The sequence below is a fragment of the Humulus lupulus genome, chromosome 3 (assembly GCF_963169125.1).
Source record: "Humulus lupulus chromosome 3, drHumLupu1.1, whole genome shotgun sequence".
Lineage (NCBI taxonomy): Eukaryota > Viridiplantae > Streptophyta > Magnoliopsida > Rosales > Cannabaceae > Humulus > Humulus lupulus.
The window spans coordinates 237,608,052-237,680,140 of NC_084795.1; the positions used below are offsets into that span (position 1 = coordinate 237,608,052).

General features: G+C 39.8%; 1 protein-coding gene and 1 non-coding gene across 2 annotated transcripts; one reads left to right on the top strand and one right to left on the bottom strand.

The window, feature by feature from the left end:
• Positions 1-21,307: 21,307 nt before the first annotated feature.
• LOC133828000 (small nucleolar RNA R71) lies at positions 21,308-21,414 on the top strand. Its single transcript, XR_009890645.1, has one exon. It is a non-coding gene; the product is annotated as a small nucleolar RNA R71 (small nucleolar RNA).
• A 6,554-nt stretch (positions 21,415-27,968) lies between these two features.
• LOC133823497 (uncharacterized) lies at positions 27,969-41,257 on the bottom strand. Its single transcript, XM_062256302.1, has 15 exons — positions 40,945-41,257; positions 40,475-40,609; positions 40,260-40,339; positions 40,074-40,157; positions 39,622-39,709; positions 39,276-39,436; positions 37,131-39,159; positions 36,141-36,451; positions 35,589-35,904; positions 35,273-35,425; positions 34,927-35,068; positions 34,109-34,185; positions 33,781-33,911; positions 33,466-33,574; positions 27,969-28,684 (listed from the first exon to the last, which is right to left on the bottom strand). Exons 1-15 carry the CDS (start codon positions 41,116-41,118, stop codon positions 28,487-28,489), a joined length of 4,188 nt encoding a protein of 1,395 aa, XP_062112286.1. The 5' UTR covers positions 41,119-41,257; the 3' UTR covers positions 27,969-28,486.
• Between the last annotated feature and the right edge of the window lie 30,832 nt (positions 41,258-72,089).

Genomic DNA, 72,089 nt, shown 5'->3' on the forward strand with positions numbered 1-72,089 from the left:
GAAGGCTTAAAGCTAGTGGTTCTCTGTAATTGGCAAACTAATATTATGGGAGTTTTTTGTTATAATTTATGGCTTGTAATATCGGCTTGCTTTCTATATTTTTACCTCTCATCTCATTCATGTATATCTTTACTAAATACACGTTTATTTAGTTTTATTTATAGAATTTATTAATTATTTTTATTAAATTTTTATTATTGTTATATAAATTTTAAATAAATAAACAAATCTATATCTCTAATATAAAACGTGCGCAAATAACAAAAATTCATGGTTTTAACAATTTTTTTTGTTAACTTTAGCAGAATATTCTAAATATTTAACGAAATATACTTTTAAAATAAATATTTATTATATAAATTCAAATATTATAAAATATCATCATTATAACTAGATATTTATTAATTATATTAATATAAATTTAAATGTTATAAAATATTATTATTATAATAATATATAATACAATACTAGATATTTAATATATAATCGTGAATTTTATAAAATTTTACTATAATAAATATTTAGTCATTGTATTAATATAAATTCAAAAATTATAAAATATTATTATTATAATATTTAAATATTTAGTAATTGTATAAATATAAAAATTAAAATATTATTATAATACAAAACTAGATATATAATAATTATATTAATATAAATACATATGTTATCAAATATATAAATATATTATATATAAGTATCATATGTGTACAAATAATATGACTATGTTACTAAATAAGAAATTTGAATAATATTTATCTTCCATCAAGAATAAACAAGTTTCTTCTCCAATCATTGAGGTGTGATTTGAATAATATCATAAATGTTTTGTACCTTAAATATGGTAGTTTGTGATCTAAAATGTTATAGTATTATTTTTTTTTAAAAAAACATAAACAATGTTTTGGTTTAATTTTTCTAGTAATATGTTTATGTCATTATTTTATATATAATATTATTTATTTATTTAAAATTTATATGACAATCATGAAAACTTAATAAAAATAATTAGTAAATTTTCTAAATAAAACTAAGCAAACGTGTCTTGCACCTTGCTTGCACCTAATATTTATATAAATGAGAGCATCAAAACGATAATGTGACACTCTAAAATTGCTTCAAAACATTCTTTCTATTTTCTCATTTTTTTATTCTTTCTCCAAATTGATATTCCAAGGAATACTTATTTGATTAAAAAAAAAATAATGTTTGAATATTATCTAACTAACATCAACAGAGATCATATCGATCAAATTCTAATTCAAATAATACTTATTTGATTATTATTTTTATTAAATAATGTTTTCATATATTAATCGATTTTATTTGAAAAAATTATGATTAAAAAAATAAAAATATCCATCTAATCTATATTTATATCTTTATATATTATAAAAGTGAATTTAACATAAATTGTTGTTCTCTGTTAAATTTATCATTTTTTTAATGTTTACTAACACCATTAGTATTAAAGTCATCTAAATAAAGTAAATAATTTTTTTTTAAAATAAAAAAGTAATAAAGTTATCTAATTAATGTGAAAAATTAAAAAAAAACAAATGTATTAAATTAGCCATAATAATTTCTTATTACATATTTTAAATTTTCATATTAAAATATATTTAAATTACTCTGTCAATTATATTTTCAAAACAATAATAGAAAAATATTTATGTGCTTAAATTTATTCTTTTTTTTCTTTTATTAATTATTTATTTTGTCATTTAACATATTTTGTTTATCCAAACAAATACGTAATATTGAAATAAGACATAAATATATACTATAATTATATTTTCAAAACTATATCAGGAAAATATTTATGTGCTTAAATTTATTATTTTCTTTCTTTTATTAATTATTTATTTTGTCATTTAACGTATTTTGTTCATCCAAAGGAATATGTAATAGTGAAATAAGACATAAATATGCATATTTTCTTATTTTGGCGTTTAGTTTTTTTAATGAGAAATTCCTTATTTTAATTGCTCTATCCATTAATTAAATAATATATATTTATATATAACTTTTTGTTTGCTTTAAAAAAAATTTAATCAAATAGTTAAAATTTAATCAAATAAACTTTTTAAATTCATAGTTTTTATTTAGAATTTTTTTAATATTTTATTATATTGGAATTCATACATATTTTTTCTAAAAGAAAATTAGAAAAAAAATTAATTTTACAACTAGAATGCATCCTATCTTTATATACAAAAAGTGTGTGTCTACTGGATTCTTGGTTTAATGGTATTTTTTTTTAATTACTAAAATGTTTTAGTTTAATTTTTTTTTAAATATGTTTATGTTATTCTTTTATAATATATGACATTGTATTTAAAATCTATATGACAATTAAAAAACATAATAAAAATAAATCAATACATTTTCAAAATAAAATTATGTAAACGTGATATGCGCGTTGCTTTTACCTAGTATTTATATAAAAAAAAAAGCCCAAAGGAGATGATGTGACACTCCAAAGTTACTTCAAAGAACTTTTTTAATTTACGCATTTTTTTCATATTTTTTTAATTCTTATTCAAATTTATGATTATTAATTAATAATCAAAGGAAAAAAACTAAAATATCTAAAAAAAATCTAATTATTTTTTTAAAAAATTATCTATATATATAGAACAATTCTTCTATATGGACTTCACTTTAAGCCCTACTGGTGGGGCTCTCAGTGTTCTCGACCCGTGAACAATTTTTGACGTGATTTTTTTTATGACAGTGTATATTATAGCTGTTTAGAACATCCTGCAAATTTTTAGAAAATTTTGAATAGTTTATAGTACTGAAAACTAGGTTCAAACATGTTGTTTTCCACGAGCATAAAAAAAATTAGTCACGTGTGCAACAACATGTTTGAACTTAGTTTTCGGTACTGTAAACTATTCGAAATTTCTTGAAAATTTGCAGGATGCACTAAATTGCTACAATATACACGGTCATAAAAAAAATTGCGCCGAAAACTGTTCACGGGTCGAGAACACTTTAAGCCCCACTAGTAAGGCTTAAAGTGAAGCCCCTATAGGAGAATTCTCCTATATATATTGTGTTTGGTAAAATTACTTTTTTTTAATTTTTTAAACACAAAAATGGAAATATTATTTTTACTTTTGTTTCTTTATTTTTAAAAAATAAAAATATGTTTGTTTTTAAAAACAAAAAATAACAAATGTGTTTGATAACTTTATTTTTTTATTTTTTATAACAATATAAAATGAGGTGTTGATTTGAAGAAGAGTTTAAACAAAAAGTCGAAAACGGTTTAAAAAAAATTTGAAAGTGAAAAAATTCTATTTTTAAAATTTAATTAATTTTAATTAAATTTTTTAAAAATAATAAATAAAAATAGAGTTACCAAACGCTGTTTTATGTTTAATTGTTAAATTTTTAATGAATTAAATAAAAAAATTATTTTTTAAGTGTTACCAAACAACTCCATAATGAGCCAGCTAAAGTCGATGATCCTTAAGCAACAAAGCTAGATGTTGGGATGACAAAGAGGATGTTGAATGGGAGGCCAAGAGATCGATAACCCTGCTTATGAAGGAAAGTGGCATACTCATCTATGACTGATAACCCAAATTACAAGGGCATTTGGAAGCGTCAAGAGTCAAGGTATTCCAAATCTTGATTATTTTGAGATTGAGAAATTAACTTGATGATTCTTAATGTTTGTTTTTTTATTTCTCATGATTTTGTGGAGCATCATTCATTGTTTAGTGCTTTCTCAAGAATTTGGTCTTAAGAGATTGCCATGATAACTAATACAACTAAAATTGAGTTGCATTCGGGAGACGTAATCTGTAGATCATGGTGAGTATACGAGGCTCGCTCTCTTTTGCCTATCAGCTACTTAGAGTGCACAGAAATTTCACTAATTGTTGTTGAAGCTCTATTTTGATAATCTTGATGGTAAAATTTTGGAAATCATCAACTCATATAGTTTTGATGTACTGATTATAAATTATAATAATTTTAAAACAAACCATTAATTTTTTTTTATCAGGAATAATTTTATTATTATTCAGAATGAGAAGATAAAATGTACAAACTGGAGAAGGAAAAACCTCTAACCAACATAAACTCTTCGTCTAGCCAAAGAGCATACAAGAATGCTCTCAAAAATTTAGACAAAGAAATTCACATATAGTAATCAAGCATAACTGATTTAGAGAACTACTAGAATAGAAATAAACTAAAGACAATAGAAAAAATAATCTCAAACAATTGCCCCTGATAATACCAATGCTTCAATTTGGAAGGTCATTAAGATACTGCATCATAAAAACAAACCAAAAATAAGAAACTATTAATGAAAATAAGATTGCGAATTCTTTAGGGGGATTATTTATCTTACCAAAGGGCCAACCCTAGTAATAGACCTGAAAAAAAAAATTCTCTAAAATTGAATTGTAAATTGTTTAGAGAAAATTAGAACACAGCACAAACAGGGGGAGGAATTTCCTCCAACAAACAAAATTTGTCATCTAGCACAAGAGCATGCTTAGCCAAAATATGAGTCACAATATTAAACTAACGGCTAATATGAGAAAGACTATCCCTCGGAAAGTTTGCCAATAAGGCTCTAATATCAGCAAAAGTAAAACCTAGTTCATTATTATACTCTGTGTTATTGTTTAAGGTCATAACAAGCGAAAGAGAGTCAGAAGAAACTGTAACAAGTGAAAGGCCAAGCCTTTGAGTCCAGTCCAATCCTACTAGTTGTGCTAGTGCTTTGGATTGAAATGCTGATAAGGCCCCTGCAAATGAGCCAACCAATATTAAAATAGATGGTACAGAAAGAATAAAATTAAAGTAATATTTATATAAAAGTGGTTAGAAAATAAACCCAACCAAAGGGGAGTCCCTTTGGTTAGGTTCCTATTAATAGTAGCTCTCAATTGCATTGTTACTTTCTATTAATTTCAAGAAACTAACTATCTTTAGGACTTTGTCTAAATCAATTGGAAAATTTTTAAAGAACACCAATATACCTTTCAAAGTTTTTGATAGAGCTGCCAAAACTTTTTTATCCGAGGAAAAAATAATTGCTCCAAAGCCAATCATGTTGTTGTGGTTTGAGATTGTAGCATCAACAAACAAAGTAAGAGGATGGTATCTCTGATCTGCTCCTCTTTGATTTGGAGTTCTTTGGTGTAAAGCAATTTGTTTAGTCTGATTTTGTGCATTTCTTATTGTCTCATAATATTGTATTGCCCATTCAATCATCTGGCATGGCTGTCTTACTGGTTGACCATGTATTTTTTTATTCCTTTCAAACCATATTATCCATGCTACAATCAACACTTTCTGTAAAGATTCTTTTTCTAGAATTTCTGAAGCATAAAGTAAGATTTCCTTGAAATAAATTTCTTCTTTACTTTGTGAGAGGAAAGGATAGTCCTCATAATCCCAAACTATTTTGGCAAATGGGCACCAGAAAATGGCATGTGCATTAGAGTCAATCTCAAAACCACAAATTGGACAAACACTATGAGTTGTAATATTTCAACTATGTAGGCTTCTTAAGGTCAGTAAAATTTTGTGGAAACCTCTCCATGCAAAGTGTAAAAATTTTTGTGGAATTTTTAAACCCCAAAAATATTTCCACCATATGGATAACACATCACTTGATGACGAAGGTAAGGATGTATCATTTGATTTAGCTAGATTGAAGCCACTTTTTACAGCGTAATTCCCATTCTTTGTATAGTGCCATAACCACGAATCTGAATGTTCAAAAGGTATTAAAGGTATGGGTAAAATATGTTGAACATCAGGGGTAATGAAAAGTTGTTGAACTAGTGTGATGTTCCACTTCCCTTATGTTTCCAAAAGGTCAGAAACTCTTAAAGGGTCTGATATGTTAGTTAAGCTAGGGAGGAAAGGCAGAGATCTTGGTAACCAATGATCATTAAAAGCTGAGGTATCTCTGCCATTACCTAATCGCCGTCTCAAAACCTTCTGTAGCAAATCTCTTCCCCATAAGATACTTTGCCATGTCAATGAAGGGTAGTGGCCGACTCTAACCTCCAAAATACTTGTATGTTGATAGTATCATACTTTAAGTACTTGAGCCATTAGAGATGAGCCAGGCATCAATAGAAGCCAGGCATGTTTTTGCCAGTAATGCCTGATTGTATTGAATGAAACCTCTAAAGCCTATACCACCTTCTGTTTTTGGTCTACACATCTTATGTCAGACCCGCCAATGGATTTTCTTTTTCCTATTTGTGGAACCCCACCAATATCTAGCTTGCAAACCTTTAATTTCTTGACACAACCCATCTGGAATTCGAAAGCATGACATATAGTATGTTGGCATAGCTTGGATTACCGCTTTTAGAAGGATTTCCTTTCCTGCATGGAGAATGTACTTAATTTAACATATCCAAAAAAAAATGTTGATTAATACAAGTAAATCATTAGCTAATCTTTAAACTATCTTTTACCTGCTTGAGAAAAAAGCTTAAATTTCCAAGCATGTAAACGCATTCATATTTTATCTTTTATTGGGTTGAACAAAGCTCTCTTGTTTCTACCTCCCATCATAGGTAGACCCAAATAAGTCTCTATGGATTTTTTCCTTTGCATGTTTAGATAGGACATGTAGAGATTTCTAATCTCTAATGAGGTATTTGGGAAGGAATATACTAAGGACTTGTTATAATTGATCATCTGTAAAAATTAAAAGCCTTTTATGTAGACTCATTGTGATCTTTAAAATTTTGATATTATATAATAATTAAAATTAGATATCATTAGAAGTTAACCTTATGAAAGAAGATAGAATATACCTGTTGTTGTGAAAATAATATTTTATTTAAATACACAAGTGTACGCAACCACACAAGTAATAGAGTGATAAGTAGATTGTAACGACCCGGATTTTCAAGACTTGATAATGCGGAAATATAAATGTTTTCATTTATCAAAATGTCTCAAAAATCCATAGAAAAAAAAAACTTTTAAAAAAGTCGTATGGCCATACTTAACATTTAGTTACAAACATGCTTTATAAAGATTAGAGTGAGCCTAGTTTAGGAAAATTACACAACATTTCCAAAAATAAAAAGACTTCCCAAAAGGTCGGTCCACATGTACATTTGCAAGGAAGACTCCAGCGCTCGCTGCTCTGCCTTGCCCTTGCACTTACCTACAACATGAAACAACTAGGTAAGCGAAAACGCTTAGTAAGATCAACTTTCAAACAAAGCATATAGAGAAATAGGGATCCGGACCCATCCGAACCCTACACAATCAATTTCAAGAACGCTAAAGCGTCCTGGCAAACTTATGGTCATGTCTGATAACCAAGGATAAATTAATTCATATCTAGATAAAAATCCTGCACTCAGAAAATCCCAGAACAAGCAGATATATTATATCGCAACTAATTCTTATCAATAATTATATCCCTGCACTCAGAAAATCTCAGAGCAAGCAGATATATTATATCACAACTATATATTATCAACAATTATATCCCTACACTCAGAAAATCCCAGAGCAAGTAGATATATTATATCACAACATAATTCGAGACCAACACTCGACAATTTCCAACAATTCATGCGTAACACGCCCTCCAACATAATTGCTAATCTGTAAAAGAGAACCGAGTCCCCACACTAAGATCTAGCCAATAAATACTCTCATCAATGGTAACTATCGTGTTAACTAGGGCATCGCTACTTATACAAGTGTGTAATCCAATTTACACGGTTTTATGGAGACTTCTATGTTAATCAGTGGTGCTGGTGATCAGTTGCCCCTAGGGTGTTCAGCCTCACTCAATCTTGGCAACCCCTAGTATCTCTAGGCACTCTCACTGAATGGCCAATATTCACGGCTGCTATCCGGGAATAACTTATCAGAGCACTTGCTCGGATTCTAACCGTCCAATGATTAAGTAAGCATGAGGGCCCCTAGGTCCCATTTATCTTGGCGCCCCTAGGTTTAACCAGCTTATCCTCATCTCATGGCCACTCGTCGCGGTAATAAACCGGACATAAATAAAATCAAGCAGTGTGACGAGGATCAACCGTCTAGGATATGACGGACTTCTACCGTTCATATTTTCTAAATCAGCACTCACTAGACTAACGTCTCTAAGCAACTTTCTATGACAGCCTATATATGTGCATGTATCCCTATACTAACATACAAGACAATAATCATTTCATGTTGCAGCCATACAATATAAGTTGACTTACTTGGAGTCCTTAGCGCTCAGCAGGTTTTCACCCTCCAACGTTCAGTCCAGTTACGCTTAGCCAATACTGTAGTTATCCATACAGTATACTCGGATTAATTATGGCACTCATAATTCATTATTATTATTTTGGGCAGTTTGGTCATTTTAATAAAAGTCATTTGTAAGGATTTATAATCCTTACTTGGTTTTAAACCTATTAAGGAAAGTCATACAAAAATATTCGAGACTAAACCCTAAGTCTCGGGGAGACCTATCCTAAGGTCTCGATACCTAGGCTCGGGTATCACAATGGTATTTCCCCACAACCCGCTAAAAATCTTATTCTTTCAAGGTATCGCTATTAACCCGCACTTTCGACTAGTCGGTTAAAATATGTAAGATTTTAGCCGGTATTATATCCAGAAAATACAAATAAATTTCTTAATTATTTTTAAAGAAAATAAACTCTTTAAATTTTCCTTTTAGTTTTCTTAAGGTTTTAATATCTAAAAACCGATTTAAGAAAATTGCCTAATTTGTCTTAATTAGGAAAACCGTTATAAATTTCTCATCTTGACTAATTAATTTTCCAAAAGCAATTAATCAATTTTTACTTACTAGAAAAATAATTCATTTAATTATTTTCTCAAAATATAGGGTTTTAAACCCTCTTTTAATTTATTAACTATTAATAAATTAAATCTCATATTTTTAGAAAGAATAAAAACTCTTTAATAAAAATAATTCATTTAAACTCAAAGGGGTAATTTTAATGAAAATATGATTTCAAGACTTACCAATTTATATCTTGAAATAAGCAAAATTTTACTTTTTACCTTATGTTCCAAAAATCTCATTTTTACACTAAGTGTGAAAAGCCTATTTTTCACATTTTTAACTACCTACTTCGTTAGTTCATAACTTGAAATTTACTTACCCAATTGTTACCAAAATTTCCTAATTCCATTTTTGTTATGCCATTTAGGTCTTTGTAAAATCTTAGGTCAAAATGAGCATTTTTTATTGGTGAAATCATTTTCCAACAATGATGTAAAAATGACCTTATTTTCAAGTCCTTATTTTTTCCAAACTTTGACAGTTAATAACTTTCAAACCGTTCAATATTTTCTTACCAAATTTTACAGTGGAATAATAGGTTATGCCAGAAATATGTCCACAAAATTTTAGAAAAAACTGGGTTCATTTGCCCTATACAGTGGCTGTCCAAACTTGGTTCCGAAAATAAGAATACGAAAAAAACTGTTTTTTACCTAAACTTTGAAATAGCATAACTTACTCATTTCTAAACATTTTTTTGTGTTTCAAAAGCTCAATTTTATGTACTCAATCTCAACAACATCACAGTACAATTTAATTTTACAAAACCAATATACAGTGGTTGCTTGACCCCTTGGAAGTCACAGCTTAAAACATGTTTTGTTTTAGGGTATCCTACAAAACCCTTGGGGGTTTTGGTTCCCATTTTCAAAAATCAATACGCATGCATCATAAAAATTATTAAACAACTACCATAACCTTATTACATCACCAACAAGAAACTTTAAGCATTAAATATACAAAATAATGCTTAAAACTAAAAACCCTACAACAAAATCATCAAAAGTAAACTTTTTACCTCTTTGGTGTTCTTGCTTAAGGTTTGGACCTTCCTATTAGCTTTGGCTCCTCCAAAACCTTTCAAAAACCCTAACCAACTTCCCCCAACAACATAGTTAATTAGCTATTTGAAACTCTATGCTTAAAACTTTACAAAAGCCTAGATTAGTGAAGCTTTACCTTAGGGAAAATACTTCCTAGACCAAGACTTAGCCTCCAAGTTTTCATTGGTGTTCTTGAGGTTGAATATTGAGGGACAACTTGAGAGAGTAAAAAAAAAAGATGATAGTGAGAGAGTGAAGTCAGTGGTCGGTTTCTTTGGGGGTTTAGAAGACTTTATGGTATCTAATTTATCTCAAAAACACTCAAGTGTTTTACTCCCACTTGCCCACTTGACTTGACTTACTTAAAATGAGATTTTATCTTTATTAAGTTGGGTTCACACCACTCCAAAATAGCACATGGCCGGCCATCCTTTGCCATATATGTGATCATTAATTTTTTTTTTTTTTTTATAAAGGTTAATAAAGGCTTCATAAGAAGAAAAGTCCAAATTGGCTTTTGACACATTTTTTCACTCTTATTAAGTTTTAATCACCAAACTTAACCTTAATTAATTAAATTTAATGTCTCTCACATTTAATTTAATTAATCCCATGATAAAATTTAACCTAAGGTCCATTCATGGAATAAAATTCCCCATTTCGGCAAAATTAGGCATTTACCACAAAATGCCTTAAAATTTCCATTTTCTTTTAGGTTTATTGTTTTTGACCAAACTTTAACTTTTATGAAAGTATTTTATGCCCAAAATATAATTGCCATGATTTTTCGTTTTATTTTCTGAGATTTTTACCCGATCAGGGTTTTTGTGTCGGTCCAGGACCGAAAGTCTTATCTTGACTTTTAAAATCACAAAATTCATATTTTGGCTAGAAATAACTCATGGAATACTTACAAACAAAATATAATATTATTTAAAATAATATTCTTAACCCGGGGGAAAAATCCCGACCCGAGTCGTTTAAAGGTACCCAAAAACGTAGGACGTTACATAGATCGTCCCCACAAGGATTGCAAAATAGAAAAATAGGCAAAACATATACTAAACAACTTAAAGATATTGACAACTAATGGGTTGTCTATGAGCTAAACAAAATATTACAAAGATAAAAATACTGAAAATAAAACTGAACTAAACAAAGTAATTTGAAAGAAACACGTGGATTGTAAAATGGACTTAAATTATTAATTCCCCCTATGTCAATTATACTGAACAGATTGCGCAAGCAATATTTTAGCAAAACTCCTAGGTTAACAAGAATCCAATAAAAACTCATAAAACTTTCCCAAATTTTATAACATTAATTCTTTTACCTAATTAAACATACTCCTATGTCAAATTAGATTTAAGAATACAAATTCAAAGTTCAATTCTCAAAAGTTGAACAATGCAAATAACACATCCCTATGTTACTTACTAACATAACCTAATATAGATTATGACTTGTGTCATCCAAGTTCTTTCCATTATATTTAATCCTTCCAGAATCAAACATAATTAAACAATCTTGCCATTTCTGGCCAACAACAACAAGAAATTAACAATAAGCACACTTGAATGAACAAGAGAGATTTCACTAAAATAAGATGCGAGAATTTACTACACTATAACATAGGGTTCATCAACAATTCAAGCCACACAAAAATTAGTTCATGGTTGATTTAAAGGGCATTAATCCAAATTCAATACAGCCCATAAGTATTCAGAGTAGAAATCAAACTAGAAAATATAAAATGAAGTATAGAAACAAGAGAAAGAACAAATCAAATCGATGATTGAGCTTCTTTATGCGTTCTCCTCCTCTTCTTCCTTGATTTCTGGTTTTTCTTCCTCTCTCTCTATTGCTCTTCTTTCCCAAAAAATGGCATACCTCCTCAATATGCGGCTGACCCCTTCTCTTTGTACCTCTAGGTTTCCCAGTTTGGCCATCCAAGTACAAAATTGCCCCTCCTTTTGGTATATACATGGGTCTTCTTTTTCTTTCCTTTGACATTTGCTTCTAAAATTGACTCATGCTTTCTGTACTTGCCACCTCAGCCACTATTCCAGCTCACCCTTTAAATTTCCAAGCACGTTTAGATTTTCAAAAGCAGCCTAATCAAAATGCTTCAGCAAAATCTACTTTGCTACCGCAAACCTGCTATTTCAGCAATCAAAATTTAAGTTAGATAGTTTCACAACTTTAGTTTCATTCTTTGTACAAATATCTATCCATGAAACTATTGTTTTCAACCCATTAGCTATTAAAAAAATATAAAAACAACTAAACTTAACTAAGATCATAAAAACACAAAAGTTAGTTACAAAAGCTAAGTATAAACTAACATCACTATCGATTGTTTCACATATATAAGTTCAAAAACGCATGAAATAACTCTTTATCAAAGAGTTATCACACCCCTAAACTTACGTCATTACTCGTCCTCGAGTGATGAATCTAAAAAGATAACAAAATAAAAAACAAAAGACACAAACTAAAGAACAAAAGGAAAAGGAAAATAACAAGGACAAGGACAAGACACAACAAAAGAGGATAAATGTTTTCTTTTCTAATGTTAAAAAGGGGAAGGCTCTCGGGAATTTTATTTCGAATTATAGAAGCTAAATTTCAATCTTACACAAGCTTTAAACCAAATTCTTCAAGCATTAATTTTGCTGCCAAAATATGAGTCAAGTGTTTCACCCTTTAGTGCATGTATAGCTTTTCCTAAACATTTTCAATCACCCAAAATCAAACTAGGCCTTGGTCCTAAAGATTAAATAATGTCTCCATAAGTTGCTTAGTGATTCCTTCTCCACTAATGTAGACAAACACCACACCAAAGATCAATAGGACTTTATCAAGCTTGTAATGATAGGCTAGGTTGAAGGTAGGATAAGAGAGATTAATTCTGGCTCAAATCACCCTAAGCACCTCAATCTTTCTAGGACCTAAATAAATGCACTAATTTCCCCATTGAACACCCCACAACAAAATATAAAATCTTGCCACTAGCCTTTATTACTACATATAAAGACAAAAACTAAAACAAACCTTTCGTTTATTTGAAGAGTTACACCCCCAAACTTATTTACACACATAATTACTTTTTTCTTTCTTTTTCTTTTATGATTTTTTTTTTAACTTTGCTTTAATGCAATGGAGTGCACTCTTTAATCCTATTTTTGAATTTTGTTTTTGTTTTTTTCTTTTTGAATTTTCTATTTTTTTTTTTAGAATGAAAATAAACAACTAGATGGCAAGAGAACAAAAAAATGAGAATACACTCTCCCCCCAAACTTAAAATTCATCATTTTCCCCAATGGTGAAAATAAGAAAATGAAAACTCTCACCCAATTTCCTCTCTCACACTCAACTCCTCTCAACCCCCCCCCCCCCCCCCCCCTCTCCAAATGCAACAACAAATCAATCCTATCAAGATCAGGGTGCTAAAGGGGTCTAGTTAAAGGAACTTATTATATCTAGCTAGGCTAATGAGTGGCTAAGAAAGAAAAGTGACACTTAAGCTCAACGGGGTCAAAATGCATAAAAGGTAGCCTTCAAAGGCTCAAACGATCCAAGGATGGCCTAAATCATGTCATCGGTATGGTGTTGTCTAGGATTTCACCTCAAGGAAAATCACTAAGTAATTCTAGAAACTTAAGCTCTCACAAGAAACTAGCTAGGATGTCAAAAATGTTTAATCAAGCTATGCACACACTAAAAAGAAAAACACTCTCAGCAATCAATTGCTAGCAACATTCATGTCCAAAGAATTTAGTTTAAAACTTAATTAAGAAAAATATTCAACTTCAGCTTAGATTTATTATATTTTTGAAGTTTTGTCAAGATCGTCATCGAGCCCCCTAGTTAAACACAAACAAAAACAAAGATTATCCTCAAAAGAGCAACCAAACAATAGGACAAGGACACTATACACAGCAAGACAAAACAGAATACAAACTAAACAGTAGAATACTAAAAGAAAACAACATGACAAACCAAAACAGAAAATAAGTAAAGAACAAAAGCTAGGTTAAAGATACTCCCCGCGCCTATTCCTCGGAATTGGCATCCGAAGGAATAGAGCCGTCTTGAACAACTAGAGCTACCGCTTCTCCAAAATGGAGCTGGGGAATGCAGGAAAGGCACCAGTAGGCCTGGTGAAGTTCCACTGAAGGGACTTGATTAACACCGCATCCCATTGTTTGGCATATGTCCAGTATGTTTGCTGCTGAGTTTCAAGAGACACCATCCGCCCAAGAATTTCCCGTTGCTGAGCAAGGATGTCTGCGAGTGGGGGAGCAAGTGGGGGTGTGGGCGGAGGCGCGGTGGATGGGCCACCTTCAGATACAGGCGCTCGGCTCTGAACAGGAGTGAGGAAATCAATGTCACGGTGCTCAAAGAGTACATCTTCACTGGAATCATAAGGAACCCCAGCTCTAAGGCACAACTGAGTGATGAGCGATGGAAAGAATAACTTGCCCTTCTTCTTTTTGGCATAACTAAAAATCTGCCTTATGATCAACTTGCCCGCATCGATACTAAGCCCGGCGAAAATACAATACAGCAGAAGCACCCGCTCGTTGGAAACTGTAGTGTCATGTGTGGTAGGCAACAAATGACATTTGAGGAAATGCAACCACACTCCAGCTTCTTGTAGCACAGAAGTGTGCAATGATGTACACACACCGTTGTAAGAAACACACCATTGAGCGTCTGGAGATGCGACAAGCTGCAATGCCTTGTCAAAAAATTTTGGTGTAGGGGCCACTACCATATCATTATAAATAGCACACTCCAAGCTATCCAACCCAAACACAGAGTTAATAGCATCACCAGAAAATGAAACAGCCTTGCCTCTAACGAACACTTCAGAATTCTCATAGGACACCATGTTGGCGTAAAACTCACGCACTAATGGAATGATAGCAGGCTCTGGTTTTTGACAGAAGGTTTCCCAATTGTGCTTCTCAACGACATCACTGATGAAGGATGGCACCTCAACAATAGTAGGCAAAAATCCTTTTTCAGGTAGCAATTTCTTTTTCTTAATGGCTTCATATTTCTCCTTGGCTTGAGCAGAAGCAAATTTCTAAGAGGGTATTGAAGGGACTGGATTTTTCTTGGTCTTTGGGGTCGGTACAGCAATAGGTTTCGGCTTGGGCACATCTTTTGTGATAGTGGTGGTATTTTGTGTCTTGGGTGGTGGTGCGGCTGATGTGGGTTTGGTTGGCTTTTTGGATTTAGGGATGGTTGTTGTTTTGGTTGATGGTTTGGTAGTGCTGGTGGTAGGGTCAATGACAGTGGCTGGTGAAGTCATTGGTGGTGGGGTAGTGGTAATCTATTTGGTTGGTGGTGGGGTAGAGTGTGGGATAGTGGCACTCTTTTTGGTTGGTGGTGGGGTAGAGGGTGGTTTGGATTTCCTTTTCTGAGCTCTTGTTTTAGTGGCCATATTTATCAAAAAGGAACTAGATAGATCACAAATTAGTAGCACAACAACCGAACCAGGCACCCACACACCAAATATAATTGCCTAGCAAAGAACAACACTAGAGAAACAAAGCACTACAACAGCAACGAGAATTACACTATAAACAAGTTGAAAATTGTCCAACAGCTGCCCCCAAAATCAACATTTCACTAGCAACGAACCAAACACCCAACAATATTCACAATACTAGAACAGGGCAAGGAAATTAGTACCCAAATCGGAATGGATAGACTGAGAGAGATGGTGGTGGTTGACACTTGGAGCTAGTGGAGGCGCTCTTGGGCTCGGTCTAAGATGGCAATAGGCACAAGCACGGGCTAAATCGCCCCTTCTGAGTGACACGCACATGGAGTCTCGCCTGGGGTGACGAGGTGATTGGGTGTGTGCGGCCAAGATTGGCGCCTGGGCTCTTGGAACACATGGGTTGATGGGCTGGACGGTGCATGCTGAATCGCACCTTGGAGTGGCCCGCGAATGTCAAGCGCACCTGGGTCCGAGGCTTGCGGTCGCATCTGTTCAAGTCTGGCACCTGGGTCCGAGGCTTGGGGTCGCTCAGCTGTGTTTCTCACAGCTGGGGTCTGGGTAGAGTCAGGGCTCGATGATGAGAGGCTCTCTCTTGGGTGGTTGTGGGCAGAAAGGAACAGAGAGTATGGTGGTGATGGGAGGTAATGGGGAATACGGTTAGGGAAGAAGGGCATTCGGGGTTGTGGGGTTCCTTAAATTTAGGGGTTATTTTATATATATATATATACATATGTATTTATTTATTTTTTCTTTCTTTTTCTTCTCTGAACGAGACCATGCCCCAAACTTGCATGCTCCAAAATTGCCAAAAAATTTTACGAAACCCCTTTTTTTCGGAAATTTTTGCTCCCTGCTTGCTGAAGCAAAAAGTTCGCAAAACCATCAGACCCAAAACTTACTTCCAAAATACCAATTTTTCACCGTTTAACCCCTGAAACACAAGAACAAACGTAACATCACTTCCAAAAATAACACAATCACGTGAAATTAAACTAACAAAACTAAAGAACTTAGAAAAACAACAACTACACACACACACACACACATATATATATATTTCTTATAAATACATAGTATTTTACATTTCTGTCTTTGGGTTGTCTTAAAGATAGTGCCTGAATCACTTGACAACCCAAAACAACAACTACTTTAAGGATCCTCCAAAGTGATAAAGGTATTCTCACAGTCGATGTCACCTCCCCAATAATGTTTCAAGCGCTGCCCATTCACTTTAAACTCCCTTCCGGATTGGTCTTCTTGAACATCAACTGCTCCAAAGGAACAAACTTTCACCACGGTGAATGGACCTAACCAACGGGACTTCAATTTGCCAGGAAACAATTTCAAGCGTGAGTTAAAGAGTAACACTTTCTACCCCTTCTCAAGACTCGAGCTTGAATTTTCTGGTCATGCCACCTCTTAGTTTTCTCCTTATACAGCTTAGCATTTTCATAGGATAAAAACCTCATCTCTTCCAGCTCATTTAATTGTAATTTACGAGCTTCTCCAGCAGCTTGGAGATCCATATTCAACTTCTTAGTGGCCCCATATGCCTTATGCTCCAACTCAATGAGAAAATGGCAAACTTTCCACAAGACCAAACGATACGGTGACATTCCCAAAGGGGTTTTGAAAGTCGTTCTATAGGCCCAAAGAGCATCATCCAATCTCTAATACCAATCTTTTCTACTAGGATTCACCACTTTCTCTAGGATTCCTTTGATCTCTCTATTGGATATTTCCGCTTAACCATTTGTTTGAGGGTGGTAGGTTGTAGCAATCTTGTGTTTCACATTATATTTGGCTAATAAAGCTGCCAAAATCTTGTTCACAAAGTGGGTGCCTTCATCACTTATAAGCGCCCTTGGAGTGCCAAAGCGAGTGAATACATGCTTATGTAAGAACTTCATGACCATCTTAGAATCATTGGTAGGACTTGCCACTACTTCAACCCACTTAGAGACATAGTCAACCGCCACCAAGATATACAAATTTCTGAATGACGGTGGAAATAGCCCCATGAAGTCGATTCCCCAAACATCGAATAATTCCACTTCAAGGATGCAATTCAAAGGCATTTCATTCCTTGCTGAAATATTTCCAACACGTTGGCATCGAAAGTAAATTCATGAGCATCCTTGAAAATAGAAGGCCAATAGTACCCCGATTGAAAAATCTTAGCTGATGTCCTTTGCCCACCATAAGAAGCTGAATGAAAATGCTCTAGTATACTCGAAACTTCATCCTCAGGCACACAACGCCTCATGATTCGATCTGGACATTGCTTGTACAAATAGGGCTCATCCCAATAATAAAATCTCACATCATGAAAGAATTTCTTGAGCTGCTGCCCATTTAAATCAGGTGGTTGTAAACCACTCACCAAATAGTTGACAAAATCAGCTTACCATGGTGTAGTGACTTGGTTCACAACCAACAATTGCTCATCGGGGAATGTCTCTTTAATAAGCCCTTCACCTTGCTTTTCATTACCAGCCTCAAGTCTAGATAAATGGTCAGCCACTTGGTTTTCCATTCCTTTTCTATCTCGAATTTCCAAGTCAAATTCTTGAAGAAGAAGAAGCACCCATCGAGTAAGTCTTCGCTTAGCATCCTTCTTGGTTATTAGATACTTGATTGTCGAATGATCTGTGTAAACCACCACTTTATTCCCCACAAGATAAGCTCTAAACTTATCAAAAGCAAACACCACCGCCATAGGTTCTTTATCGGTAGTGGTATAGTTTAATTGAGCATCGGCTAATGTCTTGCTTGCATAATAAATGGAATGAAACACCTTCTCTTTCACTGCCCAAGCATGGCACCAACAACAAAGTCACTAGCATCGCTCATCAATTCAAAAGGAAGAGACCAATCCGGAGCTACAATGATGGGTGCACTGATAAGAGCTTTCTTCAAAGTCACAAATGCTTCTTGACATTCCTCAGTGAACTCAAATGCTCGATTTTGCTCAAGTAAGGAACAAAGGGGCTTGGAGATCTTTGAAAAATCTTTTATAAACCTCCTATAGAAACCTGCATGCCCCAAAAAGCTTCTAATTCCCTTGACTGAAGTAGATGGTGGCAACTTCTCAATGACTTCAATCTTGGCTTTATCTACCTCAATGCCCTTGTTAGAAATCTGATGACCCAATACAATGCCTTCTTGCACCATAAAATGGCACTTTTCCCAATTAATCACCAAGTGTGTTTCTTTACATCTCTCTAACACTATCTCAAGATTAGCCAAACAAGCAGCAAAAGATTCACCAAACACCGAAAAATCATCCATGAACACCTCAAGAGTTTTCTCCACCATATCTAAAAAAATTGTCGTCATGCAACGTTGAAATGCAGAGGGTGCATTGCATAAACCAAAGAGCATCCTCCTGAAAGCAAATGTCCCATATGGGCAGGTGAACGTAGTTTTTCCTTGATCTTTAAGGGCAACAGAAATTTGATTGTAGCCTGAATACCCATCTAAAAAGCAATAATACTCCTTTCCCGCTAGTCTGTCAAGCATTTGGTCAATAATAGGCAGTGGAAAGTGATATTTTCTTTGCTTTATATAGCTTCCAATAATCCATACAAACACACCAACCCGTCACTGTCCTTGTGGGAATCAACTCATTGTTATCATTAGCTACCACCGTGAATCCCCCTTTCTTGGGAACATATTGAATTGGGCTGACCCACGAACTATTTGAGATTGGGCATATAATACCAGCATCAAGCCACTTAATCACTTCCTTTTTTACCACTTCCTTCATAATGGGATTCAGCCTTCTTTGTTGTTCAACAGAATTCCTACAGGAATCGTCCAGCAAAATCTTATGCATAAAAAGTGAGGGACTTATACCCTTTATATCAGCCATAGTCCAACCAATAGCCTTCTTGTATTTCTTCAACACATCCAGCAGCATATTCTCTTTTTCAACCCCCAACAACGTAGAAATAATCACCGGTAAAGTCTCTTCACACCCCAAATAAGCACACTTCAAATGACTAGGCAAAGGCTTCAATTCCAACTTCGGTGGTTCTTGAATAGATGGTTTGTAAGGCTTGAAATTTCTTTCCAATAACTCATAGGACTCAAAATTCCTTCCAACTTTAGTAAACGGCTGCTTGGATTCCACCCATGTAACTTGGGTTTCTTCCTCTTCACTCGTTTCTTCAAGCTCTTCAAGTGAAATCACTCCCAATCCATCTTTACAAGTTTCTTTTAGCAATTTTTCAGCCACTATAGTATCAATCACACTCAAAGAATAGCATTCCTCAATCTCATCCGAAAGCTTCATAGAGTTGAACACATTAAAGGTCATTTGTTGGTCATTCACTCTCATAGTAAGCTCCCCTTTTTTAACGTCAATCAAAGTCCTTCCGGTGGAAATATATGGTCTTCCCAAAATTATTGGAACATCTCTATCCGCTTCATAATCAAGAATAATGAAATCCGCTGGAAAAATGAATTTATCAACTTGCACAAGTACATCTTCAATCTTGCCTTCTGAGTGTGCCATAGATCGATCCGCTAATTTCAAAGTGACTGTGGTTGGCCTTGCTTCTCCAATTCCCAACTTCTTGAAAATCGACATGGGCATCAAATTGATAATAGCCCCCAAGTCACAAAGTGCTCTACCAACATCTCTACCACCAATAGAACAATGAATTGTAAAGCTGCCCGGGTCTTTCAATTTAGGAGGAATTTTATTCTTCAATATAGCACTACAACCTTCAGTCAAAGCCACCATTTCAAATTCTCCAAGTCTCCTCTTCTTGTTTAAAATATCCTTCAAAAACTTCACATAGTTGGGCATTTGTTCCAAAGCTTCCACCAACGGTATATTGATGTGAAGCTTTTTCAAAACATCTAAAAATCTTCATAATTGACCATCTTGTTGCTGCTTTTGAAATCGCTAAGGAAATGGCGGAGGTGGCTTGCTCATAGGCTTCTCTATTACATTTTGCTGAGGAATTGCTGCAGCAATTGCTTCAGGATCAGCATTTGACATTTTCAAACTCACAACTCTTTCTTCCTTTTCCACACTACTTTGGATTGAAGTGGGCTCGCTTTTGCTCTTAGGATTATCCTCATTCAACTCTAGATTTTTACCACTCCTCAAGGTAACCGCCTTGCAATGCTCTCTACCATCTCTCCTTGGATTCTCGGTATCACTAGGCAAGGTGCCTTAAGGTCTAGTCCTTAGCTCATTAGCTAGCTTCCCCACTTGAATCTCTAGGTCCTCAAGGATGCCGCTTGGCTCTGATTCATAGCATCATTCTTGGCCATATATTCTTTCATTAAACTCTCCAATGAGCTTGATTGAGACACTTGAGGAGGAGGTGGTTGAGCTCTTGGTGGTTGTTGAGAAAACCTCGGTGGATATTTAGGCTTGTTTTGCATTGGTGCTCCGCTTGAACTAGCTCCTTGACCCCCCCCCCCCCCCAATGAGAAATTTGGATGCTGCCTCCACCCCAGAATATAAGAGTTTGAATATGGGTTATTACGGTTGGCATTTTGATTCCCCACATAACAAACCGAAGCAGGATTCGAAGGACAACTCTCAAATGTGTGCCCATCTCCACAATAAACACAAGACACATCAGCAACTTGTCCCATGGTAGCTGGTTGTACCATTCCCCCCAAACTCATGTTCTTGAGAAGGTTAGTCATTGAAGAAACTTGAGCGGTCAAAGTTGTCAATGCATCCACTTCAAGTATACCAGCTACTTTTCGACTTATTGAGGCTCTAGCATTGGACCATTGGTAATTTTTGCTCACAATCCTTTCCAAAATCTCATAGGTTTCATTGTAGGACTTAGAGAGAATAGCCCCATTAGCTGAAGCATCCAACACCATGCGAGTGGAAGAATTGAGCCCTTTATAGAATGTTTCCATTGTATACAATGTGGAATCCCATGGTGTGGGCACTTCCTCAATAACTCTTTGAATCTCTCCCAAGCTTCACAAAAGGATCCATCTTCCAGCTGCTGAAAAGACATGATTTCATTGCGAAACTTGCCATTTTTGGTAGGAGGAAAGTACTTCATCAAAAAAACTTCAACCAACTCATTCCATGTAGTCACCGAGTCGAGAGGAAGGGTGTTGAGCCAAGCTCTAGCTCGATCCCTCAAAGATAAAGGGAACAATTTCAACCTTAGGGCCTCGTCACTCACTACTTGTAGCTTGAAAGAATCGCTCACCTCCAAAAATGAACGAAGATGAAGATGAGGATCCTTAGTAGGCAGCCCACTAAATTGACTCATTGTTTGCAACATTTGGAACATCACAGGCTTTAACTCGAATTGGGGTGCTTGAATTTCAGGCCTAACAATGCCCAGATTAAGCTCATTAAACATGGGGGTAGCATACTCCCTTATGGCTCTCTCTCTTTCATCAGCCATAGCAATCGCGTTAGTGATTTTATTAGCACCCTCGACTCCTTCAACCTCTTCAACCATTTTAAGGCGATTTTGAGCCTGTTGTTCCCTTAACCTTCTTCTAACTGTTAGTTCAATCTCATGGTCAATAGGAGCTAGTTCAATGTCTTCTTGCTCGTTCATAAAATAGATCACCTGAGATAACACAGGAACAAGCAAGCAAGGTCAGAATCAACAAAGAAAAAAAAAAAAATTGCAAGTAATTGATATTACACAAATTTCTAATTCCAATCCCCGGCAAAGGCGCCAAAAACTTGTGAAAATAATATTTGATTTAAATACGCAAGTGTACACAATCACACAAGTAATACAGTGATAAGTAGATTGTCTCCACAGGGATTGCAAAATAGAAAAATAGGCAAAACAATTACTAAACAACTTAAAGATATTGACAATTAATGTGTTGTTTGTGAGCTAAACAAAATATTACAAAGATAAAAATATTGAAAATAAAACTGAACTAAACAAAGTAATTCGAAAGAAACATGTGGATTGTAAAATGAACTTGAATTGTTAATTCCCCCTATGTTAATTATACTGAACAGATTGCGCCAGCAATATTTTAGCGAAACTCCCAGGTTAACAAGAATCCAATAAAAACTCATAAAACTTTCCCAAATTTTATTATATGAATTCTTTTACCTAATTAAACATTTTCCTATGCCAAATCAGATTTAAGAATACAAATTCAAGGTTCAATTCTCAAAAGTTACACAAGGCAAATAACACTTCCCTATGTTACTTACTAACATAACATAATATAGATTATGACTTGTGTCATCCAAGTTCTTTCCATTATATTTAATCCTTCCAGAATCAAACATAATTAAACGATCTTGCCATTTCTGGCCAACAACAACAAGAAATTAACAATAAGCACACTTGAATGAACAAGAGAGATTTCAATCAAATAAGATGCAAGAATTTACTACACTATAACATAGGGTTCATCAACAATTCAAGTCACACAAAAGTTAGTTCATGGCTGATTTAAAGAGCATAATCCAAATTCAATACAGCCCATAAGTATTCAGAGTAGAAATCAAACTAGAAAATATAAAATGAAGTTTAGAAACAAGAGAAAGAACAAATCCAACTGATGATTGAGCTTCTTTATGCGTTCTCCTCCTCTTCTTCCTTCATTTCTGGTTTTTCTTCCTCTCTCTATTGCTCTTCTTTCCCAAAAAAATGGCAGACCCCCTCAATATGCGGCTGACCCCTTCTCTTTGTACATCTAGGTTTCCCAATTTGTCCATCCAAGTACAAAATTGCCTCTCCTTTTGGTATATACATGGGTCTTCTTTTTCTTTCCTTTGACATTTGCTTCTAAAATTGACTCATGCTTTCTGTACTTGCTACCTCAACCACTATTCCAGCTCGCCCTCTGAATTTCCAAGCACATTTAGATTTCCAGAAGCAGCCTGATCAAAATACTTCAGCAAAATCTGCTTTGCTACCGCAAACCTGCTATTTCAGCAATCAAAATTTAACTTAGATAGTTTCACAACTTTAGTTTCATTATGTGTACAAATATCTATCAATGAAACTATTATTTTCAACCCATTAGCTATTAAAAACTACAAAAACAAATAAACTTAACTAAGATCATAAAAACACAAAAGTTAGTTACAAAAGCTAAATATAAACTAACATCACTATCGATTTTTTCACATTTATAAGTTCAAAAGCACATGAAATAACTCTTTATTCAAGAGTTATCACCTGTCCTAAACATCCTGAGTAATGAGAAAAAAATATTATGAATAGCTTGTAAGGATCTTTCAGATGCCTAAACAATAATGAGACTGTCATCCGCAAAAAAAAAAAAGATGAGTAATGGATGGAGCATTATTAGCAATTTTTAATCCCATAATATTATGCCTCTTTCTGCTTGTCCAATTAAAGCTGAAAGATCTTTAGCACAGACCAAAAATAGATATGGTGAAAGAGGTTCCCCTTGTCTCAATCCTCTAGATGGAATAACTTCCCCAAACACTGAACCATTAAGTTGAAATGAATATCGAACTGAAGTAACACATTTCATTAGCTTTTCACCCATTGAATCCTAAATCCCAACTTAAGTAACATTTTCTCAACAAAATTTCATTCAACCTGGTCATAAGCCTTACTCATATCCAGCTTCATCGATGCATAGCACTTTCTCTCTGTCTTCTTTAGTTTTAAGTTATGGAGACATTCATAAGCAATAATTGCATGGTCCGTGATTAGTTGTGGAGACAAAAGTACTTTGGGTAATACTTATGATTGATTTGAGAAATGGTTTTAATCTATTGATTAAGGTCTTTGAGATAAATTTATAGATGACGTTACAAAGACTAATAGGTCAAAAATCTGTTATAGCTACAGGTTCTTTCACTTTTGGGATCAAGGTGACGTTAGTGGAATTAATGATGGACCAATCCTCCTTTTCATTCAAACAATCAGAATTGTTTTTTATACCAATGGGGCTACAATATCCCAGTGTTCTTGGTAGAATAAAGCACTCATACCATCTGGACCTGGACTTTTGTCGGCAGGCATAGTGAAAACAACTTCTGTAATTTCTTCCAACAAAAAAGGTTTTTCTAATGCCTCATTCATTTCTTCAGTAACTAGTGATTCAACCCCCAACAATAATTCATCAATAAGTATTTCTGAGGGAGAAGAGGAGGTGAATAGAGAGTTATAGAATTTTAATATAACTTCAATTTTGTCTCTATCACTCGTGCACCATGCCTTATCTATTGGGGTTTTATGCCCTAATTAAAACTCAATTTCTTTGTAATCTCATTTATTATCAATAAAATAATATAAATCATTTTTTGACTTGGTCAATCACTTTGCTCTCATGTTTTATTTTCATGATTATTTGTTTAATATAAACTTCTATTAAATTCCGAGCATATAGCTAATCGTATTTATAGTGACGTAATCACAGTGGAATATAAATATGATTATATGTTCAAAATAAGTCAGTCCTAAGATTAGTCAGTGCACAGGATTTACACTGACTTGCCAATCTACGATATGATCTACTTACACATTGTAGTGTTATGTTCTTTCTAGAACATTAGCAAAGTAGATAAGATCAGATGTATTTGTTACATCGAACTGGACCGATATTGACAGTTGATAGGATAAGTAAACATACCGTTATTATCTATTCTAGTCACATCATATAGTTGACCATATGTCAATTCAATCTCAATTCTGAGTGGTTAGTATTCTAACTTATTGTATTATTTGAGTTCTTTGACTTGTTCGTTACCAGCTTACCCTAAGGACTAGCCCATACTTACATCTTGGGAACTCGGCAGTATAATTGAGTGGGAGTGTTATCATAGATATGAACATCTCTAGCTTTTGATGAAGAAGTGTAATGATAATTTCCTTTTAGTTTGGTTCAATGTGTTAAATGATAGAGATCTCATTTCAGTAATTAATATTAGTTTACTGAAATATCATTTACAAGGAACTAAGTGTTTTAAGAATAAAATACAATGAGGGGTAAATCGGTATTTTAGTCCCATCTCATTGTAGACCGTCTATTGATAACTTCATTTTAGAATGTGTTTTTGTGTAAGATTACGCTTTTGTTTGTCTTTGTTGTAGGTTGGTGCGCTGAATCATGAGAAAAATGTAAAAAGAAGTGAAAATGGTGGGAAAACGATGCTTTTGGTGATTGTTGGACTCAAAATGATGATAAGGACGATTAAAAGTCAGTTTTTTATGAAGAGAAGAGCTGAAAAAAGAAATTTGAGAAAAAAGGGAATTAGAGTCGTGACTTGGGCTTCTAAGTCGCGACTCAAGGCAAGTCAGAAACGCATGGATTATGGAGGCAATTAGAGCCGCGACTTGACCTTATAAGTCGCAACGCAAGGCAAAGTCAGAGGCTCAGCAAAGGGGAATTCTGGACACGGGCCGCGACTTGATATACTTGAGTCGCGGCGCCTAAGGACTTACACAGAAGCGAGATGGCTCAAAAATAGACACGGGTCGCGACCCAGAGAAGGCCAAGTCGCGGCCCGCATATGAAAAACACAGCTCATGTTATTTTTTTACCATAATTCGTATTTAGGGTTTAATTAGGTAAAAGGTCAGTTTTTAATTATGTTTTTAGAGACTAATTTTGATTCTTAGGCTAGTTATTCTGCATTTTTATATTTTTCTTTCTTCTTTAAGTTTGTGAATCTTATGTTTTTGAATTATTATTTTGTTGATTTAGTCATGTCTGATATGAACTAAACAATTTTATCTAGGGTTTAATGCAGTCACTTGGATTTCTATCTAATTTAATTATGATGTTCTATTGATTTTTCTTCTCTATTCTAATCTAAATACTTGATCAATATTTGCTTGATTTATGATTTTGATTCAAAATTCGAAAGATGAGAATTGAGTATGTTATTATTATATAGACATAGGTTGCATATTGGACGAAAGTACTTGTATGACTTGTGTAGTAATTAGGTTTCCATGCTTAATGTCTGCTATATGTTTAAGTTTATCACAGAGATGTAGAAAACTTGCATATAGGATAAGATCTTATATCTTGAAAAAGAATAGGAATCGATTTTATGTTAACCTGCTATTAGAATAGAATGAAAGAAATTTAGAACAGATTAATAAAATTAGTAGAATGAAAAGTTGATGAAATTAATACCATAGGTCTTTTTAATATTGATTTTCATCTTTAGTTAATTTTATTCATAGTTATTTATAATTTTAAAATTAAATTCATTCATCTAAACTTTGGTTGTCAAATAGAAATTAAAAGAACAATTAGTGGTAATTGGAAAATAGTCCTCGTGAGAACGATACTCTATTTATCATCTATATTACTTGAATCGATAGCATGCACTTGCGTATACATATTTTCGCGATCAGTGCGATCTGTGGTGCTCGGAGCTGCGCAAAATGATGAGGATGGCTGGGGTTGCGACCGGGTTCTGCGCGTAGGGGATGGGGAGTTCTGGTGGTGGATGGAGGCGAGGGAGGAGGTGGTTCGCGGTCAAATCTGTTTTTTTTCTATCTTCAAGTCTGTGGTAGCTGGTTACCTTCATGTTCTGATATGTGTATATTTCTGGGTTCTGTAACTGATTACCTATGTTACTAAAATCATACTTACCTCTTCTTTCTTTTTTTAATGAAGTGTTCTCTCTCTTTTCCTTCAAAATTTGATGTTTCTTTTCATTTCTAATATGAGTGACCCATCACCCCTCTTATTTTAACTAGTTACCCCTCTCATAGAAGAATGTTACTCTTCTGAGGGTAACTGATTACCCCTCCTAATATATGTTATTTAACCTAGCTCTCAGACTTTTTTTTACATAACTATGAAAAATCAAGAAAGTAATTGGTTACCCATCATAATACATGTTATTTAGCCTAGTTTTAGAATTTTTTTTACGTAACTGTAAAAAATCAATCAAATAACTGGTTACATTACTCAGGCTTTGAAAAAAAAACGTACAATCTAAAAAAATTGTTTATAATAAACAAAAAAAATAATAAACACAATTCATTTTACAAAAAAAATTAAAAAGTTTGCAAAACAACCAAAGAAAAATCTAACATAAAAATAGTTATATAAAATAATCAAATAAACTAAAAAAAATAATCAAATTACAAACATATCCTTCCAAATTAATAAAACTTGATTAAGAATAAAACTATGACATAAACAAACTTTTATACAAAAATATGAAAACTAAACCTATAAAAGTAAAAATTCTTAAAAAAAAATGTCATAGATTAACTTTTCTTGAAGAAAAAAAAACCATAGTTTTGCAAACTTTATTAAAAATCTCATATAAAATGTATTTTTCTTTTTCACCTACGCTAAAAAATTTATGACTTCTTTTTCCTTTCTAAAGTTTATAGTGTAATGTTTTGGTGTAAATTTTGTACCATTACAGACAACTTTTATATAAAGATTATGAAGATTTACCACCAATAACCCTACAGAAATTTTGGGATACTTTTTCACAACCAACTCCTCCATCTTTCAACTTTACCTCTAACTACCAAACATAGCCTAGATTTAAAAATTGGGGATTAAAGTGAGACAAAGTAAAATCTTCGGGTGGGTAGGGGGGTGGGTGGTGTGGGGGGGTGAGGGGAATGGCATTAACTACAAAGCAAATAATGGTACATACACCCTTTATTTGCAGCCGAACAAAAAGAAAAAAAAAACAAATACAAACATTGTTGAATCCAACTATTCTATAGAATAATGATTTTCAACTTTCCTCCCCAACAATAAATAGTAAGGCTAAGCAACACAAGTCCAAAGCAGGAATTAATTACATGGAAAGAAATGGCAAAACCTTAACCTCTCACGCTTTGTTCCTCAGGCAACTCAATTGTTGCTCCGCTTTAGATAAGAACCAAGAAAGTAAGTTATGAGTACACTTTTATCTGCACCATCAGTACCTCCATTCCGTTCACAGTAATACTCTGGTAACAAGATCCGTGTGAAGTGATGACATAAGGATTTTTGCTTTGTTAGTCAGTAAATCAGTGCTGGGAAAATTGGATGACAAGTGGTCTGACCATCAAGGCTAATGTGTCAAAAATATGCCTCTGCATCCGGACACTTTGAAGCCATTTTCAATAGCTCCCGAACAAGTTGGAGACTGTAGACATGTACCTAGTTTAGAGCATAATGAACTCTCTCCAGAAGTTGTACAACCTGATTGACAGGTAAAGGTGATGACGATGATTTCATGCTTGAGCTTACAGCATCTCTTGAGCCAAGAGGAAACAATAATACAGCTTCTTGTTGCATACTTGTAAGTTCCAAGAATTGAGTAAGCATATCACCATCAAGTATATTCGGTACTCCAGTCTGCAATTGATACAGTGATTAATAGGCAAAAGATAAACTAGTGTGAATCCAGTGTGAAACAAATACAAGTTAGTTTTGACATAGAACTGCTTTGCCGGAGCCCTAACAGCAGTTATAACACGAAACAATACTTTAATAAGAGCATAAGGCTGAGAGAGCCAACTATTGCCCACTGCATTAAGAATCCAATCATTGTAATGCCAAATCCATGTACAGAAAGCCATACATTTTTCACGGTGAAGGTAGCAAATCATTGAATAAGGGAAAAAATAAATGAAATAAGGTAATAACCCTGTTGGAGAAATCAAACTATTTTAGGAAGTTTTCTAATTTTAGAATGATTGTTTAAAGCTGTAAAATAACTGATTTGTTTGCTGATTTTATTTATTTTAGGAAAGTTGTTAAATAGGGTGATTTGACATTAAAGTAGAATATTATTGTATTGTTTTAGGGCAACCTCTTATATGTGTATATATTGTATCATTTACGATAAAATAATATATCAGAAAATTTTCCTATTTCTGACTTGGTATCAGGGCGGCCCTAGTCTCTTTCTCTCATCACGATGTCAGATACCTCCCATGAGTCCACTACTATCCCACCAACCAAACCTATCAACCTTAACACCCCTGAATCATCTAAACATGTTTCTGAATCCCATTCTGTTCAGATTACCACCATTCATCTTAATGGTGATAATTTTTTGCGCTGGTCTCAATCGATTCGAATGTACATGCGAGGACGCGGGAAGATGGGCTATTTAACGGGTGATAAGAAGGCACCTAAGGAGGATGACTCGGCTTATGCTACATGGGATGCACTAAACATCATAAAAAGACAGTTGAGGACAATCAGATTTACAAGTTTTTGGCTGGTCTTAATGTTGAGTTTGATGAGGTGAGGGAAAGAATCATTGGCCGCCCACCTTTGCCTTCTATTGCTGAAATCTTCTCGGAGGTTAGAAGAGAAGAAAGTCGAAGGAATGTCATGTTGGGAAAGAAGATTGTTGGAGCAGCTGTTGAAGGATTGGCTTTAGCTACTACAAATGGAGGAGGCTATAGCAGATCCACCTGGAATAAATCTGATGAAAGGCCACGGGTCTAGTGTGATTTTTGCAACAAGCCTCGTCACACTCGTGAGACATGCTAGCGCATTCATGGGAAACCAGCAAACTGGAAACCACGAGAGAAATATGCTCTCCATTCCTTCTTAAATTCTACTCCATGGATAATTGATTCTGGAGCTTCTGACCATATGACAAATTCTTCTAACCTGTTTGGATAGCCAATGGAACTCTCGCACCTATTGCAGGAAAAGGCCTTGTTAAAATATCTGGGGGAATAGATCTTAAATCTGTTCTCCATGTTCCACAACTTCATTGTAATCTTTTATCTGTTAGTCAACTATCTAGAGATTCTAATTGTTGTGTTGTTTTCGATGAATCTCATTGTATTTTTCAGGACCAACGCTCGAGGAAGACGATTGGCAGCGCTAGGATAATTAATGGTCTCTACTATTTTGAGGATACTCTATCTATTAATAACATTGCTCAAGGACTTAGTAGTATCAGTTCTTATGGCATTATAGGTTGGACCGTCCTAGTTTTTTCTATTTGAAACATTTGTTCCCTGGTTTATTTAAAAAACTAAATCCTTTATCTTTTCAATGTGACAGTTGTGTATTGGCCAAAAGCCATAAAAGCACTTATGTTAAAAAATCTTATTGTCCTTCTCAACCTTTTTACTTTTTCACTGCAATGTTTGGAGACCCTCCAAGGTCACCACATTTTCAGGTAAGAAATGGTTTGTTACTTTTATCGACGACCATACTCGTCTTTGTTGAGTCTAATGAAAGAAAAATTTGATGTGGCTCAAATTGTTAAAAGATTTTTATTGTATGATTGAAACACAATTTCAGAGTAAAATCAGTATTTTGAGATCTGATAATGGAACAGAATATTTTAATAATACATTAGGCAGTTTTTTAAAGGAAAAAGGAATTATTAGCAATCTTCTTATTCTGATACACCTGAACGAAAAAATAGACACCTATTAGAAGTGGCTAGAGCTATGATGTTTTACAAGAATATTCCAAAATACTTATGGGGAGATGCTGTTCGTACTGCTTCCTATTTAATTAATAGGATGCCTACTAAAGTCTTACAATATACTACTACTCTTGATTGCTTGAAAAAATTATTTTCAAGGTGTAGAATTAATTTAGATATTCCTTTGAAAATATTTGGTTGTACTGCCTATGTTCACACTCCAAAAAGGTCTAGGTCCAAATTAGAACCAAGAGCTCAAAAATGTATTTTTATTGGATATTTACCTAATAAAAAAGGTTACAAGTGCTTTAATCCTGTTACCAAACGATTTCATATGACTATGGATGTTACTTTTTTGGAACAAACCCCCTCTTTTACCAAAAATTTTATTCAGGGGGAGACTTTAGTGAAATCAATTTTTTGGGAAATTGATCCGCTCCCTAATATCATTCTAGAAACAGCTCAAGCTCAACCTACTAAATGTGAATCTGAAATTGGTTTGTCAAAAAAAGAAATACTACAATTTATTAAAAATCGTGAAAATGTTGAGCCTTTGGTTTATTCTAGGAGAAATGTACCTGAAAGAAATAAAGACCAGGTAATCATCCCAGCACATGGTCAAACGGAAGCCCTAAGCGACGGTCTTCCAAATATTTCAGGTAATTCTTCTCCTACTTCTACTTCTCTTACTGAACCTGAATCTAGTCTAGGGGTAATTCCAAAAAATACCAATTTAGATCTTCCTATTGCCTTAAGAAAAGGAACCCATACTTGCACTAAGTATCCTATTGCTAAATATATTTTTTACAATCATTTGTCAAAAAACCATAGAGCATTTATTGAGAATATTTCAGAACTTGTTGTGCCTAGAAATATACAGGAAGCATTGGATGATCTGAATTGGAATTTGGCAGTTATGGAGGAAATGAATGCCTTGATTAAAAATGGTACTTGGGAGATTGTAAGAGTACCGAAGGGGACAAAGATTGTTGGGTGCAAATGGGTTTTTACAATAAAAACCAAAGGGTTCAACAAATGGGAGTGTTGAAAGGTATAAGGCTAGGCTTGTCGCAAAAGGGTTTACTCAAACCTATGGAATTGATTATCAAGAAACTTTTGCTCCGGTTGCAAAAATAAATTCCATTCGGGTTTTACTTTCTCTTGCTGTTAATTCTAGTTGGCCTTTATACCAATTAGATGTTAAAAATGCTTTTCTTAATGGGGATCTAAAAGAATAAGTGTTTATGAGTCCTCCACCTGGTTTTGAAAAGGGTGTTAGTTTTGGGAGAGTTTGCAAACTTAAAAAGTCCTTGTATGGGCTTAAGCAGTCTCCTAAAGCCTGATTTGAGCGCTTTGGTAGAGTGTTGAGGCACCATGGATATACTCAGAGTCAAGCAAATCACACCATGTTCTATAAACATTCAAAGGAAGGAAAGGTAGCTATCTTAATAGTGTATGTGAATGATATTGTTTTAACTGGAGATGATCATAATGAACTTGATGAGTTGAAAAAGAGACTTGCTCAAGAGTTTGAGATCAAAGACTTGGGTACTTTAAAATACTTTCTTGGAATGGAATTTGCTAGGTCCAAGGAAGGAATCTTTGTTAATCAACGTAATTATGTTCTTGATCTGCTTAAAGAGACTGGTATGCTAGAGTGTAAACCAGTTGAAACACCCATTGAACCAAATGTCAAATTGCAACCCACACAAGCTGAGAATGTGAAGGATCGGGAACGTTATCAACGTTTACTAGGGAGACTGATTTATCTATCACACACACGACCAGATATAGCATTCTTAGTGAGTATGGTGAGTCAATTCATGCATGCACCTGGACCTAAACACTTCGAAGCAATCTACAGAATCTTAAGGTATCTAAAAGGAGCACCTGGAAAAGGACTCATGTTTAAGTCAAGAGGCCATTTACAAATTGAAGCCTATACAGATGCAGATTGGGCTGGGAGTATAGTTGATAAAAGATCTACCTCAGGTTATTGTTCATTCGTTGAAAGTAACTTAGTCACGTGGCGGAGTAAAAAACAGAATGTAGTTGCCAGAAGTAGTGTTGAGGCTGAGTTTAGAGCTGTTGCTCATGGTATGTGTAAGATATTATGGATAAGAAGGTTACTTGAAGAGTTGAAGGTATCTCAAGCATCCCCTATAAAACTTTACTGTGATAACAAGGCTGCTATCTCGATTGCACATAATCCAGTTCTGCATGACCGTACAAAGCATGTAGAAGTGGATAAACATTTCATCAAAGAAAAGATAGAGGAAGGCCTGATTTGCATGATTTATGTTCCAACCGAAGAGCAAGTAGCAGACATTTTTACGAAGGGATTATTCAAAAAGCAGTTTGATTTTCTGAGTAGCAAGCTGGCTATGGAAGACATCTTTACACCAACTGGAGGGGGAGTGTTGGAGAAAATCAAACTATTTTAGGAAGTTCTCTAATTTTAGAATGATTGTTTAAAGCTGTAAAATAGTGATTTGTTTGCTGATTTTATTTATTTTAGGAAAGTTGTTAAATAAGGTGATTTGACATTAAAGTAGAATATTATTGTATTATTTTAGGGTAACCTCTTATATGTGTATATATTGTATCACTCACGATAAAAGAATATATCAGAAAATTTCCCCATTTCTGACTGTTTCAATGGATAGCAATTTCGTCAGACCCCATGAAAGCATGCCAAACCAAATAATGTGCATTAGGTAGCTACTAATCTTACCGGGTTTTCACGTCTTCGAAACTCATTATGATCATTTCCAAGAATAGGAGCAGTTAATGGATGAATCACTAATCTAGCTTGGACGGCTTCCAAGAGTTCGTATTCTTCTCTGCAAGAAAATGAAGTTTGTATCATTAAGATCAACACAGAATTAATTAGATAATGAGTTATTAAGGACCTGATCGAGGTAGGAATTACTTAATATTAAAGATGTTCAGCATATTTCCAAACATCCACAATATTAATTAACTATACTTCTTGTAATCTATAGGAATTAATTTGTTCCTCAAGAAAGCTGAAATGGTTGTGACTTACCTTGACAGAGGAATGAAAGTTATCATACTTCCTAACAGGGTGCTGGCAATAATAGTGTTATGTGTAGAGTCAATCTTCAAATCACCGCTGTTCAACACATCATCTGCTGGAAGTCTGTATGAAAAAGATCCCTAAATTGAACATGAGAAAATAATGTTCAGAGGCAGAATAACAATTTCCAAACCTGTAACTAACTAAAATTTCAATGATTATGTGATACCAGATCTAAAAGTTACATGCATTAACTTGCATTTAAATACTCCAATTCAACTGCAAAACAATTGACGAATTCACAAAGAAGATAACATGAAAGTGCAAAGGCAAGTACCTTCTTGATGCTCATAGCTATCTCACCCATATAATAGGCACAGCTTACTGTTAAGTTGCACTCCGGACTAGCATTATCTGGGACCGCATTAAAAAAATAAGATATGTTGAAAACAGAACACGTGAGCAACAACAGAATGAGGCAGAAAAACTAAGTTGGAAATTCACACATGGTTTTCAAAAGATCCTCCATGTCGTCCCACATTAGTGATGAAGGCAAAATCTCCCAAAAGAGTTGCAAAGAAACTAAAAACATATAGTAATTGCAATTCATTTACTACTTGATAATTCATAAAATTTCAGAAATGCCAGCCTCTGTATCAACCATGTCTAAGTTTCCCAACCCTTGCAAACGTCAATGTAGTCGTCAAGTTTACTTCACAAAAGAAACTAAAAACATATAGTAATTGTAATTCATTTACTTCTTGATAATTCATAAAATTTCAGCTATGCCAGCCTCTATATCAACCATGTCTAAGTTTCCCAACCCTTACAAACGTTAATGTAGTCGTCAAGTTTACTTCACAAAAGATTATAAGGTAATGTATTTAATTTACCTTTCAACCAAGTAGAGCGTACCCATGACTAATCGGACATTACCAACTTCTATGAATGAATGTATATTCTGGTTTTCTTGTCCAAAATTGATATCTAAGATCGAACTTCCAAGTGCCTTTGACATTACTGCCTCATTTTCGAACATTATAGTGATTTTAAGTTCCATAATTTCCATAAAATGAGGCAACCGATTACAAGGCTCTAATGATGCTCATGGAGTTGCATGCAGATGTCTAGTTAATTTGAAATAATAATCTATACCTTCTACGTGATCTGTGCATGAAAGCACAGCAATGCTGCCCTTACGATCTGACACAACAGCAGTATCAACATCCATGAGAATACAATCAGCAACTAGTCTTTGGGATGGATCACAGTAAATTTGCTCCAGTTTTTTGGTATCCTGTCATAAAAGAAAGCAAAGGCAGCACTCTCAACACAAGTATCAGTAACAAACAGGCTAAATCCTGTTATATTCAGGTAGGAAACAAAAGAGTACCTATTAAGAATAGAGTGGGGGGGGACTGAAGAAACTAAGAAGGAAGGAAAGGAGATAATCCATCCATTTAAAACAAAAAATTATTGGCAAAATAAACTGTCCACTTACTTCTTGATAAGAAAAAAAGAGGACTCCATCGCGACAATCACCAACGGCAATTCTTGTGAAGTGTGCGGTCAGAGATGTAATCATAAACCTTGTCCTCCCCATCGCATATTTTTTCACTCGGGTATTGTCATTTGAAAACCCACATACATAAAACTGAAATAAAGAGCAGTTAATACATTTCTATCACCAATAAATTGCATAGAAAACCACACATCCTAGTATCTGATCAGAGAAGATCTATACTTGCAATCATATATGCTGAATTACACATCGAAAAAAAAAAAGTAAAAAGAAAGAAAGGAAATTAGTGACTTACAATATTACCAGCAGATGCCAAAAAATAACGCTCAAGATAAGGACAGATTGCAAGTGCCATTCCAGGCCACGCAACTGAATATGACAACCGTAACTGCCATGCTTCAGTATCCTCAAGTTTAATTCCATCACAACTGTTATCATCTGGGCTACTGCACAGGCTACTGCTAGATAGCTGTTCTGTAGTATATGCAACAACTTCACGAAATGGTGAAGCCCTTTGAGAAGATGACCCTGCCTTTGAACAGAATGTCATTGAACCACTATCTGAGTTTTGTGCATGTTCAAGACACAGAACAATAAGACGGCCCTTCGTACTGCTCAGAAAAGTTAAGTTAGGATGACATATCCTTGTAACTATACACAAAAGGGAGAAGATAAAATTCAAACACACATGTAAGTTATAAAAGAATGCCTGCCATGTCTCATAAATTCCTGAAAAATTAACTTCACAAAGCAAAATAGCAAAAGTTTGAATGTGTTACGCATTTCCACGATGCAACGTGGAATCATCAGAGCAAGTACATAGAAAAGTAGGGGGAAAATGGTACACCTTTCAGCCTCACCACTGGGCATTATGGCTGGACCTGAAGATAGACTAGTTCCGATAACAAGGACCTGTTCATTCCCGGCCCTTACTAACTGCATGGATTTCCCTGTTTCTCCATGCTCAAGTTTAAAAGATGAGATTATTGTCCCACTAATAGGATCCACACAACATATATCAGATGAACATGAATCAGTTGTTAAATCAGTCCTCATCACAAGCAATAACCTGCTTTCACTATGATATAGGACCTTCCGTGGAGTGCCTCCAAGATTGAATTTCTGCACATTAAGCCTCTTACTATGAATCATCTCCACCTAAAAAATCACAATATGCAAACTTTTATCAGGTTAAGCAACAAGTAACTCTTAAAAATGAAAAAAGGTACCTATAATATAGTCCTCTAACTAAATAGTCACTATAGGTATCTATGAATAAGCACAGAACTTGATTTTTTTAAATGAGTTCATCACTCGAACACAGTAAATCTGGACATATGATACCAAGAATAAGGAATGCCACAATTTGTAATTGTACAATAACATCAGTAGGTGCAGTACTTAAATCACAAAAATCATCAAGTAGTTAACTCAGATATTTTGTTAACACAATAATAATTTCGTTTACATATTTGTGAAAATTCCCAACTGGCCTCTAACATTCACAAGAAATGTAAGGAACCTACAAAGTAACCACCATAAAAGGGAAAGAAAATAAAACTAAGAGAAACCAAAAGAGGAAAACAAAAAAACAATCCACGTACATATACCATAACAGAAATTAGACCATGAAATCAACTAAATTGCTCTCTTTAGAAACTATTTGAATAATTAATTTTTGTAGCAGTTGAAGACAGCATGATATTCAAAGCTCAATCTATAAAACATCTGTTTCATGGAAACATAATTTTCAACAAACAGAGAAAGTACTAGGCATCAATAATAATGAAAGAAAAATATCCACATCATTACATAATAATATGGATAGATTTCTCACCAAATGTAGACTGTTCTCTGCTACAAACAAAAGACCCTTAGGGCAATCAACAGAACATACAGGAGTTACATGTGTTGAAGATTGAAATGAAATAGATGTATACGAGAGACTATGCCTTGCAGCATGCAACAACCAAGGTCTGTCACTCAGAGAAATTATATCAGCATTAAGCGAGTCACTCAAGGGAATTAGGAAAACAGGGGTAATGCCAATGCGACGAACGGCAATCAACTGAAGATCAATCGGAACCCCACTCACTCTCTTCTCAGATAATTCAACATAGTTGTGTTGCAAACCAAAACTATTTGATGCTGACATGCTAGAAAAATCAGAATCTATATTCACTGAAAAAGAAGAGTTGGGTGATACAGATGATGGAATTGTAGAGGAAGTGGGCCACTCAAATCGAAGCAGCATCCCATTTCTCAGTCCAGAAAGGACATAAAACCGATCAACATATACAAGCCTTACATCTTGAGGAACACAACCACTGACAGTAGTTCCGGTAATATTTGTAAGTGCAATTGTTCCAATTGCAAGATGTCTTAGGCCGTCATCCGGATCAAAAAACAAAACTTCTACCGAAGGCTTATGTGTGCCAACAACAAAAGATTTACTAATGTCAACTTTAGATGAAAGGGAAGCCACACAACTCTCATCTCCAACGTCCATAGGATGATTTGTGCTTTTGCACTCAAAACATTTTTGAGGAATGGAAATGCATGATAACTCATATTGCAGTCTCAGATGTTGCATTTCATATATTTCATAGTTATATTCTGATGTCATTCTGAACCCAAGAATGAATAGAAGACAAGGGTTGGAAGTAGAGACGACTATTAAATTTTCTCCAACAGCCCCCAAATTGATATTCATATTTTCAGGGAACCATGACTTACAAACTGGAGAAGGGAAAGAAACTCCTTCACAGTGAGCAACTTTGGTGGGCAAACAAAGTCTTACTGCATGCTGATGAATCTGGATCAGCAATCCATCATTCAAAAGGCCGCATGCCAAAGTACAAACATCTGGTTGGAAACCAACTGAATCAGTCACATCAGTAAAGCTTAAACCAACTGATAATACCCTGGTCTCTTCAACAAATGACAGAACAAGAAAAGAATGATACAAATCAGTAACTTTCATTCGAACTGTCCAGGTACCGGTTATGCCTTGATATATAGGAGCTGTCCTAAGTAGCTTTTCTACACTAATGCCACTTTGAATAATCCTTAATGAACCCTCTGGCACCACCCCACAGCAGGAAAAAATTTGATCATGTTTCTCATCATGGTAATCTACAATTGACATATCCAGTACTGGAGCAATGTTTTGAATAGGACTGCTGTAAATCAGCTTTTCATCTTCCAATTTCAGAACCATCCCATCCCCCATCTCAACAAGAGCAGCAAGAAAACCACCTTCAACCCATAAAAGCGCATTTGATTGTAATCCTTTGTAAAGACAGTCAGATTGAGTAACCCTAAGACCACCTAAATCAAAGCCAAGTTGAATAAAAAAAAATTCTCCAGTATCTAGACAAAAAATCATTCTCGGATTTTTAGTATTTCCTGGTTCCCAACTCCACGAACATGCATGTTTGTAGCTAATCTTCACATTGCTATTGTAGCTAATTTTTACATTGCTATTGTCAGTGTCACTATCTATGCACATAGGATCATCCCGGAGCTTTAGCAAAGCAGAGGCAGCATCATTAAATATACCTTCATCGTCAACATCATGTTGTGCCCTGCTTGACTCTTCAGCAAAATTCTGCTCCTCAAGTGCATGGGGTAAAAAATTTAAGTTTGTTCGATAGACACAACAGGGTGTATGAGCATCTCTAAGATCCATTAAGAGAGCATCACCCACCCTGAACATGATGGCATATCCATAGGAATGAGGAACTTCAACAATGTCATATGCCAAAAGATCATCTTCGACATATTGTGATAACACAGAAACATCATCATCTCTAATGTTCCATTCCAATAACAGAAGTTCATTATGGTTATGGAGTGCTCTTCTCCTAAAATTACACACATATATATACACAGACGTTAAATACACATCAACAAAAAAGAGAATGCATCCTAAGAAAAACTCAACCATAGAGAATAGCACAAACACTTGTAAATGCAATACCTATTCAAAAGAATGGCAAGTACAGGATTATGCCCCTTACTTGGCTGATAAGGATCTTTTGAAATAAAGCACATTCCCCATATGGTACCACTTATATTGTTCTTTTGAATGCTTCTAGCTGTGCTTACATCTCCTCCATTTTCAGGTGGATAAATTATTTTCTGAAATAACAGCACAACATAACAACTTAATAATCTTGTTTGAAAACTTTAAGTTTTCAACAAATGGTCAAGAAAAAAAAAAGTGTAACATGTTATCGCAAATAATTACAAGAGCTAGGAACTATTCACACTTGACAAGAAGACAGAAGTTGGAGAATTTAATGAGTGAGAGAAGAAAAACTAACCTTATCAATGATATCACAGCCTGCAGATACTGAAACAGAGAACATAGCCAATTGATCTTCATAGGCACTTGCAGCAAAGAAAGATCCACTGTAAAGTAAAATGACAAAAATAAGAACAATCAAAACCCCTCTAATTTTTTCTTGAAAGAAAAAACTCCTCTAATTTTCAGTGTCGTTTCTACTCTTCTTTTCCTTTAGTTGTCAAAGGAATATATTTCATGAATGCAATAATTTAGTGAGAGAAAGGAAACCGGAAGTCTTCCTCAACACACCAGACAAAGCTTTATGCCTTAAATCCATACAAAATCAGTTCATAAACTCAAATCGGGCTTGTTAATTTCTATAAATAATGGCATTGGACAAACAATTGAAAGAAATGTTAAAAAAAAGTCAACTACACTATAAGCACATTAGCATGTACAAATATTCATACAAGCAGAGTAGTGGTTCACCTGGAATCAACAGCAAGCAACCTTCCAAGTTGATCCCTTAAGTTTCCAGGATTTGAAAGGTGAACTTGCGTCACTGGGAAAAATCTATTCGAACAGCCAGACACAAACCAGACAGATCAAGAATCAGTTCAAAAATAGTTATTCACCAAGATTTAAATTGAAGAATTTAATAAGAACAAAAATTACCTGTGCATTTCATTACAAAAAGATAGAACCGAGAGCTTCCCAGAGTCAGAAAGAACTAGCAAAAAATCTTTACCTAGCATCTACCACAAGAAAAAAGAAAATTATGATCTTCACAAGGGAAAGAAAAGCTTCTACCAATAAGAACTTATTTCGATGGATACACAGATCTCTCTTTCAAAATATGATGACCATATATTCTTGAAAAATTCAGAGACCTGTGGATTTTGCGGCGAAAACTTGTCTTTCCAGGGTAGAACGGCAAGGTCTTTAATGGTGCCAAACACAGGTTGCTCGCTCACAGATTGCACTATCCCATCTTCGCCTATTACAACCAGTTCTATAGAAGTCTCCTGAACCAATTTTGGTAAACATGTACCCACTGTTCAGCTAAAAAAAACTCCGTAGCTGGTTATGAAAACATACATAAAATACAAAATTACAGCAAAGGGAGCTCCAAGGAATAAGAACTAAATCCATAGCTGTTTGTGAAAATCAAGCCGCAAAGATAAGGCAAGAACTTCGTATACGCAATTAAAAAAGCTGGTAAATTCAGTGGAAGCACTTGTATTCATTTATTCAATTCAGCTACTCGATTCTTACTTCAACAATGAAAAAAGAAATAAAAAATATCACAAAGCACGTTAGAAGAAGAAGAAGAGAAAATGAGGAAATGGAAGAGAATGACCTTGCCGAAAACGACGTCGAGGGAGGTAGGAGAGCGGATTCGACCATAGACGACCTGAAGAACGATGCTTCCTCTAAGGACGCACTTGGCGAGGTAGTGATTGCTGCTGGAAGATGCCGCGGAAGATGACGATCGGGATTTGGCGGAAGAGCATTCCTCCTCCGACAGCGCCATTTTCGAAAACCAAATTCTCGGGAAAAAATTATAAATTTTAGGGCTAGAAGAAAGAACCGAGAATGCTTTCTATCCTTGTTCTTAGTGTCTGCACAGCAGCTCCATGTGTCCCTTCCTGTACAAGAAGAAAGAAAAAGACTGTATTTTTATTTATTAATTAAAGTGACTATGTAAATCATATTAGATGACGTGAAACCATCCTCATCGGCATCGGCAACTGTTCAGTTACCGATCAGGTCCCAGGTCGTATTTTTTTACTTCCGGTTTTGGGCATTGGGCCCACTTTGACGTGGATTTATTATTATATTGTTTTGAATATGAATAAAAAGAAAAATGCTTATCATCCCAATTGAATTTTTTTGACGATCTAACGTGCCTTGTAATGATTGGGCCTTAAAAATTTTTACTGTCCTTTGAATAAACATTTCATGTTTTTAATCATTACTTTGACCAATATTTTGACCAATATTTTGAAAGCACTTGGATCATGAAGCATTTTCAGTCGTCGTGATGTATAGCATAGTTCAAAAAAAAATCATACAATAATTTATGTTTAGTATTTATATTTTTTTTATTTTATTAAATATAAATTTACAAAGGTTGAGTTTGCTAAATTTTTTTTGTTTTTAAATTTTTTAAACACAAAAATAAAAATGTATTTGGTAACTATTTTTTTTTTTTAGTTTCTAAAAATAAAAATAAAAATGCTTTTGGCAACTTTTATTTTTATTTTTTTGTTTAAAAAAATTTAAAATAAAAAACATGCTTGCACTATTTATTATTTTTAAAATAAATATAAGAAAATATTAATAAAAAAATATCAAATTAATCATATTCAAGTAATCTCAAATCTCAAAACTCAAAACTCAATATATATTTATGAGATAACACAAAATCAATAAAGTCTACGTAATAAAATATATATTGTTTACCCAAAAAAATGGTTGCTGATGACGTGGCGAGAATTTCTCACACGTGGTTGACACGTGGCAAAAGTACTGATCGACTATCGACCAGAAGCACACCACATCGACAGGGTTAATTTTTTATACGACCAGGCTGGTCGTATAACCTAATTTATTTCCTTCTTAAACTATAATCTTATAATAACTGCATTGAATATTTCTTCATTATTATCTTGATACGCGATTATTAAGGAAAGATAGAGCACGTTGGCATGTGTAACCCTCCTTGAGTCTATAAATATGCATGAAATAGTTCAAGGAATGGACTTTTGGATTTTTGATTCCTGAATCTTTTTGCGAAATATTGAGAGAAAAAAGAGCTATAGTGAGTTGTTCATCGTCTTATTGTAATACATTCAAGGTTGGTGAAACTCAAGGACCCTAGTTCTTTGATCACGACTTTAAGATTCAATAATAACAATATCACTAAGTGGACGTAGGTCATTACCATTCTTTGGGGCCGAACCACTATAATTCCTTGGTGTTTTCTTCCTTTCCGTTAGATCATTTTTCTCATTCTTGCTTTATACTTTGTCGTACATTTGACTTCATGTCGTTGGCCAAATCGAAGGTCAACATTCGGGTGCTTTCATTGAGAGTTTGGGAAAGAACTGTAAAAGAATCTAATAGCGAAAACATCCAAGAAGACTGGACAGGTTGCTGGCGCTGCACCATCCCAACCTCCTCCCCCAAATGTGGCCGAGAATGAACCACTTTTGGAGTTTGATGAGGAGGAACTAGATTCTGAAACACTGAGGGCAACGCTGGGAGTATTGCAAGATGAATTGGCTAATCTGAGGGCCAATCAAGAGAATGTTGCGAAGACGATGGCATTACAACAAAGAGAAATAGAACGCCAGCACCAAGAGCTGAGTGAGCGGCAGGCGGAAATGGATCGTCGGCAGAAGGATGCCATGGCCGCCCTTGAAGCAGCCATTCAACTGGCTAGGAGTCAAGTTGTACCAGTCTCCCAGCCAGATCAGCCACCAAGCACACCACCTCAAAGAGGTCCCATTCCAAGCCCTCCGCTCCAGCCAACAAACCCTCAAAGGTTGAAGCAGCCGCCTATGGCTCAGGATGATGTCCCACCTAGGGAGCCTGAGCAGCAGCCTCCATCCTAGGCTGGTCGAGGCAATCCCCGGCGCCCGAGGCAGAATAGGGCCGAGCAACCGCCCCGTAGCCCTAGACGCCCAGGGGATGAAGAGCCGAATCTACCGAGCAGGGGACAGTGTCCTTCTACCAATAGAAGGAACACAGAGTCAGGCTCTGCGGTCAGGCCCCCCCTAACGCTCGAGAGATGCCACCCCGAGGAGGAAATAGCGTGAACAGCCAGTCACACCATAGTCAGCCATAATTCAGAGATGGTCATGGCTATAATGAAGCTGATTCTGACAAAGGGAACGCTGGCCAGAGAAATGAAGAAAGAGGTGGAGGCAGAAGCCCCCCACCTAGAGAAAATAGGCTAGCTAGCCACAATGCTGGGGGGCAGCCCAGGCAGCCGAACGTCTTTACCCGACTAGGAGCTAGCGAGCAGAGACGAAGAGACGATGATCTTAGGGACGTACTTAATGACCGCTGTGAGAGGCACGATGAGTACGCTCCCCCGGCACCAGCGGCCCCAGCAGTCCCGGAAGCAGTTCAGGCTCAGATTGATGCCCTGAACCAGGCAGTATAGCAACTGGTCGGGGGACAAACGTCCCATATCGAGTACGATAGGAGGAGGGGCACCCCCTTCGTATAGAGGATTGCTGTGGCCGAAACCCCCAGTAAGTTTAAGATGCCTACATTACCAAATTTTGACGAGTACGGAGACCCAGTATCTCACGTTAATAAGTTTGAGATACAAATGGACATACAAAAAGTGTCGGAAGACGTCCGCTGCCAGATCTTCCCTGCGACACTTCTCAGGAGTGGTTCTTCAAGTTCCCTCCTGCTAGTATAGTATCTTGAGAAATGTTCATGAAGGAATTCTATGGACAGTTCTACATGGGTCGTGTACACCCCACAGAGGCCAACCAGCTGGTCGAGATACGACAGAAAGAGGGAGAGCCCTTGAAAGAGTATGTCCAACGCTTCATGCGAGCTAGAACTGGAGCCAAGACAGTGGGCAATGAAGGTAAGATGATGGCTCTAACTGCTAGAGTTAGGCGCCATTCACCCCTCTGGAGTAGCCTCAAAAAGCATGGGGTTAGAAGTACCCAAGAGTTCTTGGATCGGGCTGATCGATATATCAAGCTCGAAGATGCGATTGCCAATGAAGGGAAATTTCCAAATAAAGACAAGGGGCCCAAAGAACCTGCCAAAGTCGCCAACGGGTTAGAAAAACCCAATGGCAACGGCAAAGGCAACGGGAATGGCAATGGTAGGAATGGTGGAAAATGGGCGAACAATGAACCCTCGGCTTCTGAGAGTAAGCGCCCCAAAGGCAATCGATATGAGCCGAGATTCACCAACTACACGGCCCTTGTCGAAAGCTGAGCTGAAGTCTACCAGGCGACCAGCTCAAGCGTGCCTTACAAACGACTTGCACCTATAAGGAAAGATATCTCCAAGAGAGATACAACGAAGTTCTATCGTTTTCACAACGACTACGGGCACGACACCAATGAATGTAACCAATTGAAGGACGAGATTGAGTTCCTGATAAGGCAGGGACATTTGAGAAGATATGTGCGAGTCATAGGAGGTTCTCAGCGAGAGGCTCAAGGTGGCAACGAGCAGGCGCCGGCACGCCAACGCTCGCCACCTCTACAGCCAGCTCCTGTGGCAGGCACTTTACTCACCATCTGCGAAGGCCCACATCTTGCAGGAGACAGTGGGAAGGCAAGGGAACGATACGCTCGAACCCTACGCCACGACCAGGACATCGAAATGATGAGTGTGGAAGATCGAGCACCAAAAAAGGCTCGTACAGAGGAGGAATTGATAACCTTCGCTGATGACGATGCCCAGCACGTACGATTCCCACACTCCGATCAGTTGGTCATGGACGTACAAATTTCCAACATGATGGTGAAAAGGGTGTTGGTCGACACAGGAAGTTCGGTTAACATCCTATACAAGTCTTCGCTGGAAAGAATGAAGTTGTCCGTCAAAGACCTGGAGCCATGAAACCAAACCATTTATGGTTTTTCCGGTAGGCTTCTAGTTACGGCAGGTATTGCGCCTGCTAATAAGACATTACTAACTACTTTCATAGTAGTTGATTGTCCTTCAACATACAATGTTGTAATTAGGAGACCGATTCTGGTCAACTTACGAGCCGTCACCTCGATATGGCACCTCTCCACGAAATTCCCAACAAACGCAGGGACAGGTTGCGTATTGGGAAATCAGTGAGAAGCGAGGGAGTGCTACAACGCCTCGATCACCAAGGAGAAGAAGGGTGTATCGAGAGATGTTCCCAGGAAAGAGTTGCAAATGGCAACTGATGCTCAGGCCCACTCGGGTGATAATGTCACCAAATAGGGCGTTGCCCAAAGTGAGGATAGGGATTTAGATCCTCGCTTTGGGGATTTTGAGGAAGAAGTTGGACCCATTGAGGACCTTGAAGAGGTCCAACTCGATGAAGAAAATCCGACCAAGGTTGTGAAAGTCGGTAAAAACTTAGAGACAACAACAAAACGAGCACTGGTGGAATTTTTAAGGAGGAACCAGGGAGTCTTTGCCTGGTCGCACAAAGACATGGTTGGGATAGACCCTGCAGTCATTAGCCATGTCCTAAACATCGACAAGAGTTTTCCACCAGTGCAACAAAAAAGAAGGCGGCTCGACAAAGATAGATCAAGGGCCTTAAAAGATGAAGTCGAGAAGCTGAAGGAGAATGGGTTCATCAGGGTGGCGTTTTATCCATCGTGGGTCTCTAATCCCGTGCTAGTTCCCAAGCCGAATGGCAAGTGGCGTACGTGCGTGGATTTTACAGACTTAAATAAAACCTGCCCCAAAGATTGTTTCCCACTCCCAAGAATCGACCAGTTGGTCGATGCCACTGCTATACATGAGATCCTCTCATTCATGGATGCGTACTCTGGGTATAATCAGATCAGTATGCATCCCCCTGATGAGGATCACACTGGCTTTTGGACTGATATAGGGCTCTACTGTTACAAAGTGATGCCCTTCGGTTTGAAAAAGGCTGGTGTGACTTACCAGCGACTCGTCAACCACATGTTTAAGGAACTGATCGGCACAAACATGGAGGTCTACGTTGACAGCATGCTGGTCAAGTCGAAGAAAGCAGAAGGGCATGTAAAGGATTTGCAGGAGTGCTTCAACATCTTGAACAAATATCAGATGAAGCTAAATCTCCTTAAATGCTCTTTCGAAGTAGGATCAGGGAAGTTCTTGGGATTTATAGTTAACTCGAGAGGAATTGAAGCCAATCCCGAGAAAATTAAAACCCTGATTGACATGAAATTGCCAACAAGGATTAAGGATGTTCAAAGCTTAACTGGAAGAATTGCCGCTCTTAGTAGATTCATTTCAAAGTCAACAGATAAGTGCGTCCCATTCTTTAATCTACTTAGAGGCAATAAAAAGTTTGAATGGACGGAGGAGTGCGAACAGGCTTTTCAAGCACTAAAAACTCGTATGGCGCAACCACCCATCCTGTCAAAGCCAGTCGATAAAGAAACTTTGTTCATCTACCTGGCGATCACGGAATACGCTGCTAGTGCCGTTTTAGTAAAGGAGGAAGAAGGCGTGCAAAAGGTTGTTTACTATGTAAGCAAAAGTCTAATTGGAGCATAATAGCGGTACCCGCCCATCGAGAAGGTAGCCTATTGCCTAGTTTTGGCCTCCAGGAAGCTACGGCCTTACTTTCAAGCTCATCCAATTACGGTTTTGACCGACTAGCCTTTACAACAAGTCCTGCAAAAACCAGAGGTTGCAGGTAGATTGTTAAAATGGGCAGTCGAACTTGGGTAGTTCGATATATCTTACTTGCCGCGAGTAGCAATAAAAGGACAAGCCCTGGCTGACTTCATTGCAGAATTCACTAAACTTATGGATGGCGAGCAGATTGAAGAGCCTAATGAGCCTGAATGTCAAAACCAAGCTCCCACGTGGAAATTATTTACAGATGGTTCTTCTAACGAGTGCCATGCTGGGGCAGGAGTGATATTGATAACGCTGGAGGGGCATCGATTTCACTGCGCAATCAGGTTTGACTTCACTGCTACTAACAATGAGGCCTAGTATGAAGCACTACTCGCTGGATTGCGGTTAGCCAGGGATATGAATATAAAAGTGCTTGACATCTACAGTGATTCTCAGCTGGTGGTGAATCAAGTCATGGGAGAATACCAGGCGCGAGGTTTAAAGATGGTTGCCTATCTAAACAAAACAAAAGATCTATTGGCTCAGTTCGACAAATACAATCTCCAGCAAGTACCTCGCGACCAGAATTCCAATGCTGATGCTTTGGCCAAAGTAGCAAGTGCGAAGGATGCTGATACTTTGAATATAATGCCAGTTAAGCAGCTAACAATGCCAAGCATCCAAGCAGAGGAGACTGCTAAGGTGATCCAGATGACGGATGCATGGATGACACCATATATAGAGTATTCAACACAAGGCGTTTTACCAACGGACAGAAACAAAGCCAAGACCCTTCAGCGACAGGCTGCTAGGTCCATCCTGGTCGATGGAATCTTGTACCGAAGGGGATATTCAATGCCACTCCTCAGGTGTATTTTGAAAGTGAAGGCCAAATAGTTGATGAAAGAGGTACACGAAGGCTTTTGTGGAGACCACGCCGGGGGGCAAAGCTTGTCAAAAAAGGTACTAAGGCAAGGATACTTTTGGCCCACGATGAATAAAGATTTGATAGAGTTTGTATGGAGGTGCGACAAGTGCCAGAGGTTCTCCAAAATCTCGCGAGCAGCCCCTAATGAGCTTAAACAGATGCAAAATCTGTGGCTGTTTGCAGTTTGGGGCATAGATTTGATCAGATCTTTGCCCACAGGGGAGGGCGGCGTCAAGTATGCCATGGTTGTCATGACTATTTCACTAAATGGGCCGAAGTCGAGCCACTTGCAACCATAACGACCAAGAAGGTCCTGGATTTTGTGATCAAAAACATCATTTGTCGCTATGGATTGCCAAGGAAGATCGTCTCGGATAACGGCACCCAGTTCGATAGTGATTTATTCACGGGTTTTTGCGAACGGCATGACATTATCAAGAGCTTTTTTTCAATCGCTCATCCCCAAGCAAATGGACAAGTTGAAGCAGTCAACAAAATGCTAAAGGATACACTGAAGAAAATACTAGAAGAAGCTAAGGGGGTGTGGCCAGAACAATTGCCTGAAGTGCTTTGGTCGTACAGAACTTCCCACCGAACAGCAACGGGACATACTCCATTCTCTTTGGCTTATGGATATGAGGCTATGTTGCCTGTTCAGTTATACCTGCCTTTGCATCGCAGAATAACGTACGACCAAGGCTCAAACAGCCAACTATTGATGGAATCCCTCGACTTGATCGATGAGAAGCGTGAACAAGCCCAACTCTGAGTAGCTATGTACCAGCAAAAAGTCGCCCGGTATTTCAACTCTAAAGTGCGAGAGAAAGAAAATTCAGCGTTGGAGATCTTGTACTCCGAAGAGTTTTTCTAAACATTCGCGACCAAGCTGCTGGAGTACTCGAACCTAATTGGGAAGGGCCATACCAGATTGAAGAAGTCCTTCACCCAGGAACCTATAAACTTGCTCGCTTAAACGGAGATCTCGTTCCTCGCTATTGGAATGGAGAACACCTGCGCAAGTACTATCAATAAATAATTCTTCTTAAAGAATTGTCTTGTATTAATTTTACTTTTTACAAGTTTTGAAAAAGGGTTGGTCATTTTATGTGACTGATCGCTTATAAGTGTAAGATCTTATTGATCACTCGTACAGACATGTTTCGTCCATTTATTATGAGAAATATAAGGGACTGTGCGCAGCCAGTCATTTCTTGCCAATTATTATATTTATTACAAGTATTTGCTCATTACGTGTGTTGTTTTGCTGTATTACAATTTTAATTATTTTGCTCCGAGCAGTATTGTTCAAATAGGTTTTGGTCAAGGCAAGTGACCAAGGACCTAAAGCTCCGCGATCACTTGGGGGGCATATAAGGTACAAGTAAGCAAAGCATATCATCAAAAGGTATGTAAACACATGAGCAAAATAAGTGAAAGCATGCTAGGGTACATAGAGTATTTTTCAAAATTTTGTATTTTGTTAAATCAAACCAAAGTGCTATGCTAAGTTCGGTCATGCGAACAAATGTTATAATAAAATGAAAATGTATTATAATATCATAAACGAATTACTTTACACCGCGAGCAGTATTGCTCAGATGTAATTGTTCGATTAAAAGGAAAATAGATGCCCACGCAGCAATAAAAAATTAATGTCTTTACATCACGACCCGTAGGTCGTGTAATTAAAAGATTAAAAGATAGAAAGAGAAAAGACTAAGAGGCTGGAGGGTCTTGAGGAGCTTCCTGGTCGACAGCTGCGCCAGCTTCATTATCTGCACCATCAATCCCTGTTGCCAGAGAAATCTCTGGGGAAGCAGGAACATTAGCCCTCTCTTCTTCCTCCAGGCGAATGGCACATTGAGACATTAAAGTCCACCTCAAGCGTTCTGACAGATAGTTGAAGTTAGCCTCTCGGTTGTGCTTCCAAAACTCGTAGAAGAAAAGATGAGTGGCTTCCTTGTACTTCTCCAAGTTCCTGGCCTCGAGTTCCTCAAGCTCCTTCACGCGCTTTTCCAGCTCCTCCGTCTCCTGCCTGCTTGCAATCAAATCAAGATCGAGTTGTTTGCATTGTTGGTAGTTGAGTTTGACACTTTCCCTTAATGTTTCTTTGTCTTCATTGGATTTCTTCAGTCCGTCTCGAACCTCCAGCAGCTCCTCGGTCAGAGTGGCTTTTTGCTTGAGCAGTTCCTCTTTCTGCTTAGACAGCTCCGCACTCTTCTCAAGCAACTTGTCGTTCTGCTTAGTTAGCTCATTGTTCTTCTCGAGCAAGTCGACATTTTTCCCTTCAAGCGCTTTCTTAGCCTCAGCGAGCCTGGTGTCAAAAATTTTAGTCTTGGACACCATTGCACCCGCACGGCGCCAGCCAGTGGTCACGGTCAGTAATCCCTGCAATCAGATGAAAAGGGTAAGGCGATAGCAGAAAATCAAAAGCAAACTATTCAGCATCAAGAGGTAACGTACGCTAACAAGCTCATTCATCCCTCGGTTGAGTATTTGGTAAGTCTCCATGGAAATGGTCTCGTTAACGGCCTCTTGACTGCGTTGTGCTTGGAGAGCTTGTATATCCTCTCCCTGGCTGAGCTGACCACGATGCTGGACAGGGAGCCTTCGGGCTGAGTGCGCTGTGTTTGGATGGTAGGGACCTGAGGAGTAGGGTGCTAGTCGACGGGTGTTGGAGGAGTGGAATGCTGGTCAACCGGAGGAGTTGAGGCCGGCTGCTCGAGTGGCAATGGAGGTGGCGTGTTTTCCTTCGAAGGGACAGTGGCTGGAGGGTCCTCAGTTCGGGCCTTCTTTGAGGCGGTTTTACTGCTCTCCCCGCGAGTCCTCTTGCTGTCCTTCTTGTCTGAAGATGCAGCGGCAACCTTGTAATACTCGAACACATCTTCAGATGACATATCTGCACAAAAAGAAACAACACAAGCAGTAAGACAAAATATATAGACAGAGCTAAAAATGAAAGTAAAGAGATTATAAGTAAAGTACCCGTGCTACAACCACTGGTCGCTACATTACTTACTGAACTACTTACTGCCTGGAAGAAATCTGAACTTAAGATTGGAGTATACTTAAAGTTGCCGTCCCCGTCAAATAAGTGACAGGGAATTGGCAAACTATCTAAGAGCGAAAGATCAATATCGTTCTCATCTGAAGATTCATCGATGGGAGCGGGGGGTTCAGTGGCCTTCTTTTTTCCTTTTCCCTTTGGGGCGGGGGGAGCAGCAGCCCGCGGAGTGCTGGAAGGTTCCCTGATTGTTACTCCAGTGGTCCTCCTTGGAGGGGGTTGTTCCACGTCTGGGTGCTGCTCAGGAACCTCTCCGCCAGTAGCACTCCCCGCTGTTGACTCCCTCACATCCTGATGAGGGAACAAAAGGCTGACCGGCCTAAGGTTAGCCTCTGTGACCAGATGCTTGACGCTCTTCTCCACGTCACTCATACTGGCCAAGAAGGCTGATCTTAACTCCATGTCTGGAGTGGGGTCTGGTCGCAACCATGGGCCTGAAAGGCACTAAAAATCTAAGAAAGTGTAGAGAAAAAATTAAAGAAAGATTAACGACCAGTGGTACAAAGACGTTACCTCCTTGAGTGAAGGCCAGGTTGTTCGCGACCATGTCAGTCGTAAGGAAATACTCCTGATGGTACTTCCCCACATTCGATATGTGAGTGGTGTCAGACATGAAAGTGCACCCTGTTTCCTGATGACAAAAGTGAAAAAACCCCATGCTTTCTTGGTTGGGGTTAGACTTGAGGTCGAACAGATAATTAACCTCATGTGGTGTTGGCACAGGCCATTTTTTGTGGCTATAAAGGATATAGACTACAACAAACATTCCATATCCATTGGGAGTTATTTGGAAAGGGGCGACCCCGAAGTAGTTGGCCACCCCTTGGAAAAAAGGATGAAGAGGCAATGTAGCCCCTGCCTCAATGTGGTACCTCGACCAGGCGCTGAAAGCGCCTCCGGGCAAGTTCGCCCGTTGGTCTTGAGTGGGTCGAACTAGTGTCACCCCCGGGAGTCCATATTTTATGATATAGTTGGCGATCATCCTGATCGTTACCCGGATGATAGGTGCAACATACCATTCAACATCTGGTTGAATAGCATTTCGGGGTTGAGCATGAGTTTGGATGTTTTGGTCAGGAATATTTTCTTCTCGATCACTAGTCGAGGGAATTTTAGCCCGAGGAGCAGGCTGATTTGAAGGATTGGGAGTTTTCTTTTTCTGGGCTGTAGTTTTTGCTCGACCCATATTTTGGACGAGGGTCAATGGAGTGTTTGAAGTGGCGCGAGAAAATGGAATTTCAAGTATTAGCAACGACGGTTGCTCCTCATCCTCAAGCAGTTGAGCTAGCAAGTCATCGTCGATGGGTCTTTCACCTCCCCACGGATCTTGCATGAAAAGCTACGAACAGCGAAAGGGGGAGGTAAGACGTAATGCTTAAAAGCTTGTGTTGAGAGTTGGAATAACGTTACTCGCTGTTTACCGAGTTTTTCGGAAACGAATACAAACAGAATAATAAAAAGATAAGAACTGTAGAAGTGCTGAAATGTAACTAAACAAACAGTGTTTTTACGTGGTTCAGGCGTTAACAAGCCCTAGTCCACGAGTCGATGTTATTATACTTGGAAAAGGTTACAGTAAGATGGCTGGTGTACAAGAACTTCACACACTCACAGTGTTTCTCTCGGGTTCTCTTGAAGAAGATGAGGCTAGAGAGATTTTAGTAGAGTTTTTGCTATGTGATCTGTTGGCTCTCCCTCTTCTTGTAAAATGAAGGGGTCTTTATAGCTAGGGTTTCGGATTAGGGTTTTTCTCTACGTATATGAGTCTTAATTACACCAGCCATAAATAGGGGATACAATTACTGTAGTAGCATGGCTACAAGACTCTATGTGGGTATATTTACGTGAAAGTATGGGGAACACACAAAGTCAGCCGTCTTTTCCAAGTTGTCAGCAGAACAGTAGGCGAAAAGGTACCCTTAGGCGTGCTGGGATGTGTGCGGCTTTGACCTGACGGGCGCGTCAGGCGGGATCCTGTGTCAGGCGGATATCATTCCAAATATGCCTCCTCCAGGACTCGACCGTTTGGTTTTGTTCCGTGCGAGGCACGGAACTGTTTCCGCGGAGACCACTCGAAGAGCTTCTCCTGGAAGGGGCTTCCCCGAAGGATACCCCTTCGGGAGTCCGGGAGAGTTGACGAGTTTCCGTGTTGTGTTTGCTTGGAAGAGTAATCCGGACACTAAACAGGAGAGGCGAAGCCTTTCTGTCCATCCGCGAGCTCTGGTCACCTACCGTGAAAGACATCGATAATTCTGCTTCCCCGAGGACATCAATCTAAACGCTATCCGGAAATCTGGATAACATTTACCCCCCAAGGTCACGGAGCTTTGAGAGATCCGGGAGCTTGTACAGTCCTCCGGGTATTTCGGTCTCTTAGATTAGGCGAGGGGCCACCTTCTGTGTTCCCGGAAGGGTTCCTTTTTCCCGCCTGAGTGTTAGTATGAAAAAGAAAGGGAATTTCTTCTGTTTGAACTCAAGTACTCAAGTGCGGCAAGGACCACGTGTCATTCTGGGAATGGTTCTGCGACCAAGACGTGTGCGTGAGGCGACTGGTTGAGTATGCATGCGTCAGTCATCTGAGTAATGATTTGACGGTTTTTAATGGTACTCCGGGCCCGAGGTGGTGTAATGATGGGAAATAAATACTTTATTCCCATCCGAGGAGTCATAAATAGGATCGTCGCTTCATCTCCAGCCGTTGGATCTGATGCACACGGAATGGGAAGATCGGGACCGTCCATTTGAGGAATTCGAAACGACTTCTTCCCTGCTATAAAAACGAGGGAAAGGACCTTTCTTCCTCTTTACGCTTTCAAATTCTCTATCTTTCGGATTTTCAGATTTCCAAACCTTCGAACTCTCAGGCTTCCCAGCTTCCGTTCCTCCGAACTTGCCACTTCTTTTGGTAAGGATCTGGAAACTTTTTCTTTTGATTTGGCAGTGGGTTTATTCGCCGAAGTTCCTGGTTTGAATCGCCGTTCGTCTTTGCAGCTTTTACTTCTCGCGATCGTGCTGTGCAGTGATCCAGTTACTCCTTCAACCTCCAACTACCCGAATATCAGTAAGTATTTCTACTTTGCTCTTTCCTCCCAAACCTTAGGTTGTTGGTAGTTGTTAGAGTAGAGGTTTCTGCCATTATCGCTTATGTGCATGCGTGAATAGGGCTTTGGTAGGCATGTGATTGATGTGAGTCGATAAGTAGCCTTTTTTGCATGCTTTGGCGATTTGCGTTTGGAAAGTCGTTCCTTGTTTTGCTGTTTTAGGGCATAAGCATGAACGCCTTTAGGGTGTCTTTCTCTGAAAAAACACTTCTTTTGGTGGGCTTAGGCTCAGAGTCTGAGTCTGGTTCCTTGCTGCCCTTCGGGTGGCATGGTGCCAATCCCTCGGTAAGCTCGGTGGGAGCCTCTCCAAGCAGTTTTCGGGGAGGGTCTCCCCGACGCCTTTGATACCACTAGGGTATGACAAGGGTGCTGACTGCTTAGAGTGTTTTCTTCTTTCTTTCTTTTGTCCAGTGACGAACATCTCAAAGGAACAACTCCTTGCTGTGGGGGAGGCTGATTCTGCCCAGGAGAAGGGTTCCCCTGTCGCTGGTGCAAAGGGGAAAGGAAAGGCGAAAGTGGTCGCGGCTAGCCCACCGACTTCCAATAGTTCAATCTGGGAGATGGACCAAAAGCCGAACCTTTTCAGGAATTATGGCATGCTGGAGCTGTATTCCTCCGAGGCAGGCCTGAAGAACATCCCAGGTCTGATGTGGCACCGTATGTCGGTGCTGGGCGAGTCGGCTAGCCAGAGTCACGAGGGCTTTGGTGCCTGGAGCTGGGCACACATAGTGTGTGGGGCGCACTTGCCCCTAAGGAGTTACTTTGCTAATTTCTGTGTGAAGGCGGGGATTGCCCCCTTCCAGTTGATTCCTCCCAGCTACAAGCTCCTAGCAGGGTGGTTCATCTTTTGCATGTCCCAGAAACTGGAAGCTCCTACCCCGGAGGAGGTGCTGTACTTCTACGGGTTGAAGTCTCAGCCTATGAGGGGTCATTCAGACAAGGTGGGGTTTTATAGGCTGGAAAGGCACCCGGACGTGATGTGCCCCACTTGTCATACCGCGAGGGTTCCAGACCTCCGGGAATACTGGTTCCTGACAACTGGCTTCCCGCTGAAGAGGGTGCCAGCCCTATCTTTGGACTTCAAAATCCCTGGTAAGTGCTCCTTCCTCTCCTTTTCAACTTTGTTTCTTTGCGTTTGATTTGCCTTTTGGGAGGATCTCTAATGCTTGTATTTGAATTTTGCAGAAGTCGTTCCGCGGACACCTCGCTGCGCGGAGATGATAAGGAGGTCCAAGTTCTATGAAGGGCTTTCTGAGGAAGAGTTTAAAGTGGAGGGACTTATGACCTCCGAATCGCTGAGGGAGTATGGGCTACTCGCCTCTTTCCAAAACATCGAGCCAGTGAGTGGCAGGGGGCAAAGTCAGGTGTCAGCTGACATCCGGGAGCAGATTGCCCTGGAGCTGTCCAAGGTGATCACCCAAGCAGCCCGGGACGAAAATACTTTATCTCTTAGTTGGGCGGAGAGGTTCCCTGACCCCCAGCCGGAGGAAGAGGAGATCGAGGCTCGCCACGCCGCGGCTTACCCTAACGAAGGGGCTCCGGGGGCTAGTACCTCCGGGAGAGGTAAGACTAGTTTTCGATTGATCCACACCCCCAGCCTGTCTGAGGTTTCCCGGACCTCTCAGATGGGGTTTGATCCCCGCTTCCTTAGGCTAGATCCGCGTAGGATACCTTTTGACAGATATTGCGATAGGGTAGATGAGCTTCTCGGGTGTCTGAGTGACGGTAGTCTGCCAGAAGGTGTCATCATGGTTGACCCTTCTTCCCTCAGCATGTCATTCCCGGACTTCAAGGAGTACGGGAGCTTCCTGGAGCAGGAAGCGGTGTTTTGTTTTGCTCGGGGAAGGCCATCCACGTTTCTCGTGCATGGTCGTCCCTTTCAAACTTTTCTTTTTCTTGTTTCTTGTTCCCTGCTGGCGGGCTTGCTTGTGCTTTTATGTTGTTGATTGTCTTGTCTTTCGCTTATCTTCTTTCTCATTGCTTGTGGGTTCGTTAACCTTGCTTTGTACGTTTCTTGCAGAGTATCCAGAAGCCAAGATGTTGGGGAGGGTTACTTTGCTCATTAAGAAGGCTGCCACTAGCCAAGACCCGTCCACGGGGAAAGGACGGAAGACCAAGGCTGGTAGGGGAGGTAAAACTGCCTCCCCCAAGAAGACAAGTGGCGAGGCGCAAGTGTCTCCGAGGGTAGAGAAGTCTCCTGCAGACGGGCCTTCCGAGACTATGATGGTCTCGAGTAGCAGCAGCAACGGGGAAGGGCTTGTGTTCCCCGTGAAGACAACTGGGGTGAGCAAGCGTCCCGGAGAAGATGCTGAGGGCGCTAAGAAGAAACGCCTTAGACACTCTTCTCCTGGTCGAAGGCAACAACAACAGCAACGACAGCAACAACAACTACAACAACAGCAGCAACAAGAACAACAGGGACAATCACCAACGTCACAGCAGCAGCAACAACAACATCCAAACCAGCAGCAGCAACAAGGGCAATTACTTCCGCTTCCGCAGCAGCAAAAGCAACAGACAGGGGCCTTAATACCCCGTCTGCCTCCTCCTCCAGCCCAAAGGGGGTCCACCCTTCCGGGGTCTCCTTCTTCTCAGACAACCAACCTTCCTCTGCCTGGCCTGAAGTTCCACTTCCCGTGGAAGCCAACCAGTTTCCCCGCTGCCCTCCTGGAGGGTGTAAGACGGGCCGATAGCTTTTTGAAGAGGCGGTTAGAGGCGGAGAAGGCTGTTACTCAGGGAAGGGCAGATAACTTGTCTGCCGTGAAGAGAGCTGAGCTGGCCGAGGGGGTGAGATCCCTTCACCCGGCCGGAGCGGTTTTGGATGGTCCAGCCTTGGAGAAGAGGCTGGTGCCTAGGCTCGGACGTGCATTGGCGCCGTTCGGAGTTGAGATGATGGAGGACATGGCCCTGAGCTTGTGCGAGCTCAATTCTGAGAAATGGGCCATCAGTAGCAGTAAGGATCCGCTGTTGCTGACACACGCTGTGAAGCAGCAACTGTCCGGGGTAAGCCGTCAGTTGTTGTTTTTTGGGATCATCTGTCTTTTGGTCCGGCTTTAGCTCATTCTGTTGTCTTTCCTTGCAGGCCTCTATGATCGCGGAACGCTCGTTCCGGGAGGTTGGTGCAGTTCTGGTTCAGCTGGAGGAGAGCCAGCTGGCTCGCCAGGCCTTGGAGGCGGAGAAGCAGAAACTGACCCAACAGGCCTTGGAGGCTTCGGAGAAGATTGATCAGGCCCGGCGCACGGTTGAGGAAGAGGCGGACAAGAAATATCTTGCCAAATATCAAGAGTACCGGGCCAAGGCAGAGAATGAGTTTAGACAGCGGTCGGATGGGATGAAGGCCGAAAACTCCAAGCTCCGGGAAGAGCTGTCCCAAGCCAGGGTGGAGAAGGATACCTTGGAAGCCCGCTTGCAAGCGAAAAATGATCTCGTCCTTAAGCAGCAAGGGGAATATTCCACTCTTCAGAATAAGCTGCACGAGGAGGAGCAACTTCACAAGAGGAGCAGGGATCTCGTGTCTATGCTGGAATTGGGGATCGCCGAGAAGGATAAAAGAGATCGGAGCCCTGCAATTTACTGCCAGGGGGCATGTGACTGAGAAGCAATCCGTGCTGAACCAAAACAAGGAGCAGCGCAAGGAGATTGATTCTCTTAAGGGAGAGCGGGATGCCTCCAAGGCCGAAATGGAAAAATTGAGGGCTCAACTAACTGTCGCGGAGGCACAGCTGGCAACCTCCGAGGCGGAGCGCTTGAAGGAGAAGGAGGATGCTGAGGTGATACTGAACAGGACGATTAATATATCGCATGTGGTCCTCATGCATCAACTCTGGAAAGTGAACCCGGAGGTATTAGGCTATCTGGGAGATGATGCCGAAGCCATGAGGGAGAAGCTACTCGTGTGGGATCAAGGCCCAGAGGTGTACGTCCAAACTTACAACATTGACGAACGTGCTGGAGCCCCTGAGGTGGGAGATCCCGGAGAGGCGGGGACCTCTGAACCTTCCCGTGACAAAGTTCCGCCTTCCAATGAGCCGACTCCGCCAGCCTCAGTTGAAGCCGATGCCCCCGAAGCCGCGGTCGTGGAAGCTGCAGCTACCCCCAATGCTTGAAGGGGTTTTATCTTTAATTATTTTTCATTTTGAGTTTTTCATTGCGGACATATTTGCCATAATTGTAGCATTCTCTTTTCTTTTCTGCCGAGTTCTTTATTTATCTTTGCGCTTAGGGTAGACTTTTTATACGGTAGAAACTGTTGTAGGGACGCATGAGGTTTTGGTTCCAACGGCCAAAACCTATGCACTTCCCACTTGAAGCTCTAACGGATGATGTCTTTTCCCACGTAGTTTCTAGGTTACGAAGGTTTCCTGGTTCCAACGGCCAGGCTCCTTTCACCGTATTTTAGCTTTCCTAAGGCAAATAGCCAATCCCGGGACTTGTAGTTATACTGTTCGCTGGGATTGCTACGGTGAGCCGTTCCATTGTTTGGAACGGGAGTTCTTTTGGTGAGCATCGCTAGACTTAAGGTTAGATCTTTGCGAAGCAAAACTAACTGTTGTTGCGAACCTCATGGTGGCCGACTTCAGGGACCTGGCATGGAGCCCTGCGGGGCAAGGCTCGCTGCTGTCGGGGAAATCGCCACGCCCACCAGGTGTGATCCCGGAGCAGGGGCTTTGCGAAGCAAGGCCTGCTGTGAGTGGGGGATCGACCATGTCTGCTCCTGGAGCTGAAACTTGCAATGGTCGAGGGACTCGTCATGCATTATTTTGTGGGATCCGGAGCTGGAGCCTGCGAAGCAAGGCTTACAACGGTCGCGGATCTTGCCATCTTTCGCCTTGCGGGACCCGGAGCTGGAGCTTGCGAAGCAGAGCTCTACAGCGATCACGGATCTTGCCATTTTTCGCCTTGCGGGACCCGGAGCTGGGGCTTGCGAAGCAAAGCCCTACAGTGATCGCGGGTCTTGCCATCTTTCGCCTTGCGGGACCCGGAGCTGGAACTTGCGATGCAGAGCTCTACAGCGATCGCGGAGTATTCTGCAAAGGACGTGTCAGGGAGTTGGGGGTGTTTTGGCGTAGCTCTATGAACGTGCCTCACCCCCAGTCCTGTCCATTGCTGGGCTACACAGGAGATAATTTTCATGATACATAATGGCAGGCATTTCCATGGCAATTTTCACATAAGCACATAATGCACATATGACACGTAATGCAAGCATGTTCATGGCAACAAATAAACCTAAGCTTAACAATTTAAACATTTCAAACAATTTAAAATTTTCAAACACAATGCTAGCACATAAGTGGTGTTCTGTGTACTTTTTGTTCAAGGGGCGTATGGCTATGCCTTAGCCATGTATACCCCCCCAAGTGAGCGTGGGGTCCGGACGTCTCCGGACCGTGTGGTCACTTGTTAAAATGCAGCTTTGAACACAGGGATAAAAAGTGCAGTAAAAGCGGAGTGAATCTCTCCGTGTTTCATTAAATTAGCCTGCTAGGCGTGAGTTTTTACAACAGGGAGGATTATTTCCACATTTTTCACTTTTGCTAATTTCACCAAGGACTTCCGACTAGATGGTCCGGGGCCTACTGGTAGTAACGGCGGAGGTGCTCCGTGTTCCAGGCGCGCGGGACTTTAGATCCGTCGAGTCTCTTTAAGTGATACGTCCCATGGCCCACTTTTTCTTGGACTTCGTAGGGGCCTTCCCAGTTGGGTCCGAGGACTCCCACTCCCGGATCCTGCGTAGCATGAAACACTCTCCGTAGGACAAGATCCCCAACTTCGAATGTACGGCTCTTGACTCTCGTGTTAAAGTGTCGGGCTATCTTGCCTTGGTACATTTTTAGTTGGACCTGCGACTGCTCCCGGAGCTCTTCGATCATGTCCAAGGACTCCTGGAGAAGGGCATGGTTCCGGGTAGGGTCGTAGGTATCTTGCCTGTGAGAGGGGATCATAGTTTCTACTGGGATAACGGCCTCGCAACCGAAGGTCATGGAATAAGGCGTGTGCCCCGTCGAAGTTCTCTCTGTTGTGCGATAGGCCCAAAGTACTCGCGGAAGTTCTTCCGGCCAGTGAGCCTTGCAGGCTTGGAGTTTTTTCTTCAACGTGGTCTTTAATATTTTGTTTACAGCCTCCACTTGCCCATTAGCCTGGGGTCTGGCGACTGCGAAAAAGATTTTGATAATTCCATGCGAAGCACAGAAGTTCGTGAAGTGTTCACTGTCAAATTGCTTTCCGTTGTCGGACACAATTTTTCGTGGAAGCCCAAAACGACACACTATATTCCTGATTGCAAAGTCCAGTGCTTTTTTAGATGTGACCGTGTTCATAGGTTCAGCTTCAGCCCATTTGGTGAAGTAGTCTACCGCGACTATGGCATACTTCACTCCACCCTTTCCAGTTGGGAGGGAACCTACTAGGTCAATGCCCCAAACGGCGAATGGCCAGGGGCTGGTCATTAGGGTAATTTCTGTAGGCGGCCCTCACGGAACCTTGGCGTACCTCTGGCACTGCTCACATTTCCTGACATAATCCACACAATCCTTCTTCATGGGGGGCCAGAAGTATCCTTGTCGAAGGATCTTTTTGGAGAGGCTCAGCCCGGAGGTATGATCGCCACAGAAGCCTCCGTGAACCTCATGGATGATGGTGCTGACTTCGGTTCCGGCAACACACCTAAGGAAGGGTATGGACAACCCCCTGCGGTAAAGCTTTCCATCCATAACCACGTATCGGGGAGCTTGATATTGGAGCTTCCTTGCGTCAGCTTTATCAGTGGGGAGCTCTCCGGTGGTGAGAAATCTGAGGATGGGTCCTATCCAGGAGTGGGAATGGTCGATGATGGCGTTTATCCTTCGTGTCTCAGTACTGGGGGCTTCTAAGTGCCCGATGGGGACTAGGCCATACTGTTCAATCTCCGGGTCCGTTGCAAGCTTGGCCAGCGTGTCCGCGAGTGAGTTATGGTCTCGGGGGACCTGGCGGATTTGGTAGCCTTTGAAATGCTGCAGTAGGCCGCGGGAGAGAGACACGTAGGCAGCCATTTTTTCGCCCTTCGTCTGGTATTCCCCGGATATTTGGTTCACCACAAGTAGGGAGTCGCTGTATACTTCGATTTTTTGGGCTCCGACTTCTCTGGCCAGTCGTAATCCAGCTATCATGGCTTCGTGTTCTGCCTCGTTGTTGGATGCTGGGAACGCGAAACGGATGGCGCTCTGGAGCTGGTGCCCTTGGGGGGATATTAGGATGACCCCTGCTCCAGCTCCTTTTTCATTTGAGGCTCCGTCTACATAGACCTTCCAGGTGGGAAGTTCCGGGACAGGATCTTCCAGGAGGTCATTCATTCCCGAGCATTCCACGATAAAGTCCGCGAGAGCTTGACCTTTTATGGAAACACGTGGTTGTTAGTGGATGTCGAACTGGCTCAGTTCCATGGCCCACTTAAGCAATCTGCCAGAAGATTCGGGTTTTTGCAAGACTTGTCGGAGAGGGTGATTGGTGAGTACTTTGATGGTGTGCGCTTGGAAATATGGCCTCAGCTTCCGCGAAGCAATTAGCAAGCAGAGGGAGAGTTTTTCGATCAGTGAATATCTGGACTCGGCGTCCAATAACCTCTTGCTTACGTAATACACAGGGAGCTGGATACGGCCATCTTCCCGGACAAGAGCGGCACTCACTGCGTGCTCTGTCACAGCTAAGTACAAGAACAACGCCTCTTCGTCGACAGGTTTGGACAGAATGGGAGCCCGGGTTAAATGTTCTTTGAGGTGTTGGAAGGCTGCTTCGCATTCGGGGGTCCACTCGAACTTCTTGTTTCCTCGCAACACATTGAAGAAGGGGATACACTTGTCAGTGGCCTTGGATACGAAGCGGCTGAGAGCAGCTATCCTTCCGGTAACGCTCTGGACATCCTTATGTTTCCAGGGGGAAGGCATATCTATGAACGCCTTTATTTTCTCAGGGTTGGCTTCCACTCCGCGGGAGCTAACAATGAAACCGAGGAACTTCCCAGACGAGACCCCGAAAGTACATTTCTTTGGATTCAGTTTCATCCCGTACTTTCGGATCACGGCGAAAGCTTCCTCAAGGTCGTCACTGTGGTCCCCGGAGGTCTTGGACTTTACCAACATGTCGTCCACGTACACCTCCATGTTCCTCCCCAGTTGGTCCTTGAACATTCTGTTTACTAGACGCTGGTACGTCGCCCCAGCATTCTTCAAACCGAAAGGCATGACCACGTAACAGTAGACACCCTTGTCCGTGAGGAAGCTGGTGTGTTCCTGGTCCGCGACATGCATCTTGATCTGGTTGTATCCGGAGTACGCATCCATGAAGGATAAGAGTTCGTACCCGGAAGTAGCGTCTACCATCTGATCGATTCGCGGAAGAGGGAAACAATCTTTCGGGCAGGCCTTGTTTAGGTCCGTGAAGTCAATGCACATTCTCCAGGACCCATCGGGTTTCGGGACCAGAACTGGGTTGGCCAACCACACGGGATAGTGCGACTCCTGGAGAAAGCCTATGGACATTAACTTGTCCACTTCAGCTTTGACGGCTTCGGCCCTCACTGGGTCTAACGGCCTCCTCTTTTGGCGAATTGGAGTTGCAGATGGGTCTATGTTGAGTGCATGGCACGCAACATTAGGATTAATCCCCGTCATATCAGCGTGGCACCATGCCAGGATATCCTGATTATTCTTCACAGTGGCCACGATTTTATCTCGAAGGGCCGATGGCAGGTTTTTCCCCACCTGAATGACTTTGGTGGGTTCTCCCGGGTTGAGGATCACCTCTTCGACTTCCTCCATCGGCTCTATTGCTTTCTCGATTCCCACTCTTGGGTCGAGTTCGTCAAAGTATGCCTCCTGAGCACCCAGAGTTTCTGGTAATTCTTCTGCCAAAGAAATGGCAGCAAACGTCTCCTGGACCGTGTAGACGGATCGGACGGAGACGTTATAACAGCTCCGTGCACTTCGTTGGTCTCCTCGGAGGGTGCCAATACGCCCATCGTCGCATGGAAACTTCAAGCATAAGTGGCGTATCGAGGTTATGGCCCCACAATCGATTAGGACCGGTCGGCCTAAGATGGCATTATACGCCGTGGGGCAGTCGACCACCACGAATGTGCTGTGCTTGAAAGCATAAGCGTCGCTTTCTCCTCTGAGGGTGACTGGAAGTTGAATTTTGCCTAATGGCATGAGTGCGTCCCCATTGAACCCTTGAAGCTGGATGGGGCATGGGGCCAGGTCTGTCTCGATTAATCCGATCGCGTGGAAGACCGCTTTGAAGAGGATGTTTACGGAGCTTCCGTTATCGACCAAGATCCGTGAGACCTTCTTATTGGCAATCTGGGCTTCCACCACGAGGGGATCGTTGTGGGGGAAGTGCACATGTCGAGCGTCGTCCTCCGTGAAGGTGATGGGAAGGTCCATCATTCGGGGACGTTGAGCAGGTGATTGAACCAAGGCGCACATCTCCCCGGTGTGTTCTAACTCCCTCAAGTACCTCTTCTGGGAGTTGCGGGTGCTTCCGGCAAGGTGCGGTCCTCCGGAAATGGTGGCTACGTGTCCGTCAACGGGTGGCGGAGCAAGGCCGGGCGGATATGGGTTGCCCGGTCCTGGAGCCAACAAGGCAATGGGTGCCGGAGCGGGTGGAGCAGGAAGTGCTGGGAACTGAGACCCGGGAGCTTGGGGGTGACCGGCTCCAGGAGCGCTAGCGGTCCCCCTCTGTCCCGGGGAATATGCAGCTCCGTGAACTACCCCCTGTCCGGGATAGATAATGGGTATCCTCACCCACTGACCGAGGTGTCCCGCTCTTGCCAGGGACTCGATCTCATCCTTCAGCTGAAGGCACTCATTCGTGGTGTGCCCCACGTCTCCGTGGAACTCACACCTCTTATTGGAGTCTCGCGGATGCCTTCCTCCATGAGACACTTTCGGGGGCTTCCTGTAGTTGACCATATTACAGGTCGCCCGATAGACATTCTCTCGCGAGTCTATCAAACTGGTATATTCTGTGAACTTGGGCTCATAGTCCTTCCGGGGTTTCTTTGAATGGTCTCCCCGGTTGGAGTTTCTTCCGCTTCGTTTGCTCCGCGATTGGCTCAAATTTTGTTCTGGGCCTTCCGCTTGCGGCTGCGGCATGCCAGGAGCGATACTACATCCAGTTTGTACAGCTCCGTACCCAGAGAAATGGGTTTGACTCGGCGTCTGAGCAGACGCAGAAGGCCCATACACACTTGGAGTGAATTGGGCTCCTGGAAGCGTGAGGGCTGGTGCGGGAGCTTGCGAAGCAAAGCTCGGCGCAGTCACGGAAGGCGTTGGAGCCGGGGGAACTCCAAAGGCCTGCTGGTAGGCATCCTCGAGGTTGATGATTCCCTGAGCTTTTGACATGAATTCGGACAGCGTTTCTGCCCGTCTCCTTTGCATTTCCCCCCATAGCAGGGAGCCGACAGTAAGGCCCGATTGAAGGGCGATCAGCTTCATGTCATCGCTGACCTTGGTCTTTGCAGCAGCTTCCATCATTCTCTGAATGAAAGCTTTGAGGTTCTCATTGGGCTGCTGCTTGATGTTGGTTAAGGAACCAACCTCCATGTCGTGGTCGCGGGCGGCAATGAACTGCCTCCTAAACGCGGACTGTAGCTCCTTCCAACTGTGGATTGATCCGGGAGCTAATCTTTTCCACCAGTCCTCCGCGGACTTGGTAAGGGTGAGTGAGAAGCACATGCATTTGGCGTCCTCACTGACACGCGCCACTTGCATCATTTTGTTGTATTTAGCTAGGTGGGTGCGCGGGTCTGTCCTCCCATCATACAATTCTATGTGAGGCATTTTGAAGTTATCCGGGAGGGACGTTTCCGCGATCCTCCGAATACATGGTTCCGGGTCTTCCTCCTCAGAGTCCGACAGGGCCCCACTTTGCTTCCGGACCAGCTTGGTCAAGGCAGCAATCTGTTCCTCGAGCCTCTTCGTATCACTCTCCGGGAGGTCACGTCCCCGGAGCTTGTCATTAATATGATTTCGGAGGTCATCTCCGCGAGGCCGGGCCTTTTCTCCTTTGGCCTTTTCATACTTGGCCTCCAACCTTCTTCTTAGGTCCACCGTGGACCAGCTATCTTCGGAGTGCGAGTTCGCAGCCCGACCGTCCTGGTTGACGGAATCACTGGGGCGGTTGTTCCTTCCCCTAGGCCTGGGTGTCTTAGCACCGGGCCCTTTAGGCACGGAGTGCCCCCTTGGGGCTGAAGGACGTCTGGGCTTAGGAGCGCCAGAGACCTTCTGCGCGCGGGGGGGGGGGGGCAATCAGCCTGGTGATTCACGCCTTTAGGAGGTGCAGGGGCGTCAGCGCGTACAGGCTCTCCAACTTTTTCTTTGCCCTTGTTAGGGGCGGCTTTGGATGGTCCAGCAGCGGCTGGATCCAGCATAGCGGCATCAGCACCACCTAAAACAGAGGCGTCCTCGTCCGAGTCGCCTAGGTCTCCGAACTTGCTTTGGAGGCGCTCCATCATGCGCTGCATTTTTTCGGAGAGGCGCTCCTGCTCAGCAAGCTTGGCTTTGGTGACCTCCAGTTCTTCGGCTACTTGGACCAGTTCTGGGTCCTTCTCATAGTAGCAGCCGTCCTTGTAATAACCGTCTTGGACATACTCTTCTTCGTCTTCTAAGTATGTCGTATCTTCAGTACTGACCCGATCCTGGCGGGACGTCGGGCCTTCACCTTGGTAGTCCAAGGGTTCGTTTTGTACCGCATCTTCCATCACGGTATCGGGGTTGACCGTAGCATTTTTGTCAACAGCGGATTTTCTCGTAGTCACCATCTCTTTAGCACGAAGTGAATACAAAAAACGTACACAGAAAAAGAGCTGACTAACAACTTCCTACAGCTCTCAATGAAAGCACCAAAATGTTTACCGAGTTTTTCAGAAACGAATACAAACAGAATAATAAAAAGATAAGAACTGTAGAAGTGCTGAAATGTAACTAAAAAAACAGTGTTTTTACGTGGTTCAGGCGTTAACAAGCCCTAGTCCACGAGTCGATGTTATTATACTTGGAAAAGGTTACAGTAAGATGGCTGGTGTACAAGAACTTCACACACTCACAGTGTTTCTCTCGGGTTCTCTTGAAGAAGATGAGGCTAGAGAGATTTTAGTAGAGTTTTTGCTATGTGATCTGTTGGCTCTCCCTCTTCTTGTAAAATGAAGGGGTCTTTATAGCTAGGGTTTCGGATTAGGGTTTTTCTCTACGTATATGAGTCTTAATTACACCAGCCATAAATAGGGGATACAATTACTGTAGTAGCATGGCTACAAGACTCTATGTGGGTATATTTACGTGAAAGTATGGGGAACACACAAAGTCAGCCGTCTTTTCCAAGTTGTCAGCGGAACAGTAGGCGAAAAGGTACCCTTAGGCGTGCTGGGATGTGTGCGGCTTTGACCTGACGGGCGCGTCAGGCGGGATCCTGTGTCAGGCGGATATCATTCCAAATATGCCTCCTCCAGGACTCGACCGTTTGGTTTTGTTCCGTGCGAGGCACGGAACTGTTTCCGCGGAGACCACTCGAAGAGCTTCTCCTGGAAGGGGCTTCCCCGAAGGATACCCCTTCGGGAGTCCGGGAGAGTTGACGAGTTTCCGTGTTGTGTTTGCTTGGAAGAGTAATCCAGACACTAAACAGGAGAGGCGAAGCCTTTCTGTCCATCCGCGAGCTCTGGTCACCTACCGTGAAAGACATCGAGAATTCTGCTTCCCCGAGGACATCAATCTAAACGCTATCCGGAAATCTGGATAACACTCGCGTATAAAAATTAAGTTTTTATATGGGCAGCAGCATTCTAACAAAAACACTAAGTTCTATACTAGCAGTTTGAAAAACAGATTGAAAAGCGGAAGTAAAAAGTTTTCCGGAAAAAGCTTTTTCGACTCCGAAGGGACGGGAAAAACCCAGCTTTTCAACTAGCTTAAATTCGATTTTACGCCCTAAATCTACAATCTCGGCTACCAAACTGGCTCCTAACTCCTACGAAACGTTATTTCGCTGTCCTATCAAGCATCGATCAATATACCCATTACCCCAAAATAGTTTCGGCCAAGAACAGTTAAGAACACAGATTTGAATACACAAGAAAACAGTTTTGCATGGCATCTCAAACATCCAAGGGGTGCGTAAAACTTACTTGGATGAAAAGAGGGGTCTGAAACGAAACAGCTTTGAGCATCCGAGCGGAGGATCCTTAGAACAGCGATGGAAGCTCCTCAAGTTTCTGGGCTCTGAAAGTCGAGGTTCTTAGGAATTCTTGACGAGAAAATGGCGAATGAAAAGTAAAAAGTAAAAAAAATGGATTTGGGGTATTATATATAGTGACTGCGACACGTTAAAAGAGGTAATCATGAGTTACTTTTTCTAAGCATGGGGAAGTGAAATGGCCGTCGGACACATTCTTGGGAAACCGAAAAGACTTTATTAGACATGATTAGTTACCTTTTTCGAGAAAGCATGGGCAGTTCTGACAGATTTCGTGGGGTATTCGAAGAGTCGGTTTCCTAAGTTTACTTATTGCTGGTTGCAATAAATAAACTTGGGGGGCAAATGTTTACCCAAAAAATGGTTGGTGATGACGTGGCGAGAATTTCTCACACGTGGTTGACACGTGGCGAAAGTACTGCTCGACTATCGACCAGAAGCACACCGCATCGACAGGGTTAATTTTTTATACGACCAGGCTGGTCGTATAACCTAATTTATTTCCTTCTTAAGCTGTAATCTTATAATAACTGCATTGAATATTTCTTCATTATTATCTTGATACGCGATTATTAAGGAAAGATAGGGCACGTTGGCATGTGTAACCCTCCTTGAGCCTATAAATATGCATGAAATAGCTCAAGGAATGGACTTTTGGATTTTTGATTCTTGAATCTTTTTGCGAAATATTGAGAGAAAAAAGAGCTATAGTGAGTTGTTCATCGTCTTATTGTAATACATTCAAGGTTTGTGAAACTCAAGGACCCTAGTTCTTTGATCACGACTTTGAGATTCAATAATAACAATATCACTAAGTGGACGTAGGTCATTACCATTCTTTGGGGCCAAACCACTATAATTCCTTGGTGTTTTTTTCCTTTCCGTTAGATCATTTTTCTCATTCTTGCTTTATACTTTGTCGTACATTTGACTCCGTGTCGTTGGCCAAATCGAGGTTCAACATATATAATAAGTGTATAGATAACGGAAATTCTTGGTTTTAACAGTTTTGTATTTTTTTAATGTTAACTTTAATGGAATATTCTTATATTTAACAAAATATTCTTATATTTAACGGTAGTTTGTTAACACTTAAAATTAAATTAAATAAAATAAATAATTAAAAAAATTGAAATATGATATTTTTGAGATATTTTACAATGATAATTATTTAAAAATAATAAATAATTAAACAAATTAAAATAAGATATTTTTCATATATTTTACAATGATAATTATTTTAAAATAATAAATAATTAAATAAATTAAAATATGATATTTTAAAGATATTTCGGAATGATAATTATTTTAAAATAATAAAATCATACGTTTTATAACTTAAATAAAATTTAATTAAACTTAAACTCACTTATTCGAATAATATCATATTAAACATATTATATAATCTACTGTGAATTAGTAACAAATTGTTTTTTTTAAAACTAGCAAAAAACTTAAATTTAAAATCCACGTATAATATTTAATATTAGATCAAATATATAATATATAATCTTTTCTTGTCACTCCTAAATTCAAAAACTAGAACAAACATAAACTTAAACAAAAATAAATAAATTATTTAATTAAAACAAGATATTTATTTCAAAATTTATATGACATTAATATAAATTTAATAAAAATAATTCATAAATTCTATAAATAAAACCAAGCAAACGTGCATATTGCACGTTGCTTGTACCTAGTAATAAAATAAAAACGTATGAACAGATACTTGTTCAAACTTAAAGAAAAATATTAAACGAGTCATAACAATCAACTATTGTCTTTACTCAATCTCACTATCGCCAATTAGCTCTCCATATATGATCAGCAATTTCATCACGATCATGAGTGATTTCACTTATATGAGTTTGGAAATACTAAACTATACACTATCATTCTAAGTTTCATCTAAAGTAGTAGCTTGTACTTCATAATTTCATTCACCTCCATCAAAATACACATCTGCTTCTGCATTAGTCCTTATAATAAGAACTTCATTATCCACAACTGCCATCCACGTAAGACCTAAGGATTCAATAAGAAATCTAAATGCAAATACAAGACTATTCCTAACGAAAAACCAAGTAATCAGTCGTATAAATGACAAGCTACAAACTTACTTCCAAAGGAAATGACAAAGGAATGACCATTTCAAGAACAACAATAAGAAACTAAATATATGTCATATATTTGCTATCCAAATATTTATAATGAACACAACAAAAAACAAACAACTCAAAGCAACAAGAAAAGAAAAGCTAAAATACATTGTCTTGTGCAATTTTCTCATTTTTTGTTGAATCAAAATACCCTTTCAAGGAATATATGAGATAAGAATATGTTAAAACTCCATTGCCCTATAACTAGCGGAAAGCCTAATAACCAAAAGAAAGAGACTTACAAAACCATATGCATAGAGATCTTCAGAGCCTTTAATCACTGTCATTGTTCTTAATCAAATTTAAACAAGGACCTCACATAAATGTAGAAGACAGTTAGACTAAGACCATGAATTAAAATAAGGACCTCACTTAAATGTATGTGACACTAAGACCTCACATACATTACTTGGTTCAAGCTGGCCACGTTTACTACTCCCAAATCCTCTGTTTTACAATGTCCCTCCAAGTGTTAGTGTCAAGAGCATGAGGCCAAACAAACAACAGTCCTTTAAGGGTTTGCTTCTATCAAAATTCAAAAGATAACATGTTCAAATAATAATGTTGGTTAATGTCATATGCGAGATGCTCACACATACAAAATAATGGGAAAAAACATATCCTAGTTGTAACGCACAAATAAAAATTATTGGGGAACCATTCATGCACTCATGTGCAGCAACTACTTGAAAGCTTTCTCCAAAATAGTATCTTAGATTTTGTGGCCTTTCGAACTCAAATCAACCACGTCATCCAACGTTATGTTGGGGTTTTATGCCCTAATTAAAACTCAATTTATTTGTAATCACATTTATTATCAATAAAAGAATAGAAATTATTTTTTGACTGGGTCAATCACTGTGCTCACATGTTTTATTTTCATGATTATTTGTTTAATATAAACTTCTATTAAATCTCGAGCATATAGCTAATCGTATTTATAGTGACGTAATCACAGTGGAATATAAATATGATTATATGTTCAAAATAAGTTAGTCCTAAGATTAGTCAGTGCACAAGATTTACACTGACTTGCCAATCTACGATATGATCTACTTACACATTGTAGTGTTATGTTCTTTCCAGAACATTAGCAAAGTAGATAAGATCGGATGTATTTGTTACATCGAACTTCAGGAAATACCCTCTCACAGGGGTTTCCATTATACGTCCTGCCGCAGACCAGAGGGCTAACCTCCCCGGAGGTGCAAACAGCGCCTGGTCCCGGTATCACATTGAGGCGGGAGCTTATCTCCCTCTTCATCCTTTTTATGAGGGGGTGGCCAATTATTTCGGTGTCGCCCCCTTCCAAATCACTCCAAACAGATATAGGATGCTGGCCGCACTCTATATCCTGTATAAACTGAAGAAATGGTCAGAGTCTACGCCTCATGAGGTCAACTATCTTTTTGACCTCAAATCTAACCCGCAACAGCACGGAACGGGTTTCTTCCACTTTTGTCACCAGGAGACCAACCGAACATTTCTGAGTGACACTACGCATATCTCGAATGTGGGGCAGTATAATAAGGAGTACTTCCTTACCCCGGACATAACCAGCAACAACTTGGCCTTCGCTCGAGGAGGTAAGAGCTTGTCTTCAACTGGTCGATACTTTTCATCAAGGTGTTCCCTTTTATTTTTCTCAAACTGTAATCTGTTTTTCAGGCCCATGGTTACGTCCGACCCCAACACCAGACATGGTGTTGAGGTCCAACACTTTGGCTAGGATGACCGACGCAGCAAAAAGCGTCAAGATCCTAGTCACAGATGAAAACCTGAGGCGGTCTGGCCTCCTGGCTCCTCGCCATGAAACTAGAGGGTCCGTGGTGGACGAAGCCACTGCCGAGGGGGTTCCCGAGCAGCAACCTCCTGCGTCTCCTCGGAGGAGGAGGCCAACGGGGGTTGCTATTAGGGAGCCCACGGGCAATCCTTCCGCAGAAAGGCCTTCTGCTCCCCAAGGCAAGGGGAAACAAAAGGCCAAAGAGCCAGTTGTGGACTTGGGGGAGTCTTCTGATGAGAACGGTAACACTATTTTACTTTTGAATAGTTTGCCAATTCCCTGTCACTTGTTTGACGGGGAAGGCAACTTTACATATACTCCAAAATTAGGGCCAGACTTCTTCATACCAGATAGTGAATGTATGACTAATAGAGTCAATAGTATAGCGACCAGTAGTTGTAGCTCGGGTATTCACTTTGTTACCTCTTTTCTGTTGTATAAAGAATTTTCATCTGCCTCTTGTCTTATCATTTGCTTGTGTTTTCTTGCATGCAGACATGCCCACTCCCAACATCTTTGACATGTATCAGGCTGAGGAGGAGGAGGAAGTTCCCCAACTTCAGCGGAGGTTTAAGAGGAGAACTGGTGAATCCAGCCGAGGTCCTCCAGCCAAGAAGGGTCGAACAGAAGACCCTCCCCAGGACGCGCCAACTGAGCAAACTCCTGCCCATCCTCCAGCTCCTATAGAAAAACAGACTCCTTCTGCCACGCCAAAACCTCCTGCTGCGCCCACCAGAGAACAAATTACTCGGGAAGAAGCTCTCGGGGCCAAAATCTTGAGCCGCACTCTGCGATCAGCCAGGGATCGCCTTGAACGCATCGGTAAAAGCGACCATGTCAAGGATGCAATGGTTGAGGCTGAAAACATGTCGGTCGACCTGATCCTGAACAGGGCCCTGAATGAAATTTCCAGCGTAAGTACTTTT

Excerpts from the sequence above, each read along its gene's own strand:
- LOC133823497 (XM_062256302.1), bottom strand. The coding sequence starts at position 41,118 with ATGGCGCTGTCGGAGGAGGAATGCTCTTCCGCCAAATCCCGATCGTCA. Across the intron at positions 40,158-40,259 it reads TTTTGTAATGAAATGCACAG|ATTTTTCCCAGTGACGCAAG; the intron begins GTAATTTTTGTT and ends CTGTTCGAATAG. Across the intron at positions 39,437-39,621 it reads GCTGTGATATCATTGATAAG|AAAATAATTTATCCACCTGA; the intron begins GTTAGTTTTTCT and ends CTGTTATTTCAG.